This window comes from Trachurus trachurus (assembly GCF_905171665.1).
Source record: "Trachurus trachurus genome assembly, chromosome: 4".
Classification (NCBI taxonomy): Eukaryota; Metazoa; Chordata; class Actinopteri; order Carangiformes; family Carangidae; genus Trachurus; species Trachurus trachurus.
The window spans coordinates 7,234,453-7,306,541 of NC_139898.1; the positions used below are offsets into that span (position 1 = coordinate 7,234,453).

The following is a 72,089-nucleotide window of genomic DNA, read 5'->3' on the forward strand; positions in this document are numbered from 1 at the left end:
AGTATTTACAGATAAAATCTTTGACCAGGGATGCATTTTTTAAAGAAATCTAGGTACTTACATGTTAATGCATTGAAAAAAATCATTAAATAATTCAAGATATATTAATAGAACTGACAGAGGTCTTTCTGCCACACAGTTTTGGTGCATTATTCATATTTTGCTCTGCAGAATATTTTTTAATGTAGCAGTTTTTTTGTAATACAGGACATTTACATTGTGATATAGTTACTTGTAAATCTAAATACATCTTGCACTGATGTTGTGAATATTGAATACTATTTACATTTTTTGAACTGGTTATTTTCTACAGTGCATGGGTTGTTTGTTGCTTGTTTTTTCGGTTTAGTTTAAACTCGGTCTGTCATCTGCAATAACTGCATCTTGTGTGCTATAGTGCAGCATCGAGCAAAGCTCCCCTGCTGATTCTTAAGTCTATAACCACAGGGTGCTTCATATACTTTGGAATTACCTGCTTTGAAATTAAAATATTTGTCATCTTTTAACAGATAAATCTTTTTTCTTTTTTTTTCTAGGTAGACATTGTGACATGACACAGTAGGAAGAGCACGAGTGAAACATATTCATAAATGTCTGGAAAAAGGTCATCACCAGTGCTCAGCAGATGCATGGGAATCACATTGGACCAAAGCTTAATTTATAATAGGAAAAAAAGAGAATTTAAAATAGTGAAGAGTGGTCAGGTGCTGACCTTGGATTGGGAGTGAGGTGTGAAGCAACCTTTATTAGTGAGGCAGTTCACCTGTGCAGCTGGGGAGAGACAGGCTGTGATCTGTGTTCGTGAACTCAGTAATTCACATACTGTCTTGTGCCCTGTGATTTAAACTGGTTCTCTGCCTCTCTTTGTTAACTAGCTTCAGTATAATGATGTAGTTTTCTGTGATGTTCCAACACCATGGCTGGAGGCAGGAGTTTAGTCAGCAGCGAGCAGGATCAAGAAAAAAAAAGTGAGCCACTGAAAATGGAGAAAAATGGCTTGCAGTACCCCAAGGTAGGAAATAAATTGCAGACGATAACTAGTGAAGCGAGGCACAAACAGCATAATAAATTGTTCGGGATTTTTGCTCTCATTTTGCAGAGCAAAATCAAACTTTGGAGTGCACAGTTGGCAGGCCATTAAAAGAATTACTTCATGCTCTGAAAACAGAGGGCTTGTGTCAATCCCTATATCTCGCACAAAAAGACAACGCACTCCTCGGAATTGCTTTGTGTTTTCTGCCATCTAGGTGGGTACGATGATATGCTCAGATCACAGTGATGCAAGCACAAATACAGTAAGTGACTTGGAAATAGCTTTAAAAGCAACACATCTCTGTTGAATAACGAGCTAAACCAAGAGTTAATACACACTGGCATGGAGTGGATAAATATTTATGCACAAATATTTATGTCTTACAGTTTCTCAATATATCAATATTAATGATTAATGATCTGCATTCCACACATTAAATAATTTAGCAAAAATAAATAAGTCATATTTTGCCCACTCTATAAATATTAAAGATATTTTAGCTGTCTGCAGACTATTTTTGTTGATAACAACAATGAATTTCAAAGATTTGTTAGTTATTTGCTTGATCCAATCAATATTTCATATGTTTATGAATATGAGAATCACCATCGCAATCACCCACTGAGGACGCCACACACAGGCTATGTTTTCCTAAATGCACTGGTCAGAAACATACAAACGTTTCAAACAACAGAAGTAGCCTATAGCCTATTACGGTTTGGAATATTTGCTTTTACTTCATTGTGTTTTAGGTTAACATGGTCCATAGGTGGACAACATAACATACAGTGGGCTCCAAATTTGGAGGCATCAGGACTCTTCCTAGAGTTGTGAAATTTTCAAAAACATGTTTTCACTTTCACTTTTAAAATTCACAATAAAATGTCAAAGTGTAAAAGTGGTCTGAATACTTCCTGAAGTCAGTGTAACTCAAAAGGCTCACAGTTTGCAGTCACTTTGATAAAAACGACTCTAAAGATGATGCAGACATTTCAGATGTCTCTTAACAGACAAATATGCAAATGACAGAGGGCAATTTAAATGAATCCATCATTATGTATTTAACCATGCTTACGGCTTGTGATACTATTGTAGGGGAAAGAAAACAGCACCACTATTAAAATAAATGATCACTGAGGTAAACAACACCTGTTCTGGGAGACACTGATGATGACACCATTTTTTTCCCACTGAGTTGTGAGGTTTTCGAGTGGAAACATGAAAATTACACTGGGGCAAGAAAACCCATGCAACAGTATTAATAATGCATTTTCAACATGCATTCTGCATCATTATTCTACAATTTAAATGAGGGTTAAAGCTCACTGCTTATACTTGTACAAGAGCAATTGAACATTAAATATACAACAGTAGCATATTTTCACGAGTGGATCTTACACTGTGCTGAAATTCAGTCCATGGTCACCCTGAGACAGTTTTAACCCTTTCGCTCCTGCGTCTTAATTACTTTCTACAGTGAGAGTTACACTGATGTGGATGAAGGAAGCAATAGAGCAAAGAAGAGCAAATGTAACTTAAGATGTTTTGATATAGCTACTATATGTTTTTTTTTCTCTTTTCTTTTAAATTTTTTTTTTTTTTAATTTAAACATTGTTTGTCAGGTGTGCTTCATCTTGAGTACCTGAATGTAGCATTCAATATCATGGGACTCAATCACAAACTTCAGATAGGTGTTATCCTCCAGTTTGACACTATGGCTCACTTTAGTGTTGTTGCTTGGTTACTGAGCTGACATGGTCATACAGTGTAGTTCTTCACACCGGGGGGGAACCTGGTCCGTGTGCAGTTTGGGTGACGCTCACTCCTCTACCTCCGCCGTGAACATCCCTCTCCCCCGGACCGGAGTACAACCTACGTGATTTTAAAGCAAAATGGCGACAGTGTAACAGAAAGAGGAACCAGAGACGGTGTCGACGGCGATGACAAAACTTGTGGACATGAGTCCCCGTCGTCGTCCCGAGGTGGGTGTTGCACTCTGCGGTGCAGTTTGATGTGCGCAGGGATACATTGTTGCGGGCACGGTCATTAGTCAGTGACGTGGAGCTGTCGGAGGTCGCAGTGAAAACACCGCAGTGACTGAGCGGAGCTGCCGCCGCGGTGTCGGGACTAGGAACCAGAAAAGAGTTGTTAATTAAGGTGCCATGTCATGTGTTGTCATGTAGGACAATGTTTGTAGGAAACACAACCATTTCACGCAGAGCTACATGGTAGGACCGTAAACTTGGGCTCTATGCCTTCCCTCTCTGACTTTAAACGGCCTTTTAGAAACACTGGGTGGTTGTGATAGTGAATGTGATGTGTGTCAGGGGGAATATTTGTACACCCACATTGTATGGAAGTTATTGAAAGCCAACTGTAATGTCCGTGGCTAAAGCTAAGCTAAACTCCAGTCAACCTGAAAGTCAAAGCACTGAAGGACCAGGGTGAAGATAGCAAAACACACACAAAAACGCCTTAATATGTTTTCTTTTTAAATCTGGGGCATCTAGCAGTCTCAATGATGATAATAGCCTCTATGATCTTTTTTATAGGGCCATGCACCAAGGCTCCACCCATGCAGGTGTTTTAGCTGATACCTGTCCTCTGGACTGCTTGGGTGAGTACAATCTTTGGCTGATGAATGTCTCTTTCTCTCCACCTAGTTCTTTTATACCTATTATCATCATTTGTATTAGTATGTACAAGTTGGTGTTATCACATATTTCCCAGCATAACTTATCTGAAGTCACTCCCTTACTACACAGTAGGCTACACTATATTTGACCGCCGAGTGTGAAATATATTCACTACTTAGCACCCAAATAATTTTCTCACATTGGAATGAAAAGGCTGTGACAGTACTTTCTACTTCTCGTTCTACTTTCTAACAATCACATAATGCAGTAGGCCTATACACAATATTATGGGTAATGCCGAGTAACATTGATTAAGTTTCCAAAATCTCAATTAGCCGATGAAGTAAACTGTTATGTGTCATTTCAATCTGATAAATGCAACAGTGCAGCACTGCTGGCAATTGCATTGAAAGAATATTATTAGCAATAATGCAATGAATTGAAGGAATTGTTTGGGAAATGAACACTGTTTTTGTTTGTATCTGGTAATGAACTGCAACAACCACATAGAGAGCCTAAGCGGAAGCAGGAAGTAGCCTAACGCTCGCCATGGGACCTCAATTCGGAAAAAATCTCCATGTAAGTGAACGGGACTGAAAATTTTATTTCATGATCCGATTGAATTGTGCCATGAGAAAAATATATGACATCTACCTATTTAAAACATTGCGTTTTATGCCAAGAAATCAGCAGTTTGTTGTAAAACTGTTACAAAATAAAAATCTGAAAATCCGTAACCAGAAAGACTACAGGTCGTGTAGGTGATGTCATACACCACATGCCGCCCTTTTCCGTGTCAGCTACTCTACTGCCTGTTACTGTAGTCCGTAGACAAAATAAATTCTTCCGTTGTCGTTTTACGACAAACTGCTGATTTTTTTTGGCATGAAACACAATGTTTTAAATAGGTTACGGTCATATAGCCTATTTTTCTCATGACACAATTCAGTTGGATCCCATTCACTTACATGGAGATTCTGAATTGAGGTCCCATGGCCAGCTTCTCTTCTGCTTCCGCTTAGGCTCTCAGCACAGCAAAAAAAGCTAATTCCGGATGTTTATTTGGTGTGATAGGTTTGTATTAGGGCTAAACACCTTGAAGTGATACATGAACACTCACTAAATCACAATCAGGGGTGTTTTTTCCTGTTCTTCCCATTCTGCCAACAGTGTGTGAACGTGTCAATAATCTTGAAGTCTTGAGGTCTAATGAGTCAGAATAATCAAAAACACTTGTTTGGATGTGCAGCGCCTTTAATTTATATCTAGTTGTTTTTAACAGTTATTCATGCTGTCTAAAATAACACAATTACAGGATTTACTGAAAAAATATAGAAAAACTATAAAATATGTTATATACACAATAACATGGCACTGTTTAAACTCAGTGATGATTACAGCATTACAACATAATTTTCTTCAAAACTACTAGCATACGATGCTAAGACTGATTGAACGTGCATTAATTGTTGTGATTGCTAGGTCGCATGGGTCCTGTGTGGTTTGTAGTTTTTCATAGTTGCAATAAGTTTTGTCATTGACAAACTTCCATAATAATATGTCTATGGTACTGTAGGACAGCCCATTTACACTACGACTGTATTTGATTTTTGTGTTTGGCAATATATTTTTTCATGCATGGACATGAAAATCTGCACTTTAATACAGTGCTCATCAAAAACTGGTCAAAAGGGAGCATTTTGCATCATAACTTGCAGCAAATAGCCTGATAACTGATGGTTAAACATTTTCACTGAGACAAATGGTGCTTCACTTATCCATCTATCCGTCCCTGGTGACCACTCAGAATAACTGTATGAACCATCAGTGAAAACTGAGGCACCTCCCTTCTATAATTTGAAAGATTGAATACTGAAATATTTTAAGAGACAACAAGCCTATGAGGCAAAATTAGGATGTTGTACAGTTTCTGCTACAGACCTTGGGCGTGCGTGACGTTCCTGTTATCAGCTCAGGAATTGAGGCATTGTAAAAATCAAAGTACAGACCTACATAAGTCAGTCCATCACTCCATGCAAGTGTGAGGATGAGCTTATGTGGCTATAGGAAGAAGTCAGTGACAGCTTAACAGCCTAGTGTAGGTTTTAAGTGCATTAGTGTACCGCAGAGAGTAAAGGAGTCAACCGTTGGACTAAATAAATCAGATGGTTGAGGCATGTTATCCACAAATTGATTATATGTCACTTGACAAGGTCAAATATTTTAACCAAGATGCCTGAAGTCCCTGAATGCTCAGCATAGCAAACAGTTATGTGTTCTCCGTTGGCCTGGCTGGCTGCTTACACAGCTATAAATGAAGACACCTGGGACTACTTAAATGGGAGTACACTGGCCTGAATTAGCAACTCAGCTGAGGAACAGCTGCAGAGATGAGATATTTTAGTAATCAGGTGGATCTACCAAGAACATAGAGTCCTGCAGGGCTTAACAGAGGTGAGGAAATAAGGGCGGCATCTTTTCACAGGATCACATTGCTGTTGCAGTTAAATCATCTGCAACATAATGCCTACCACTTATTTATCTTGATGGTCTTAACATAGGACCCTGTCCAGTTTTGTTTTATGTGGCATAGCACAAACACATGAATAGCAGCTCACATTAGGGCTGCAGCCAAAGATTTTCTTTGTTCATCATTGGTCGTGGAGGCAGTTGAAGTTCATGAATCAACACCAAAGAAAACTGTGAACATTTTTCTGCTAGAAAATAAATGATGAATACATGATAAAATGATTATCCAAATTATTCCCTGTTATCCTGTTATGTTGTTTGGTGCACAGGAAACACCATCCATATTTAAAAGCTCAAAAACATAAATACTGTTGTTTGATTGATGCCAAATTCCAAAATGGCATATGTGCACCAGTTTGCTTCAAGTGGCCTAACAGGGTGTTACAATTGACTTCACCATGTAGAATATCAAACCGTGTGTTTCTTGGTTTGTGAACCTTTTAGCTAATACTAAAATGTATAAGATATAAACTATGTGGTGGAATAACAGTTTTAGTCACTTTGAATAAATGTGCACGCTTTTCTTTGGTGCAAATGGAGGGGTTGCTGTTTTAATACTTTACTGGGTTCAAACATTTAAATACAAAACTTGTTTTTGTTTTTATTCCCATTGTTATTTGAGACCTTTGTGATTCCAAATGTGTAAATGTAAATGGTACTTGGACGTGCAGCAGTGCTCTCTGTGGGACGATAAGGAAGTAAAGCCAGTGCCAACAAAACACAAGGGTTTGTTTCTTGTCAATCATTCCGGTCCTTAATCTGACCCTGCTAAAACCGTATTTCCTCGTGTCCTTATGTGGCTGTATCGCTGAGGAAACAACGTCAACAGCTTTCAGTTATGAATGCAAAAAAACAAAGGTTGAATTTGGAGGGACAGATTTCCTGAGGCAGGGTGTGTGTCAGATGGATTCATGAAGTTTCCCTGAAATCTTAGTTGGGTTGTTTGCCATGCGATCTGTGTGGTGTCGTGTGCCGCCTGTCAGCTTTATTAACTAAGTTTCAGAACATTTACTCTCTGTTTGACTCTGTCACAGGCACGCTTTAAAGAGCCATGCGGTGGAACCAGAGCTCCAACACAGACTGGTGAGTACACACCGACTGTTTCCTTTCTCTAGTTCCATCTTGTTAAACATACAATACTGCACGATTATTCAGATACACCTCAAATTTGACAAATGGAGGTGGTATTAGTGGAAGATTGTCTCTTATTAGAAGTCACATTATCAGCTCGTGGTTCATGATTCAGACAAGAATCCCAACAAGGTGACACCCAGTCAGGTGATGCGTGTTTATAATTTGTTTCAAATAGCCACTGAACTGAAATGAAACTACTACTGCGGATGGGAGAAAATGAGTGTCAGTAGTTTTAATTGAAAAGTAATAAAAATGAGGATTACGTGTGGGCTAATATTCCCGTTAATAATACCATGCTTCCAATCATAATGGCAGAGCATAAACCTAATATGTGACCGTCTCAGAAGAGGTGTTATCGTTCAGAGGCACAGTTGTATATCTCCTTACCGGCTTAACACCTGAAACTGTAGCGCAGATGTGTGAAATGCTCTGAAACTATAGCTGGGTGTGATTACCAGTCAAATTAAATCTGAGATGTCAGTTACATGTGTCAGTGCCTCCACTCCTACACTTGGCAGGTTGTAGGGAGTGACAAGCTGGCTGTTGATTATTTTCCAGTGTGAAAGAGAATCACTGACAAGCAAATAGTGATCACAGTTCAGCTGTCTTTGTTTAATTTTCTTAAAAACCCAGAGCCACTGGTGTGAATTTTTGGATGTTGAAATTGTCACCACATTTGAATGGTTGGATTATCACATGAGTAGTTCAAGTGTGGATCGGCAGTTTGCTATGTATTTTTCATAGCAAAATAGGCACTAAACAATGATTCTGCTTTATTGTCTCCAACTTCAGTGACAGCCCCATGCTGGTCGCTACAACACAAACACAAGAAGCTGCAGGAAGTTCATTTCTACCTCTTTTTCTTTTAATTGGTTTTGATGTTGGTTGGACAAAACAAGATATTTGAAGATGTCACCTCGCCGATTGTCACTCTTCACTAGTTTGCGACACACCGTTAATTGATGATTAGAGTAGTTGTTAATTACAGGCCCTACTTCATTCTGATTTCTGCCTTTTTGCACAGTACCAGCCTCATTACAGCGTCACAGGGCTTCACATCTTCATATATTTTGGCTTAAGGAGTCTTATCTTATTTGCTCTCTCTCATTAAGTTTCCATATTACCATATTAGTCTGAGCACTGAGCAGGTTTTTTAATATAGTGGTATTCTTAATGGTGGCCACTCGTGTAATTTTGTGCAAAACGCATTCTACAGACGTCAGCGTTTTGACGTTTTCGATTTCATGTTTCATGTGTGCCTACAATCTTCATTTCAACCCTCACACAGTGGTTTCAGCTCTCATTTTTGTTTGTCTTTTTCCTGCTCGAATTACACAGCGTATGTATGAGCATCCACTGCGGCTCCAGAAGCAAACTGCATGAAGACATGAGAGAGCTTTCGCTTTCTTAATTTGTGACGGCAGCTCTACTGAGGAGGGTTTGGAGAAAGATACTTTGGCTGAATTTCTGGGGATAAGGCTTCTTTCTCACATTCTTATTCTCTGACACATGACGCAGCCTGATTATAGGAAAAGCTTCAAACAAGCAGCTTTTATGAAGCATTACACATCTTGACAACATGAAAACTTGGATTTCAATTCTTTTTAGTGTCTAGTTTTGGATAGCATTCGTGTTCATAGACACGACTTTCCTGTTCTTCACATGTGAATTAAATGGTAGCCCAATTAAGTCCTGGCAAAGTAATTGTTTCGGAGCAGAAACGCTCTCAGACAACTTCAATCTTTGGTCCATTAAAAGCTGAATGAAGCACTGGATGAAGCTGCCAATGCCCACAACCCAGTCTGCTGCTCCCCCTCTGCAGATCAAGCCTCCTGTTATCTTGTCTCACTCAGGCTATGGACCGTTTCCTCCACTAAGGGGCAGAATATGATCACTGATATGCAAAGTCCTCTCTCAAAGGGATGGAGCATTGGAAAGCAACATCAGGTAATGTGTGATCATATTACATTGGAAACATGATAAAAGAAGAGATGGATGATAGGAGAGATCATCATTTAAATAAACAAAAAAATTGAGTTTTTTATTACATGTTATTCTAAAACTGGTATTAGATAACGTAAATGTGAAATAACAAAAATCCATTTACATGCAGTTATGTGCAAAAATATTATAGCACAAATCATTGATAGCTTACTTTTGAGGAATAATCTGGTGCGCTTCTATTATTTATATTTGAGTTAATTTTGGCTTTATTTGTTATCCATCACAAACGAATCCAATCAGACAATTAAAAAAAAAAGTGCTGTGTTTTAACTTCAGGTCTGACCCAGATGCACCCAGGTCTGCCAGAGTGTCAAATTAGTATAGCCTTGTATTTATCCCTCTGAACATTTCACGAGTCCAAACAACCTCTATCTTTGAGGGTTTGGATTAGTGAGCGTCTATTGTACATGAGCTGTGAGACAGCTAACCCTTTCTGTGATACCTATCTAAGGTTGAGCTCAGCACTTTCCTCATTAATTTCCCATTTATTCTCAGAGTTGGATGTGATATTTTAGAGATTTGAGCACGCGGGGCACAGGTTAGGCGCAATTATGCTGACGGAGGGCTTTTACAGACATGCTCAATGAAATCTTGAGTATAGGATTATACATGTAGAAAGTTATATAGCGATTAACCTTCATTTCAGTCCCCTCGGTGATCTCTAGGAGGCAAATCCTCCTCCAGTCAGCAGCTGTCAGGTATATTTCTCCACCCTAATAAATGACCTTCAAAATGATACATCGAGGCATTCCTGCTTCTTCTTCTTCTTCTTCTTCTACTCCTTCTTCCTCCTCCTCTTCTGCTTTTGAAGCGTATGAGGAAGAAGGAACAGCATTTGAACTGGCCCTTCAGGTAGTTCAAATGCTTCTTTAAACTACATCCTGCTCCGTTTTTCTTCAGCGCTAAGGCCATACGGATTCAGAGGCAACAGAAAGACGGCCTGTGGAGGTTTGACCACTGGTGGCGCTGTGGAGCAGTATTTTTAGCGCTTATAATTATAATTTTTCGTAACAAGAAAGACAGGGCACCTAAGGTATGATATTGATATATTTTATTATCTATAATGGAACATATCTTTCATGAATTAACGTGGCAAAAAGACCAAAATGAAGTTGGTTGGTTAAGCTAGTTTTATGTGTTTTACTTTTAGATTTCTTTTTATATACGACCATATGTATTTGTTGTTATATATCAGGTGGATTGATCGATACGAGGTTAAATATTTGTTTAGACAACGAAAAAAAAGTCAGAGGTGTTTATTATTAATAACTTCCACAAACTAATTGTTCGTGTGAAACAATCTGTGGGGGTCCCGTGATTTGAACTAGTTTCATAAACAAACTTGCTTGTTTCGCAAATTAGCTGGAAACGACCAACCGTAATTTGACACAAGACAGAATAAAACAGATCTTTACACGAAAACCAAAAATGAACCAGAGGAATAAAAAGAAGAAGAGGAAGCTTGAAACAGGTGAAATAATCACACCCTCCATTAGCTGATTTTTCACAGTTTGAAGAAAATAACATTTTTGGAAACAGGGATTTTCACAGTGTGTGTTTGAATATGTCGGCGTGTGTCTGCATGTGTGGGTTTGTTTAATTTGTTCTTTTTTTTGTAGCTGTGGAGTCAGGCACACAACTGAAGCTATGTTAGCAGCAGCGCTGTCTTTTTCATGTTTTGTGAAGTATTCCTTTGTCACAAGCAACTGGAAAAATCCTGTGAATTGGTTAATGATGCTGGGGGGAAAAAAAACAACCTTCGTGTTGATGTTACACTTGTTAAGCACCTTAATTCAAGGTATATAGCCTACCATTGTTTTATAATTACAGCTATTTAACATTGTTATGGTTTTAATTTATATTGTTTCATGTAACATCATCATAAGCCTTTCTCACAATTGCAGCGTGACTTCATGACCAAGCCACTTCTTAAACTATTGCCAACTGCTGCTACCTATTATTGTTGGTGCGTCAGTACATTGGTGCTGCAGTAAGCAGGCTTTCACAACAATGGCAGTTCCCTCCCCTCGCCCCCACAAAGAAAGGACATTTTTTGAGCCCCTTTGATTTGGCCCAATTTGTTTTGATGTGAGGAGTGAGTGGTTTTTAAAATCTCCTTAACTCCCCAGGCCTGGCCCAGCCTCCCACAGGCCTAATGACCGTAGCCTGGCCCGCGTTGAATAATACAAATGCTTGCGAGGTGGAGCTGGGGAGGGAGGGCAAGGGGTTAGACGCAGGCTCTACTTTTACAGTACACCTCCATTGATAAGATTGTATTAATTGGTATGAATAGAGAGGGTTTTCTCCCTCTCCTTGTATACATTTACCATTATACTCATTAGCTTCCCGTTGCCTCCCAGCGAGTTTCTCCTTCACATCCCCCGGGCTCTCCTGGGAGGCAATTTGCATCTCTCCATGGTGTCTCTCTGGGGTTATTGAGGAAATATTAGCCCCTTTTCTTCTGTGGCCGACCCTTTGATTTATTTGGAGCTGGAGCTGATAGAGTGGCACTCACATGTTAATGACTGGCGCTGATACAGGCCCCTGGTGCAAGACAACTCATTGATCCAGGTTGAAAAGGTACAATTGACAAGCAGTACTGAATAATCGTCTTACATGTGTCTGCGCGCGTGTGTATGTGTGTGTGTGGATCTTGGGAAATGACAAGGGATTCCCACTGCTGTCAAGGCTACTGCGCTCAAGCTGTCCACTTTTTCTGATAGAGTTAGATAAATAGGCTTTTGTTGGCCTCTGGATTCCTTGTGACTTTTTGACAGCCACAGTTTTTGGCGTTTTTTTTTTTCTTCAGAGACTTGTTTCTTCTTTGTTCACCATAGGCTCTGCTGCTCGTGTCATCTCTTTGACCCCCATGTGATCACAGCGGTGCTTATTTTAGCCACTTCGAGGCCTCTAAACCCAATCAGAGGCTGCCAACGACACACTTGATCCACTTTCTGTTTGGAGTTGTTTGTCCCAGGCTAATAATAGAGCTCAAGGTGACTACTGAGGACTCACTTTTGGTTGCCATTAGTGACTATGAGGCCCCCTGTTCCCCTGCGTTTCCCCCCCTTGCTCCTGCCGCCGTGCACTCATATTATGTTTTAAAGAAAGATAATGAGAGATTTCATCCTAATACCTGCGATGCTTGACATGCCTCCGTATCTAAGCTCACTGATGTCTGCTCGGCAATGTGGAGCCTGTCCTCAATTTGGAGAGCAGTTTGACACCAACTCCCTTTCATCTGAATGGTCACATGTCTACGGCAAAGCGGCAGCAACAAAGTTTGTTATATATTTATATATATACGTTTCTTTTTTCTCTTTTTTTTCCATCTCAACTGAAGTGGAAAGCATCTGAGTGTGCCTAATCATAGCAACAACCTCTGTCTTGCTTCGTATTTATATACTTTCAGTTATATGGTAATAATAACATTTAATAAAAGTCAACATCCTAACTGCCACTAAACAAAAATACCCAGCCACCGCAATCACTGCATCTCCTCTGCATACTTATAACAGATTAGAGGTTATGTATATCAATTGCGCAGCTCATGCATATTGTTATGAAGGAGAAAATGCAGGAAATGGAAATGTGCCATTTCAACGAGCCGGCACAGCTTGCCAAAAGCGGGCAAGTGGGTAGTGCTTGTGGTGATGGTGGGGTTTGTTTTCCTCTCAGTGTTGGGGGGATGAGAAGTCATGTATCTAAACAGAGCAGATATGATGTTTATGAGAGCCATCTGCTTGGCAGCCCTCCTGTGCCTACTGCCCTCCTCAATGTGAGAGCAGCCTCATTAAAACGGTCACATGCCTGAGAAATTTCTAACTGCTGTTTTTTTTTCTCTTCTTCTCCTTCTTCTTCTTCATCTTCTTCTCCTTCTTCCCCCCTTTAAAAGGAGTAGAGTTTAAAACTAACAAAGCCTTGGGAAATCCCCATCAGACATCCCTCCCTTAATCCATTTAATTTTGAAAGGTATTGTTTAAAGCTTTAAAGTTTATATCGTTTAATCCCCCTCCAACACTACGGGCAGCAAATGAGGCCGTGTCAGCAGCTTGAACAGATATAATCTACTCCACACAACAGAAAATCCTCCTTCAAGACAAGGTTGCATGGGTTTCCTGTGAACTCACTGTTTGATGTTTCTACCTGCTATTGAACATGACTTCTGTCTTAACCCAACTGTCACTCGCTCCCTGTCCCCTTTTATCACTCCGAATGTTCTCGCTTCACCTTTTTTCATCAGTAAATCTACCATCACAGCCATTTCACTCATTCCCCTTTTTCAGGAGAGGGCGGCAAGGAGAAATTTGTTGTGGGCAGTTCTTTTTTTTCTTTTTTTTTCTTTGCTACTGTGGTACCTTGGCCAAGGAGCAAGAGAGTTTTGGTAAGACACTTCTCACAGGCGTGAACATCGTCCTGTCATTGTCTATTCTTTCTCTCCCTCATATTTTTCCCCCCCCGACTTGATAAGTTATAGCAGAAGTTTGGTATTTTTAGAATATAGGCTTGTTGAAACCAGTCTTAGGTTGTCAGTCCTCTAAAAGTGAACTTACAGTCAGCAGCTGGTTAGCTTAGCATAGAGACTTAGCCTCAAATAAACACAACTTGCATACACAGTTTTTAATATATTTTTGTTGAGTTGAGTCTTTGTTGTTGATCAGTGATGGCGCTACAGGCAGGAGGATTGTTGGTCCCTTTGGGCAGAGCTGTGTTAGCTGTTTGCTAAGCTACTGTGAGCTAGACAGACAAAAGTTAAAGAGCCAAAGTGCTGACATGACAACAGGTTAGAATCTGCTCCTCTTGCTACTGCAGCTCTCTCATTAAGCATTTTTCTCTGACTGATGTGCTAAGACAAAAGGAGAAAATGAAACACGCCAAACACGCTAGAAATTAAAACATTTTGTTGTTTTACTAAACAACAATTAATTCGTGAACATACTAGAAACAAAAAAACAAAACAAAAATCACAGTTCCCATCAAAAGTTCCCACGGCAGCTGCCAGTAATGTCACAGAAGCTTGGTGTTTATCTATATGCACCAGAAAATATTTCAACTTCCTTATTGTAGCCTAATATTTGCAGTCTGCTGGTCAGAGGCTTATGGGAAATACTTATTGGAAGATAAAGGCCATGACATTTTTTTAAAATACCATCCTTTTCTTGTCACATTGAGTGAACTACACTGTTGGGTTAGTTTATGTTCCAAGGCTGGAGTTATTAGTAATTATTGTAGTTACAAATCTCAGTGGGATTTTTAATGAGGTTCTCCTGGAACAGAACCAGAGGTTTAGTTGCTCTGTGTGTCCACCACTTACCACCACATATTTTCCTCACACATCCTTTTAGTACTAACATCTGGTTACTAAAAGCAAAGTTTGATAGGGTGGTTTTTTGGTTTTTCCTCAGGCTATCTGTGGTTTTTTTTTTTTTTTTTTTTTTTTTACTGTTCAGCAAAACTGAACCAAACCAGCTTCTGGCTGTGGCTTCCTATTTGCCGGACAGAGTGGTATCGATCCACATATCAGAGTTTTTCTCAAATACACCAATGGGTTTTCTTTACTGAAATGACTTGAATGCACATAGACATTCTTATTGCTAAAGCAGCATTAACATTTAATTTATTGTTTAATTTATATTTAAAAAAGCACAATCATTTTTGCAACATACCACCTATGGCCCTCATATATTTTCTTGTACTTTGAGTCATATAACTCCAGTATATATTTTCACTCAAGCATGAAATTACATTGTTTAGTTATCAAAGGCTTTGTGTAATTACATTTGTGCAATTCAGGATGACAGGGTTGATAGTGTCTGCACAAGATGCTGGCATACATAATCACAGCCAAAATCCCATTAGGGAGAATGGAGACCATTATTATGGAAATGACCTTTGGGTGACAAGAATTCAGTGGGATAAAAGAGTATGTAATCCAGACAAAGACATCGTGTGAAGCCATTCTCTTTATTTTCTCTCGTGCAAATTTAAGAAATATTAGGATGTTTTCTGAATCTGCCAGTTTTGTGTGTTTTTTTTTTTTTTTTTAGTTATTTAACAAGCCAGTACGTCACATTGAGGAAAGTGAAATTTGTCATGTGATGCATTAGTAATTTCTTCCTGCTTCTCTCTTGTTTGATACTGTGGGTAACTGCAGGGCTATATGGTAGAAGAACTTAACAGTGTGTTTCCTTTTTTTTTTTTTTGCTGTGGCACCTTCACTGAGAGAACATACTCACCCTGGGATTACTGGAGTGTCAAGCTGTATCTCTGTCTGTTTGTTTTGAGCCACGCTTTGATTCCCTCACACTAAAGAGGCAGCTTCATAAATTCACATTGTGTCAAATAAATCAATAGATCCCATTAGCTGAGGAAGTTGTGTAGTGCAGCACTTGAGGGACCGTGGCCCCCTTGTTTAGACATTTCTCCAGCAAAGGCGATGGCAGAGGAATATAAGGTTGGCTGTTGATCCATACAGACAGCTCCAGCAGTTGAAATGGTTTGGCTGACTGGTCCCAGTTGGTCTTTAGCGCTGTCTCCACTGTGCTGCCAGCCCGGGTTTTCACTTGAACAGGAAGAAGGAATTTACTTAGACATTCACAGCCTTATAAGCCTACAGCACCAAACTCTTCCTGTTCAATCACTTCATTGTCCTGCTCCACTTCAATGTCTGATTTTCTGTTTTCTGACATTAAACAACTTAAAGATAAAAAATCACACACAATTAATTTATCTTTTTTTTGTTGTTGTTAATTATTTTAGTGCTCATTGCAATATCCCCTGATGACTTTGTCTGCTCTGAAGTTTCAACTAATAATTATTTGCACTGTCACTGTGTTGATTATAATAAATTACTAACATTCTCTACAACATCAGAATTTTTCAGATCTCTAGGTTGGATTGTAAGACCGTTTTGTCGGACAGTTTAAGTTTAGTTTAGTTTAGTTTAGTTTATTATTACAGGACAGTGAACAATACCATTAGTCAGTTGTAAAACAATGAAAAGATGGTTGTACCAGATTTAGCCTCTAGGGCTCATTTCCATCTGTAGTCCCAACATAAAACTCCCAATACAAAATACAGATCGCAAAAAATACACATCACAGTAAAATACAGGAGGAGCCCAAGACATAGAACGACACAGGTGAACACTTGAACAGCACAGAGGCAGCACACACACGGCCGCACAAGTAGCCACATGGACAACCGGGGGACAACATTGAAAACACAGACATACGTACATCTCCTCATTCAGAATGTAGGAACACAAAACACCAAAGGGTGAGCCAGCAACAGCTCCTATATGGCCGATAAAGTGCAGGGAGTGTGCAATGTACATGATTAGTTAAAGTGCTAGTTTTCTTGAATAAGGTGCTGTTTTTCCCATGTGAGATAGTTAAAGTGCAAAATGCTCATAGCAGCAAGGAGAGTAAAATAATAATAGTAATAGAAATGTTAGCAATTATAAAAACGTAAGAAGTAAACAAGAGCATGACATAGTTTTTATAGCTGAGTAGGCAACAGTAGAAGACTAAATACCAGCAATGGTGTGACAGGTGTATCTGTAATGCTCAGATAAAACTCAAAGGCATTCAGTGCAGAATGGTTGTTGAAATCTAGATCAGAAAACCACATTGACAGGGTTTTACAATGACACTTGACCTCTGCACTCTGCGTCACTGTGATGGACGCAGGTTGTGGACTTTGTCTCTCATCACTCTCACCTGCTGTTATGGTCTTATTGCCCTGAAACAAACAAAAAAAAAGTTGAATCTAATGACTGCCTGCACAGTTATCTGGATTAATGAAATAAATAATCCAGGCAAAAAAAAAAAAAAAAAAAAAATTGCAGTCAAATGTTATGGCATTTTCACGAAATTAGATTGTGCACAGTGGAGAATAACAGGAAGATGAAAGAGAATAGGGCATGACATGCGCTGAGGTTGTGAGCCAGACTCAAAGCCATACTGATGTGAGTACATGGCATGCTTCCCAACCCACCAACTATCACAACATGCTGCAGGAGATCATTTTTAACTCCATAACTTGAGCTGATGTCACTTTTGCTGTTAGTAAAGTACAAATCAAAGCTTTTATTATTATGACACTGGAGTTTCCAGTTTATTAGCTGCATTTCTACAGTACAATCTAATTTCATCCAATACAACAGCTTTGCAGTAATTTCTGTGTGCTTTTTTTGTTGGTGCCACAGTTCTGCATTACTTTGTATAGAGGTGTTCTTCATACTTGATGTATACAAATAGTTCACTATATAATAGAAATAAACTTATGGAAAACCTCGACACTATCTATGCCCTAAATAAACAAATAGATTAATTAATGCTTACTTGGCTGCTTCTAACATTTGGCTCACCTATGGCAGATTATTAGAAAAGCATGTTACTATAATCTTAAATGTAGGTTATACTGCTTGGCTGACGGGTGTTCCTGCTAATATGGCACCTCCAGAGGTTTATCAATAGCACGCACATATGTTAACAATTTCAAAACCTAATTTTCTATCTCAGTTGTCCTCAAAATGAGATGCAAACTTCATGTCCTGAAAGACCGAGACTGAGAACTGCTCATTACATTTCTGAAAGGTATTTTAGTTTGTTTTCCTTTGTCTGACAGAACACAATAATGATGACGCTCCTCCTAAATCTTATTTAATAAATTGAAAAACAAGGTGAGGGTCTTGGGTCTTGGGTAAAATACCAAACAGGGTTCGCAAAAGTACACAGCAGATTGATCTGTGCATACAGCTTAACAGTGTTAAAGCTGATAATCCCTGTAAATATCTGCAGGTAAGGCAAAGTCAGCCTTTTAACATTGACTAAATGAGGTAAACAGAACCAAAAAAAAAAAGAAATTTTAAATTGCATTTCTGGTGAACCTCTGTTCGTTATAAATATAGCAGCGAGTTGTGTGAGTTGGCTGCTAATGAGGCTTGCACATTTTAAACCAAGATATTTTGATGGTTTTTGCCACCCTGCCGTTTTGGGGTAACAGTGAAGTTTGCTTTAAATATACAGCGTCTGTTCCCCCTTCAAACCTCTAACACCACAACAGATGGGGAGAATATGGAGCTTGGAAGGTTTTACCTCAGAGGTGGTAACAGTGAAGCCACTCATTAACACTGAATTTACCACTTCGTTAGCGACGCAACTTCCTGTAGAGAGCAACCGGCCCTGGATGTCAAATCCACTGAGCATACATTTTACACTAAATCAACTTTGGACAGCACAGTGCAGTCTGTGGTGAGATGTAGCATACACATGTTGAACTGTGTGCTGATTATGATTCCTATTCAATTATTCAGAGCTATCAATTTTAATGTGTTTGTCCAAATTCATATGAATAAAAAAGAAAAAGAAAAAAAAAAGAATCACTGTGGCTTCAATTCAGCCATTCTTAAAAGAATTAGTATGCCCGTCCATGTGGATGTGCAAAGGTGTATGTTTTCTTTGTGTGCGTTTTAGACAGATTGTGTGGCTGCCAATTTGGCAGGATTCAAGTAACAACAGACTCATGCTGGGATCTGTGTTGGCACCATCACAGAGTGATAAGACACAATATGATCTCATTGGAGGTGTACTTTGTTCCCATGGAAATTGGTCAATTTTAGCAGACGACTGAGAACTTTAGGTGGAGAAGCAGGAAGGTTATATCCCAGAAGTACGCTCACATAATTAAGCATCCTCGCCAGGGTATTCAGGGCTAACAGCAGGGTTTGTTGTGAATAGAGGTGGCGAAAGAGGGTGTTGGAAAATCATAATGCGGCACAGAATAATACCACTCTCATTTTATGAAGCGGTGGGAATAGCCCAAAAAACTATTTTTTTTAACAGTACCATATCGTTAGTGTGAATGAGAAAAAAAAAAAAGATTTCATTGTACCTGTTGTACAGCGCTGTGTCATTTTGTAATTCACATCTGCACCATTTCATTTGGTAAATTGTCTTAGTATGAAAAACAAAGGACGTGCCTTACTCAGGGGAGGATTAGGAAAATAGTGATGTTTTAATAATTGTGTGATGTTCTTTTGTATTTCAGAAAGCACTGCTACTATGTCTGATCTGAAGCCAAATGTGCAAGAGGACAAAGACGTGGAATCAGTGCCTGACAGCCCGGGTCTTACTCAGGAGCCATTACAGAGTCACACGTTTTGTCTAAAAAACAATGCTGCAGGTCTGTCCTCAGATGAACACGAAAACCCTTTAAATGGAACCCAGCCGAATCCATTTGTATACAGCAGTGTCCCCGCTGTTCCCCATGCAGGCAATTCATTGCCTTCAGGAGCACTTGTTAATGGGCCTGGTTCACACCCCACCTCAGAGGTACACTGTGTCCTGAACAAAGGCTCTGTTTTATCCAACAATGTCCTGGATGCCGCATGGCAAGTGGAGAAGGACACGAGCCCCGAGGTGTTACCACCACCTAGTGAGCTTCAATCAGACGCTTGGAAGAACACAGCGGGGCTCGCTGTAAAAACACTGGCCACACAGCCAGGTGTCAACACGCCACTGTCTCACTCGGAGGAGAATGAGTCTAAACTGGCCTGTTCCGCGCTGTCAGGTGACGATGGAGAGCAAATGCACATTAGCCGACCTCGGACAAAACAGACAATGGAAACGGGATCGGTGCGCGGCGTCGAACGGTCAGGAAGCTCCTCTGATGATTGCGACGACGTCGAAGTAATCAGATGGGATTCAGCCAGACGACGCTTCCTGCACGACGGCAGAAGGCTGGAGACCAGAGTGATACACCAAAGAGACAGGCGGCACAATACCAACGTAAGAAACATGGTGGGCTCTCTGGCAAAGGTTAACAACAGCTTAAATCACACACACAGACATTTCTGCAGTGGTAATGATGTTGAAAATGTTGACACGGACAACAAAGAGGATTCTTTGGGCACACAACGCGGTGTTGAATATTCTGCGCTGCCATTCAAAGATGTCTCACCTTCAGACTCTGAGCGCCACATTTACAGCGCAGCACAGGAAGGCTGTAATGAGGGAAATGACCCTGAAGATGAAGACAATCTCAGCACAAAAGCGGAGCGGTTGACGACAAAGCAACCCGAGCGAGATCCGTCTTTCTTTTCATGCACAATATGCAATGTTAATTTCAAGGAAAAAAGGCATTTCCATAGACATATGATGTATCATTTAGGCAAGCATAATCAGGTGAACAGTGAGAATGTTTCACAGACCTTTATATGCAGGGAGTGTGGGCGTTTGTTCTGTGATAGCAACTCCCTCATGAGGCACATCATTATTCACCGAGATAGGCTGGAAAAACTTATGGAGGAAATCAAGGCTCTCAAAAACACAGATGTTGAAGACAGAGGGGCTGCAGTGCAGTGCCCTCAGTGTGTGTTTGGCTGTAATTGCCCCAAAATCCTCGTCCAGCATGCCAAAACGCACGATAATCTGAAGCACTACTACTTTTGTGAGGAGTGTAACTACATTACACTCACACAGCAGGCACTTGAACTACACTTACACGTCGCACACCTCGACACGCACACACAGCCCCAGTGCAGGAAAATGACTCGTACTAATGATGCACAGGAAGCAGCCCATGTTCATTTTCAGTGTAAAATGGGTTTTTTCACCAGTAGAGACAAAGTAGTATTAGAAAGACATCCTGAGCCGGGGAGTCAGCGATCACACTCCGGTCATTATAAAAAAAGTTCCAACCAGCCTGCAAGCGCTGGATGTAAATCAAATGTGTATAAATCGACTTCAGGAGAAACAGCACATTTCTCCCACTGCACCAGCCGAAACGGGAACGTACACATGGAAAAGCCAGATGAGAAAACTTTCAATCCTCCTCGGTTCAAGTGCCACGCCGGCTGCACCGAAAACACGCTGTCGCCATCTTTGTGGAGGATCAGCAAGCATGGAAAATTACTCCTGCAGCCGGCGGGAAAATTAGATGTGGCAACTGATCTCACCTGTGTGCAAGAGGATGGTGAAAAGAATGACTACGAGGCTTTTGGCAGCTCAAAGCAGGCAAACTGTCCTGCATCCGCCAATGTTTTACTATCAGCTACAAGTCTTAAATTAGACCAGATGTTCTGTCAGGGTGGCAGCAGGAGCGACCTGGAAAGCAGGAGTCTACACACCAAAGCAAACCAAAATTCTCCATCAATGAGAACAATGTCAACACCTTTGCAAAACACTATTGACAACATGAATGGTAATATATTGCCAAGGCTTAGCCAGAGGCGCAAGAAACATTTTGGAGTTTTGGAGCTGGAGAAAGGCTGCGAGGGCGGCCATAACTTCAGTGATGACATCGGCAGAGCTACAGGCGGCTTCTTGGAAAGCAGCAGCGAGAGCGAAAGGAACCCGTACGCTCGCAAGTATTTCAGAAAGAGGCAGAGGTTTTCCACCAGAGACCACCAAAGCCCCTGTAAATTCACAGATGAAGACGATGGAGACGAAGACTGCAGTGACATAGAGCAACTAATAATCAAGGAGGAGTATATCGAAACCACAGTGTGCGACAATTCCCCAGAGTCGCCTCGTACGCCCGCCAATGAAAGCTTTGTCGTTTCTCCGTCTCAAGTGGTAGAGCACAAGGCCTGTCCGTACTGCCCCGCCATGTTCGAGTCCGGAGTGGGTCTGTCCAATCACGTGCGAGGGCACCTGCATCGCGTGGGCTTGAGCTACAACGCTCGGCACATGGTTTCGGCGGAGCAGGTGGCGCTGCGGGATCATCAGCCGCGAACCCGCAGGAGGATCCCCGCCGGCTCCAGGAAAATGAAAAGAGGTACGAGTGGTATTTCAGCTCTTGTTACAGCCTATTAAACATTCACAACTCAAGCAAAAGATGTGATATGAATGGAGTGTTTGATAGAGCCCAAGATTTAATAGTCCAGACTTAGTTTAGTCACCATCGGGCACATAAGGCCATTAGCCTTTTGAAAACTGAAGAAATTAGAGGATGGATTAAACACCATAGGACCACCCAGGTCAAGAGTGTAGATCACAACCCAGAGTTACCTCCCAGGCCTAGCATTACATACTAGTTTATAATATTCTCCTGTAAACTACTGGTTGCATTAAAGAGCCCTGTAATGCCGCATTATGTACAGTAATAATGTAATACATTTTCATAAACCACCAACACCCGCCAATGTGTGGCACAGTAGCCTATATGAATATCTTGGATTGGACCATGGACTCCCAATTAGGGAGTGCAACACCTGCATTTTGTAATAATCTGCCACATTTTGTAATAAAATCTTGAACGCAATATGTAATAAACTTTGCCACATTTTGTAATAAGTTGTTACATTTTGCATCAGTTATTACAAATTGCAGGTGTTGCACTCCCTAATTGGGAGTCCATGGTCCAGTCCAAGATATTCATATAGGCTACTGTGCCACACATTGGCGGGTGTTGGTGGTTTATTACATAATACACCAAATTATTATATTAAGTGCAACACCCGCAATTTGTAATAACTGATCCAAAATGTAACAACTGATTACAAAATGCGGCAAAGTTTTTGACATATTGCGTTCAAGATTTTTATTACAAAATGCGGCATTATTACATAATGACATGAAGTTTTATAACATTATTACATAATGACATGAAGTTTTATAACTATAATAATTACAGAATGCGGCGTTACAAGCCCAATTCACAGGAAATACATTCACTATGAAAGAGCAGGTTAAGGTATTGTATCAGAGTTGTTGAGTAATTTTTGCGGCTTTCGCTGCTGACCAAAGTGGAACCAATGTTCACCAGATATGGTTAGTCCTCAAATGAAAACAAAAAATAAAGCATCATGACATCTGTCTTCCCGGGCTAAGTGTACATTCCATGTTGAAGAATTAACTAGCTCTACCATGCAACATAAGAAAAATGCTGTGCCATAGTTTTTTTGGATCATTCACAGCCTTGGTCTTGTAGCACAGTAGCATGTATGCCTGCAAGTTTAACAAGGCAGCATTTTCTCCCAACTCATGGAGCGATCTTTATTTCAGTAAGCTTTCTACAGCTGATGAAATCATTTCAACCTGCTTAATTCACAAGCTCAAGATTTGTGCTGTTGTGTTAAGGAAACAGTCAATATGCCATGTGAGAATGGAAGATTTCTTAGGTGTCAGAAAACTAGGTGGGTGGGGCTTGGTGAATGATATTTGTCAGCTTGCATTGATTTTGAGTGACCTAAAATACAGGACTGTTGTAAACCAGATTTTGCCTGTTTGCATGCCCGCTGTAGGTTCTTTGCATATGCATGTTGCATATTTAACTCCACAGCTTTTACTCTTCCATTTCAACTTTTGTGACAAACTTTATCTTATAATACAGCTGTTAAGCCAGACACACAAGGAGAGCACACGTGTCCCCTGTGCTGGGGTTGGTTTGATACTAAGACTGGCCTCTCCAACCATGTGAGGGGACACCTGAAACGAATAGGCAGAAGTGTTACCAGCACCAGCAAGTCCCCGCTGTGCATCCTAAATGAACTGCTACAAGACAAAAAAGAACACGGGGACATACACCAGCTCCTCAACAAGGACCAGCTACCCACTGGACCTTCAGTCTCTCAGAGGTTCATCAGCAGCAGTGGCCTGGTCTTGACACGCACGGCACTACCAGCTACGCTCCAGTATGAAATGAAGAGTCCACAAGCCATGGGGGGAAAGCAGGAGGCACAGGCCTGGTCAGAGTGGAATAAGCCACAGGCAGAAGCACAAACAAGTGTTAAGGCCTCCTCAAGCACTTTAGTTGAACTGTTAAAGACAAGAAGGGAAAGTATTGAGCTCACAGCAAGAAACAAGCAGGACGCCCATGCTGCCAGGAAGCTCTGTGGCATGACCAAAGATTACAAGGAGGAGATTCCGAGCGCGGAGCCAGACTGGACTCACGGTATGGAGTCCTATGCTTTAGGCTTGGGAGCAGTTTCGTGGGTGGACAGGTTTTGCATGTGTTAGCAAACAAGTAGAATTGAACCCTATAGTAGATACAGTGACCTGCATTACTGCAGAACATCACAGGTATGTTTTGAATCACTGCAATAGGAAATGATTCCTGACAATTTGTGAGCATAAGAAGCACTTTAAGTCAATTACTACTCATTTGAGTAGTAATTCGTGTTTTAATTCCGTGCAAATGTGCGTAAGATATATTTTATGTGAGCTGCTTTGCTGTTAACAATGGAAAGTTTATTCTCAGTAAGTTCATCCAAAGCCGATATCACTATCCCTTTGTTCATTTTATTACCAGTAGAATCATAGTGCCCAGTGACACTTGGCATAGGAATAACACTGTACATGTGTATAACCTCTCCTTTTACATCTTATTTATCCCCTTTCTCTCATTATTGCCTGATTTTAAAAGCTTCATATTTGGGGGGATTTGGCAAAAAAAAAAAAAAATCAGGTTCTTCTAATTTTAAAGGGAGAGTTCATAAGAACCCTCTGAGGATATGATGACAACAGTCTTTACTGATGTCTGAATTGCTTGATGGGACACTACTTCTTTTCCTTTTTGCATTATATTTAAGAACTGCATACTATTAATCCCCTGTGCTTGTTTCTTATAGTACGTATTATGCATTTAGTTTGACAAAGATATTTTAAGACAGGATGTTTTGTTATCGTCAGTCAAAGAGAAGCAAAATATTTCACCCCTGAACCTGAAGATCTGGCAGTGACAGTACTTGACAATGCCATAATGAGAGTGGAGTCAGAATCAAACTCCATGTATTGTTTTCCCCTATTATCAGTAGAGGAGCATTTGAGCTTTGTTCGACTGAAGAGGAATCCATCATGTATTGTAAAGGGAATAGCATTTGTTTAATCAATATTTTATCACCAATTTACAGTATCTCAGTACAGATACCTGCATACTGCAGGGAGATGCCGCTTAAACAATGTGAGAATAGTTCACAATCATTTGATTTGCGGTGGGGGGAAAAAAACAACACATATTGTCGATTCAATGTCACCAAAGTGTTTTTGAAGTTCATATTAAAAAATCATGAGATTCTCTTGATGTTGAGTTGGAAGCCCATCATCTGTGTTTGCACGATTTTGACTAATGTCTGTCCAAATCAAACTTTCAGTCACGGACTAGGAAAGATGTTGGTAAGGATTTAAAATCAAACTGCTCTTTGTTGAGTTTTATTCTAAACTGAATATTATGGCACTTGTCATTATTGTAGTGTTATAGTGGCAGCTTAAACCTACTCCCAAAGATGGCTGTCTGCTCTGTATCCTGCCCTGAGAGCTTATTAGGATTCTGGTCTTTATTATCTCATTATATACATTATATTATTATTTTTTTATCAACATTTATATTCCGAAAATCAATGGGGCACTGTTCTTAGCTCTTCTGTAAACTTAAATTACTTTGAAAAATCAAATCAGGTTATTCTTTAATGTTTAATCTTTTGGGATAAGCACTTAACCATCCCACTTCTGAGTATTTATTAACACGCAGTGGGGCGCAGAGGTATCACTGCCAGCCTTCTGTTATAGACTAACCGATCTGTGATTTTTTTGTGTGTAGTTTATGAATCTTGTGTGACTCTCATGAGGTGGTGTATGTGAAAATGGCCCCCCTGAAGACACAGGATTGTGTTAAACTTTACCAGTAACACTTTTCAAACAGGAGAGTGAAAATCAGATATTTGCTATGAAAGCAGGTGGAAGAAGACTTAAGATCACAGTGGGACTAACAGTTTTTGCCTGATAATGAAATTACTGCATGAACTGCAACACTATCTTCTGTTATTCTCGCCTTAAATGCTATCTAACTTTATGCCATGGATGTGAACATCATCCAATGCTAATTTCCATCAGAGCATAAAGACTAAGCAAGTTGGAAAGTATAACCACATAATTTTCTTTTTCTCTTTGAATTTCATTTAGCCCTTCCATCTTCTATCTTTCAGGGGAATTTGATTCAAGCAAGATTTGTATAGAGTGTAACAGCGACTTCCCTGCTGCTGTCAGTCTGTCTGGTCATCTTCAGGCCTATGCATGCAGGAAGAGGATCGCTACATTTGAAAAACCAGGTAAGCAAACCATGTCAAAATGAATTTCCTGTGCCATGCAACACAGAAAGAATTTCAAAATGTGAGGGTAACATGTGGAAATGTTTTGGGGTGAATACAACATTAAGAGATGTTAAAATAATTTGTCTCACACCAAAATACGTCTTACTTTCAAAAAATGAGATGTTGACTAGAATAGATATTTTGGCTCTGACATTATTTATTTATATTGCCTGTCACTGATAACCTAATACATTGCCTCAGATAAAGCAGTTTGTTGTTTTGTATTTTAGGCTATGATTATAAGCAGAAGAAGCCGAGACCAAGGCCTGGGCTGAAAAAGAAGATTTTACCCTCCTTGAATGCTCAGATTTACACACTCACCTGCAGGTATAAAGATTGGAAGGTTACACATGTGGGCAGTAAAAAAAAAATCTCTCTGCGCAGTTACAGATTTCATACATAGGAACAAGACCAATAGCTCATCGGCCAAACAAAACACAAGTAGAAGATGTGTAAAAGCCAATTAATGGTTTGTGTATCTGTGTGGCTGCAGGGTCTGGATGGGCCTAAGTGCAGACATCCAATTGCAACAAAAGATTTGTGACTATGTGGAATATACTGTATGTGCTGCAAGTGCATCACCTGTACACAGTAGCTAACTGCGGCCAACTCGGGCTAGTTTTGGTCAGCTAGATTGTTCGCTTCAGATATGGTTGTTGGAATTCCTGAAGAAGTTGTCTGGTAGAGAAATGACCACTGTGTCAATGAAGTCTCTGATGGTCCTTCTCCTCTTTAGGCTCCTCTTGTTCATGGTGCAGTTGCAATCATCCTATATAGTAGAAGCACAATCCCACCACACTCATGAATTATGAAGAGAGAGGCACAAATCAGTTGGTTGGCGATTGGAAAAGGTTGGTTCTCAGCATGATGAGGTCATGATTGGTGACCAACCTTTTAGTCTCAGATATCTGATTCAGTATTGGTCAAATCTCCTCTTGTGCACTACACAGCAGCACAGTCACAGCAAGACACCTCTATAAACTCACAGTTTGTAAGAGGCTAACCCTGACCCAAAGAAAGCCGTAGAGGAACAACCATTAAAATATTTGGAACTCAGACACATTAATACCATCACCCCACTGAACATTTACAATTTTAAGAAGTGAGGAAAGGCAAAGTAGCTAAAACTACCTCCTCACTGCTTACAGTACCTCACCAATGCCAAAACAGAGGAATCAACTGGTCAGAAACTAGCATAGGGGATTTCTAATGAAAAAGAAAGGTAGAGCTATACAACTACAGCTATTTACACCCTCTCCCAGGTTTTGCACCCATATGGACATCTGAAATGTCACAAAAGCATCAACTCCTTTCAAACATGGAAGATGTGGCTGCTTCTTCCTTTGTCGGTGTTTTTGTCAGTTTAGCTTCCAGCTGCTTGGAAGACCACTCAGCTGGCTTCACAGTGGAAAAGGCAAGACACAGTGTGGTCAGTAGACAACAGCTTCCCTTCCTCAGGTTGAATCGAGGAAGCCTATGAGCTCTGTTTTTCAGGATAGTACACTTGGTATGACTTTGTTATGCCAGCCGTAGAATAAGAGGCTGTGCACATCACCTGGCCTGGGTCACTTCCTGTGCATATTGAATATTTAATAGAGCGGTGGAGATATCTCGGTAGTAGAGAACATCTCATATTTTCTTTCTGGGGGGGAAAGTTTGTACAAGCAGTGACTGTTTTCCACTTTCTTTACTTCTACAGGTTCTGTGACCTGGTCTTCCAGGGTCCCCTGTCCATCCAGGAGGACTGGATCAAGCATTTACAGAGACACCTTCTGCACACCAACGTGCCCCACTCAGGAACAGGGATGGTGGAGGTTCTAGGTCTTCGTCACAAAATACAAATAAGCATGAGTGATGGGCACCCAGACACTGTGTAGAGTTGTACCAGTCTGGAATGTGGAATCTGAATTTGCACATTAGTTATATAAATCATTGTTATAGATTACACTGCTAATGTTTATAGCGCTAATGCTTAATAATATATTGAAATTTTACTGTATATATGAGCAATGACTTTATTATAGGATATTGTAATGCTATGCTTTGCCTTATCCAGTTAGTTAATATAACTTTTAAGATATTTTATTATGTATCTATCTATAAGTTGATAACAACAGTGGCAATATATAAACATATTTCTTCAGCACAAGATGGTCTGCATTGTTAGACAAACACTGATTGTCATGATAAAAAAGTGCCTTGTTATTGTGACAAAAAAGTTTGTAAAAATGAGAAAAGGTTATCATTATAAAATGAAACAAATATCCAAATATTTAACTTTATAATATGCCAAAAACAGAAAAAAATATATAAATATCATACTTTTTACACAAAACTTTTGGGCCACTGCTTTACTGAATGACATTCATGTCACACTTTCTTTTAGAACCAACATAAAATAAACTGCGCTCTCATTAAGCAGTGTACAAGGGGCTGTTGTTAGTTTGTGAATGCTTTGTAGGATCTCACCTCTGTGCGCCTGTAGCACAGAGTCGCTCTTCATCAAAGTCACATTCAACATGCTGCATTGTGTTGGGACAACTTGTTCTGTCATTGTTTGTTCTCCTGCTCAACCTTCACCCATAAGTGTAATTTCTGAAACCTGGCTCTCATCACAGCTGTGGGATCAGCTTCTTCTCATTATCTGGTTATAACAAGGAACAAACTTTACAGTTGGAACAACATATTGTTATCTTTTACACATTGCGGTAGCTGTGTGTTTCTGAGGGTTTTGGTTCTCATGTGAACGAGGATGCCATGTAATTAGTGAAATATTTACATTAGTACTGATGACATAAATGTTCAGTTAGCACAGACAGCTTTATACTCTCACAGGAGACTGGGATATGCAAAGCACAAGTATTGTGGTTGTAGTTGTTCTAATTGTTCTTTTTTACATTTCCACTTTAAACTAATCAGACAAGGAAGAAAGAACTTTTTTAGTTCAGTGTGTACCTCATACATATTAGCTATCCTCCTTAGCTCCTGCTGTATGTGGATGAGTCTGCCAAAGTCATTATCAAAAAAATTAACCTTCCACTTAAGAAGTTTGGTTAATCCATACAGGAAAGAAAATCAATGCTATACATTCAGTTGTCAGTTGCGCAGTCTCCTCCAACGGTCCTGCAGTAAAGCCTCCTTCTTGAAGGTTACAATGTTGAGTTTGAGTTCACACTTTGTTAAAGAGTCATTAATTCAACTGCAGTTTGTGGTGCTGTTCAACTGCATTATGTTGACAGCAGTTTGTTCCTTTATTTTATTATTTTATTTTGCCCACCATCCAAATCAAATCAATGGGGGCAGGCTGAACAACAACACACACACTCCTTTATACATTGCAAGACACCTGAACAACCTCCAAAACTGACAACTGAATTTATCCTGTAGCATCATTATCCAATATATTTTCACTTCTCATCACTGTAAAAGCCAATTAATATAATATATATTTATTTATTAGAAAAAACAGCAGAACAAACATTTAAAAAAGAATTCTCTGTATGACCACATACATGTTTAGATATGTTACATATTTATCAATCTATTTTTCCTTGAAATATTCAACTTGTTACACTAACTGTAGACAAACGTAGCACACTATAAAACAGTGCAATCCCCATTTTTATCATTGATCTACAAATTATTAAATTATAAAATTAACTCTATTATACCTTCTATTGAGCTTTGGTTGTTTCTATTCTAATTTAACTTATAAACCAGTGACATTGATCAAAGACATGTGTGATACAAAAATAAAATTTGTGAAATGTGCTTAATCATTATGCTGAGTTAAATGAACATTGTAACTAATATTAGTAGTAACTCATGGGAACTTCACATCTTTACCATTTAAAGACAGTGTTGAGTGCTGAGCAGCATCTAGTGTGATTTAAGTAGAACAGACAACAGACTTTTAACATAAAGTCGAAAGCCTGATGGTCATGATGATTGGTCATTATGTATGTGGAGGAGATCGAGCAAAAACACGCTGAAGGTTTCTCCAACTTTACAAAGAACTATAGAAGTGCAACTATGAATTACACTGATAATTAAAGTGCAACATCTGCAACAACTCCACTGTATTTCCAAGATGTATCTGTTCGGTTTCACTATATCTGTATTAGTAGAGTTTCATCATCATTATCATCAAGAGAAAGAGAGCCTGTGAATAACTAGTGGTGTGTGGGAGGTTCACTGCAGTGAGGTTATAATTACAAAATAAAAACAAACTATGATTTGTGGTAGGAAGAAGACTTGATCATGTTATCTGTTACTCCCTGTTCTTACTTAACAGCCCACGGTTGTGATGATGGCAGTGTTGTTGTATCTGTAGCATAAACACAGTCAAACAATACAGTAATTAGTTTTAGTTAAGGGCACATAGACGTCGGAGTTTGGCAGCATCTCGGAGTTCACTGCCCACAACACATGATCCAGTTTTGTTCTTTTGTTGTTAACAATAAATTAGTTGTGAACCTTATGGGTAGGAAATACAGATTTCAGTGTCACTTAGCACCATTATTTCCATCAGAAAGTAATGTTAAGGCTATGTGCTATTTTAAACTCTGGTTTGTAGCATTACAGGCTGAGTGTTTGATGTATCCAGTGCATGATAGCCACTTCTGGGTTTTCTACTTACCAGTGGCAAAGGGGGCTAACCCTGCAGTTTATCTTGGGCAGTATTTAAAGCAGCGATCAAAGCTGTACAAACCAATTGTCATCATACTTCTCCGGAGGGAATTTTGAAGTACATTAATGCTCCTTCTTTGGGAAATAATTGTGCCACTCTGTGACTTCATTAGGTCTCCTGGCTGTTTCAAAGGATGTTCTCTCTGGAGGTTGAAAGCCACATCGCTGGCAGACAGCATCCCAAGGGGCCGAATGAATAAAAAAAAAGGAGAGATTATAATGAGATTGAGTTAGCCATGACCAGAATTGGGCTTTTCATTATTCCACTGGCTGGAGAAAGAGAGGGAGAGGGAGAGAGAGAGAGAGGGACAAGGCTGACATAAAGAAATGTGTTGTTGCAGGACGCACACTCGCCATCTGCCATGGGGGTCCAATGGTAGTCAGCCAATGCATGCTTATCATTGCCATGGGTATCAAAGGGGCCTCCTCTCTGGAGATTGCTCCATTAAAACTGCAAACACTAAACCCTGTACCCGCAAAACAGAGACAACCTGCGCTTTATTCAAAAGTAACACTTGCTATTGATTCAGCAAATTAGAATCAGAGGAGCCACTGGACAAAACCCTGAATGAGTTAAGATTTTGTTGTTTATTAGCCAACCACTATGAATTATATTCCCAACTGAGTTATTTCGTCAAATATTATATACAATGTTATAATATATGTTGCAGCGTTCAGAGACTGTGCACTGACTAATGGGACTTTTCTGTCAGTCGGTCTTGTGTTTTTCCCCCATTCATTGTCTGGGGCATCAGAGATCCAAAGATCAGGACCATTGATCATGACCTGTCCTTTGGCCAGTTATCCATAAGTCCCACAGACGGCCTGTGTAAAAAAAAAAAAAAAAAAAAAAGAGGAAGAAAAATCAATAGGTTTCCATTATCTGGTTGGGCAGTGTCACTGGCCTGTCAATGATCCTGTTACAGCAGTGGTACAAGGGTGACATAGGCCCACACTCAGTCGCTGCTGACAAGAGGAAAACATGCTGACAGGCACCGGGAACAAGTTGGAACACAGATTTGCACTTCAAGCAGCCGTCCGAGGAGGTATCGTGCAAGGCCACCGCGCGGCAAGGGGGCGAGCGCGGTTGGGGTGGGGTGGAGGGGTTGAGTGAGTGGGAAGGAGGGGTGAATAGAAGGCGTGTGTAGGAGGAGGGGGGGACGTGGAGGGGGGGATTCCCAGCCAGGCTCCTTCTACTGTCTGACTGTCTAGCTCTCTACCACAAATGCTTTTATCCTCCTATAAATTATTCACCTCTGGATACAGCAAAGGAAACTCAGTTGCACTGATTGTGGCTGAGGGGAAATTCATGAAACCTATGGCCCAGTCTACATCCAGCGCTTGGCCACTCCTGTAAACTCATGCAGAGCCTCTACCTCTGCCTATATATATGTGTAGCATACAGTACACATCAATATAAAAACTATAATAAAATGACCTTTCCATTGCAAATTACCATATAGAAATTTTAGGGCATATGTCACTTTCAGACTTCTGAACTGACTCATTAGCTCTCTGACATATTAGCTCTTCACTTACAAAGAAAACAGGAGTCTGCCCTCATCAGTCAGTCCAGATGGCCAGTCAGAAATTAAGGAAGACATCAACTGTCTCTCCAAACAACATGAATCAATATATTTTGACAAGGATCAAATGTGCCTCAGATGAACCTCTTGGCCCTCCCAAAACAATCTTTCTCCTCTTGTCAAATCTCTTTATTTTTGTTTGTCCACATGAAAGGATCACATATCCCATGACTCATGGTTTTTGAGCTGGCTTTCAGCAGAGCGATTTAATATTTAACACCTGAACCCAGTAGCCTATACAGTATTTACCTTCAAAGATAACAGTTATGTAGCAGTATAGGATATAGTGGAGTATATATACACTTCAACATGTGAGTGCAGCTTTCACAAGGGCTAATTGTTTTCATTCAAGCTTTTTACAGGCCTTGGGACATTATGACGTCATGCTCCTTGTTAAAATCACCCTACTTTTTTTTTTCTTCTTAATTGCACGTACATATGTCTACTTTTTTTTTTCTCTCTTCTTACTGCTATTGTAGCAAATTTCCGCCCATAATGACTGGGGAATTCAGGTTAATATGTTGACAAGGTTTAACAACAGCGGGTCATGTTGCACAACACGCATGGCTGGCTGCGTTCACTCCGGCTGACAGGTCCTAATCATGCGCTGCCCTAAAGGCACTGGGGCAAAGAGGGTTTTAATCACTGAATTACAGACCAGCGCGAGGCTTCAAATTGAGACGTAATTGAGTGCGTTATGGTGCCATTAGATTATCTGCTGTAATTACCTGAGTTAGAGGAGAGATGCTGTGTGTTTTTGAAATGACTGTGATGATGATGCGTCAGGATCTTTGTATAGTAGCCTATGTGTCAGTGTGTGTGCCAAGTAAGACTAGCTATATAAATAAATATGTTTAAGTCATTTCTTAATGGTTTAAAGAGGGAGATCACATCTAAAAAAAAATATTAAATTGCACAAATTTTGTGTTTCAATATATTGATTCATTCATTAATTTATTTAATCTGTGGCAACTTCATTACATATCCCTATACTGTACAAATAAACAGTCGGAGCATCATCAACTCATCACCATCATCAGTGTGTCATTTGTGAGGTCATTAATAATGCAGCCAACAATATGCCCGCTCCTGACGTCCTCGGTAGCGATGCCGCACCTTCCAAAAACATCATTATTTCCTATTAATTAGGCGACTCGCCAACCAATTGCTGCAGTAGGTGTGACGGGGGGGAAGTGGTCAGGGAGCAGCTGCCCTGTATCCCGCCGGGCTCACACTGACCTCCTTTTTTTTTTTTTTTCTAACATCACTAAACTGGAGGCTTGACAAGCCGTATGTATGCATATATAGCCTATACGAGCACAGTGTGTTTTGATTTGGATGAGGGGAGAACTGTAGAATATGAACAAGGAAAGATGAGTCTGGGAGAAAAAAGAAGAAGAAAATCTTAAGGTGTTTTTGGGCGGAAGTGTCTGCAGTGATCCATCATATTACACCCGCACTACTACCATCCACAGTCATTCAGTCATTTTGTCCATCTTTGTCTCATTCAACATCAACAAATAAAAAAAAAAGAAATAAAGAAAGATGAGCATGTGCTGTGAAATCCCGCAGTCATTCACACAAAAAGCGAATGTGAGCGCCGGTGATTGTGTCCCAGTATAATCACTCAGAGGGGTGTGAAACGGCTCTATGGGATTAAAAGCTGTTTACTAACCACTGGGCCCACGAGGAGCTGCTGCTGTTGCAAGTGTATAGCGGCTCCACGCTGCAGTCCGGCCGGCGGACGGCAGGGGGCGCTCCTCATTTCGGTCTGAGCCCTACAGGAGGAGAAAGACATGAGCTGGATTCCACACAAACTGATAACAAACAATGATAAGCAACACAGCAGACGTGAAACAAATGCAGGGAAATTAAGGTTGTGAATTAACAAATTAAAAGGCGTGGATTTTGCATAAATGCTGCAATTTGAGCTGTTTGAGCGGTTCCTGTTCAGTTTATTGTGGTGCTGGGTTGTTGTTAGGCCTATACTATCTCTGATATAATATTGCCTGGATGCTGTTGGCCTTTTGAAGCCAGGATGGGCTTCCGGGACAGTGAGCTCCAGGCACTGATGCAGCATAAAGCTGACTTTAAGACCTCCATTAAGGCCCCTTTTTCCATGTTATTACGCTTCATTTTTATTAATCTGCTGTGGCCACTGGATGCTCACATACCTGCTCTCAGAGGTCTGCAGGAGCTGCACACATCCTCTCCACATCCCATATGTAATCACATCTCACAACAGCAACAAACAATGTCTTACTTTGTCGCATTTGAGGAAGAAATTTAATTACAACCGCGGGTGTGTGCAGACATTGAAAGAAGAAGGAAGAAAAAAAAATACCAGGCGACATTTGAATATACAGAGCAAATGACAAAACATGAGGGGGAATAACTGACAGATGAAAAGACAGAGGATGTGCAGCTAACAGGCAAAACGCGCCGGTACAAAGCCGTGCACACCTTTGAGAGCAAGAGTTTGTTTTATTGCACTTCTCCCGGGTTGCATCTCCTGTCGATTTGCAGAAAAGGAAAGGGGGATAAGCGAACATGCCCTGTTTAAGAAACAAACATGCAGATTAGATGGGAATCTGACAACACACAGCTCAGACTTCATGTCCCACAGCTCAAATCTCAACAATAGAAAAAAAAAGAGGGTTGAAAAATCCACTCAGCGCGGTTGACAACACTTACCGTCATTCTGCAAGAAAAAAATAAATGCAAATAATGCGGCGTCTGGAAATAAACAGTGGAAGTTAAGACAGACTGATAGCAACTCTGGTCCGCTTAAGACCCAATGGGTGGCACTCCAAATCTTTATTTAGACATTTCAAGAGAAAAGACACAAATAGGAAATAGCTACAATAAATCTATAATGTGGAAAACGCGGATTTGATATTTGATATAGCTTATATTTGTGTGTCTGGGTTTATTTATGTGTTTTATTTCTAGATAGAAATTAAATCTTGAAACATCTCTCCTGACGCTCTGTGTATTTGGGCGTAGCCAGCAGGAAGCTTCTATAAAGAAGAAGAAGATAAAAAAAACCAGACCTCACAAGGCATGTGTAACATTTACTTCAAGTGCGTGGAGTTGTCACCTGTTATGTGGTACCAGGCTACATGTCAGCAGCAGCAGCAGCAGCATTCACAGCCTCCACTCACCCACTCACCCTTCCACCTTCCAGGACGCTGCTCCACCGTGGACTCACTCTCTCCCACCGTCCACAGGCCTTCATCAGCCACACTGACTGAGCTCACCCCGGATCACCTTCTCACTGCAGCGGGACCCACGGCCACGGCTGGAGACGTGACGGGAAACTTCAGTGTCAACTCCGAACACACACACACACACACACACACACACACACACACACACACACACACACACACACACACACACACACACACACACACACACACACACAACAACATTTAAATCAGCTTGTCTCAGCACCCACAGAATGTAATCACATTGGATGATCACAGTCATTCATAGGCTACTAAACGCCCACATAAATCTATAAGAAATCTAAATGTTCATACTAGGTTTCAAATCAGAAACATTTCTGTCATATATTGGCCTAGTCAAAGATTTAAGTCAGATTTGTCATAGAGGCCACAGAAGTGTCTCCAAATAAATACACGCATAGGCTATGAAAAGTAGGAAAATGAATAAATAAAACTGTCTTTGAAAGGAAAATGTCAAGCTTTTTTGTTTTTAATTTCAACTCTGACTGATAAAATTACGAAAACCACGTGACGCACAGACTGCGTCAGGTCATGAGGTCATGACCTCGTGTCACCAGGAAGTTCGGGTCCCAAAAAACAAATAGGCTAAATGATTAATGAATGAGTGAATGAAAAAATGAATACATGAATGAAATCATTTTTTAAAAGTATTTTTTTCTTTTTCTTTTTTAATTTAAAATTTTAACTGATCGATAAAGTTGACGCAAATCACGTGACGCATACGTCAGCTCATGACCTCGTGTCAACAGGAAGTTCGGATCCCGCGGAAAATACAGGTTGTAGCCCACCTGAAACCGTTAATATAATACATCCATGCCTGAAACACGTTCGGCTGCTTTGCGGATTCTAACTGGATTAATTCGAGACTTTATCGCGATAGCTTAAAAAGTTAGTGCGACAAAGTTATTATAAAGCTTCTTTTTTTGTACAAGTAGGAGTGCGAAGCCCCTCAGTTTGTCCGGATCTCTCTGGTGGATTTGTCTCAAGTCGACGCTGATGGAGCTGCAGACTGGATGAAGACATGTGATCAGCGGGAGGTAAAGCTCATTTCTGACATTACACCTCTGTCTGCTCTCTGACAGTCCGATGAAAAACTGTGAACAGTCACTGCCTTACGGGACGGCTCAGTGTGGCCGTGTTCAGGCTGAACTATCACCTGATCCACCACCATGGCCCTGGTCTGGTCTGGTCTGGTCTGGTGTCAGTCAGTGGTCCTGTCACAAGTCCTTAGATAGGCTAACGTTACGTAGGCTGCATAGAGATGGATACATCCAAGTTGGGAAAACAGTGACAAAACAAAAGTACAGTGTTTGTTATGTGTTTAACACTAGACATAGAAGCCTGTCTTTATCTTCATCTGGTGACATCCCATTGCTCATCTTGTGACCCCTCGTTTGATCCAGTTTGAAATCCTATTTTAATGACTCTTTGATACATCCCAGTATTAAAAAGTCATTAAAAGTTTTGCTCAGCTTTAATGAGCAGTAATAATCATACGCCTTGCCTGTAGACCAAGTCAAAACACAGTCAGTGTGCTCCTGGTAAACTGTGCTGTAGGACTGGCCTCTGCATGGACTGCTCTCTCCTCCATTGAAAATCAGATAATGAGACAGCTAAAGTAAGAGGCCTGCGTCAAGTTAAAGTGAGCCTGTGCAAGAGCTGTGGATAGTCTTGACAAAAGCTAATGTTCAGTTTTTGATTTGTTGTTACTGTAAGTTACATAGTGGAGGTTTTTAGGACTATATAAGTCATGCTTCTGTCTTATGTTGGCATCCATCAGTGCAAGAGAGTGAGACGGTCACCAAACTTTGCAGGGCTGTAGCTGGAGCCATATGAAAGCTGAGTTGGGTGGCTGGATGCGATGGATACGGACACCTGCTCATGGCTCACAACAGCAACATGTGAATGGATGTCGAGGTTGATGTGATCCAAGTCAGGAGATGGTCTACTCTCTATTGATCAGATTGTGGTTCCACATCGTTACATAGAGCTGCAATTGATGGGCGAAGAAACAAAGCTTCTAGTAGATCTGCTGGAGGTAGAAGATCAGGAGGCTGCAGCTCACGCTTTAATGAAGGATGATTTGATGTGGTTTGGCTTCATTTGAATCACCTATGATGTCAAACATTTGTAAATCAAGGTAGCCTATTGTTTTTAGGTCAATATGAATATAAATATTATTCAGACATACAGACTCTAGCTTTACATTCTTTAGTAAGATTTGTAAAAAACTGTCAAATTAAAGTGGAATTCTTGAACAAACTGGAGTTATGTAGAAGCGCTCTATGTGAAGATTATCCAAAGGCAGACCACCAGTATTGGTTTTTATTAGTTACTGTTTGGCTTCTATGGTGAACAGCTTTGGTGTTAAATAATCAGCCTCAAAAGACATGAAATTAAGGCAACTCTTCTGTTAGTTTCACAGTTTGCCGTCCTTCCTGCTGAAAACTTTCAACCCTTTTCTCAACTTCATTGCTTCTGTATTTAATGTAGAATTATTATTTAGGGATTTTATTTTTTAAAGCGACCTATCTGTGTTAGTTGGTACAAGCTGAAAAGTTTTAGAACCACTGAACTGTTGTGTGAGAGTGAACTGTAGCACAGAATTAGAAATAAAAAATAACCCAGACGTAATTGTTGGTGTTGTAACAGAAAGACTGTGATCGGCTTCTCCGAGTTGAAGAATTTGTCCTGCACCCCAACAAAGCTCTAATGAAGCTCTTTGGATTCTTAGAATAATTTCCTCATTACCTTTGGGCCAGTGTGAAATAATCTTTATACTACACTTTACAAGTGTTTCATTTTTTTTGCCCAATTTCCTGCTCTGTGAACTGTAACGGTACACAGTGACAGCGTCCCCACAGGCCTGAGCACTACAGGCTGCTGTGCATCAAATCTCCCCCGGCAGCCTCATTATTCCATTCTCCTCCACCATTCAAGGTTGATCTAATCACCAGATCAACAACTGCGACGTGCGCGAGAACAAATAATGGAGCCAAAATGAACAAATGATTAGTATGCTGTGAAAAGTACAATACGTTTCTTATTTAGCATTTAGATAACTATCTATCCTGAGGAGCAAGCTTCAAAGTTGAACTCAGTTTAGGCGAGGGGGATTAATTCTCTCTACTGCATGCTTCATTGAATCTCTCATTACCAAACTTTGTCCGTATTGATGTTAGATTTGATTGAAGATTAGAGCATTTAGCAAATCTTGCTTTTCCGCATGTATCAGGCTTTTTCAAGCGCGGCACACCGCTCGCTGGTCAATACCCTCACTTTTATCCAGTGTCTGCTTCATTTAAACTTAATCAACTCCATCAATGAACTGGAACAGCGAAACGTCCCCTGGAACAATAGCTTTTGTTGGATAATGCTTTGGTCTTATTCCCAACCGGGTGGCGATAAACCTAAAATTACACTATGATGAACTATTTCAATCAATATGATAATGGAAATTGGCTTGGTGACTCTTTGCAGGGCTTAAGGAGGCAGGCTAAAGCCTATGTGACATTAATACATCTCCCTGCTCTCTCCCTGCTGTTGCAACCCCCTACCTCACTTTATTGTCCCATCTTTTCAGTGACATTGACTACACCATATTGCAAAGCGCCTGGTAGTTTAATGATCTATCTGCACCGGGGAATGCTTGCGCCGAAATGGATGCGCGAGCCTGACGGTCCCATGCATTGTTCTCCGGCTAAATTATAGGCTCTATAGTTTGTTTCCTGTAGTGGCTCAGCGGGGTGTAGATCAATCATCGATGGCACCGCTGTAAAGCAGCCGCAGCACGACTTTTGCTGCTCATTTGGACGTTTTGTCCTTGTGTGGGATCCAGTGCCTGTTATAGGCTCCAGTTCATCATATTTATACTGCCACCAAAAGACCAATTTCACGAGCCTTAGCAAAGAAAGCGCATGCTCCCCATCTGTTGCATACTAATAAATATGCCACCTTCTGGGACAATCCAGGAGTGATCATGATGATCAACTGCCAAGTGATATGACTTAACCATAAACCTGTTTATTTGAAAAGTTTCCTCTCAGCCAGTAATTGTCATTTTATCTCAGCATCCACTGTTATTTCCTGAAATGATTTATAAAACACACACAGAGTTGTTTTGCCTCCACCACACCTCCACACAGTCATTTCATTATCATTTCTGAAGCCGGTGTTGGCACATGGTACGAGATGGATGCCTTTGTGTTGTTTCACACAGACCTGAGCATTTATTACTGGAGCTTAAAGTCACAGCTGTCATTTAGAAAGGACTCCATGATCAACGCTATCTCCGATGGGTTACACGCGCTGATGGAGTCACATTGGTGTGGTTTTTTTCCACAAATTTGTCTTTGAAAGCACCAGAATTTAAAGAGAAGGAGCATCCTCCCCAGCAGTCGAACCGAAAAAAAAAAAAAAACATACAGGTTGGCCAGCGCTTCAGAAATTCAGTTTGAGCAAACCCATGCACACGTTCAATAAGGGCATCTTGTGTCGGAGCATACAGTGAGGTCAATTCTGAAATAATTGGCGAGGAGTCCTGTTTACCTGAGCTGTGTGGAGAGCCTGAACATGTTTGTTATTGTTCCAATCAGGATATTTGTTTTACGGTTTTAAACAGTAACCTAATGGATTATATCTCCCCCCCCCCCCCCCCCCCCCCCAAAAAAAAAAAATGTCCCAAGTTACAGAGATCGCAATGCAGAGCTATATTCAGGTATAAACCATTAAAGGTGGAGCAGGTGGAGATGTGCACAATCGAAACCACGTGTACATGAATAATCCACCTACCATTCACCCAAAATTCATAAACCTGCACTCGGATCACGTATTAGCCTACAGTTATTTCTCGGTGGTTCACGGACGTTTGCTGATTTCAAATGAACAATTTCAAATGAAGGTTATTCTTTGGTGGAATGAAAGTGGCAACAGGTATTTCCACAATGGCCTGAACACAGTCTCAACATTTTCAATCCATTCAGTACAAGACTTCTGAATGTTTAAAAGCTGTGACTGTTGTCTAGAATTTGTCTACTTTGTGCCTGATGATATATTCACATTTTAGAAAAGAAATGAGTAGCTACGTTCTTTTATGTGTATCTATTATTTAATTCACCCATAATTCAATCTCTGTTCATTTTTATGATCCAACCCAAACTCAGATATGCCAATATACAGTAACTGTGATTCACATATCACTAACCTCTACAGTTCACCTCCACTGCACTTCCCAGAGTCTGTGGTGGTATTTTGGTTAACTTATTGCTTTTTAATATGTTTGGTAAGGCTTTAAAGGGATACGCCAACATTTTTTTTCCGTATCTTGCCTCACTCCCGAGTCCATGACAAGCAGATAGACACCATCCTTTTGACTGTGCGTGCAGTAACAAGGGAGATAGAGCCGTATCGCCCGTAATTAGCTTAGCTTAAACGCTGGAAGTGTATAGGTACTGTTAGCCTGCCTCCTGCCCAAGCCGAAATCAGCAGTCAGAAGCTGATTTCATTTTAGCGCTAAACTCTATAGGCCTATCACTTTATCAACATTTCAAACATTTTTTGGCGAGAAAGTAGCCGTTGTGACCAACGCACTTCCGGTTACTTTCACATAATAAAACACCCGTTGCCCTTTACATACAGAAAACCATGACGATAGAATTTGTGCTTTTACTTTGAAATAGGAAGCTAACCTACCCTCGAAGTAGCTAGCTTGAACCAAAATAAACCGTCTTTGCTTGAACCCTCCGTTTTGACCGATCTCATCCCGTTACCGGCATTTGACCGCTCAGGATGCCTTACTGGAGAGTTTTGTCAGCTCTGAGACGAAGATCGGCCCGCCGGTTTCCGTTTAGAGTTGCTGAAGAGTTTTTCTGATGACTTTAGGTGGAGGCAAGCTAACAATACCTATACACTTCCAGCGTTTGAGCTAAGCTAATTAGCGGTGCGCCAGCTCTGCCCATATCTCCCTTGTTACTGCACACGCAGTCGAAAGGATGGTGTCTATCTGCTTGTCATGGACTCGGGAGTGAGGCAAGACACGAAAAAAAATGTTGGCGTATCCCTTTAAATAGGGACTTAAACTCAGGAGGTGAGTCATGTCTGTTTGTGTTGCGTTGTGGTTACATTATTGTTATGTGTAGTGCAGTACAGACTTAATTGCTGTATGAATTACAGTTGATTGACTACAACATGTGAAACAGAAGCATTGCCCTTGAAGGCATTTTTTTTCATAGAAGAGATGAAGGTGCAGATGAGGCAGACATTACCAGCAGATTAAGTGCTAATTAGTGATGCCATCTTTATGTCATCACCACATAGGGAGTGTATGTGGAGCTGTATAGAATCTGTACGATGCATTGGCACAAGTAAAAAAAAAAGTCCTCACATCTCTCATCAACCTCTGTTAACACTGTTTGCATTACTGATTTAAACCACCAGTAGCTACAGCCACTGGGTTTAGCATTAAAGAATTTAACATCAAATTAGTTTTTACACATATTTGGCATCGTTGTGCTGCAGTTTCTTATTAAGATACACACAAGCCAAACAGTATGTGATGTGATAAGGTAGGATAATAATTTATTTTGGATTCTGCTGGACGTATAAATAAGCAGCTGTCAAATTGCTTAAACAACTTTACAATGTCATAATGTTTACAGCTTGTTCTGGTGTGTGTAAGTGGCCAAAAAACAAAACAAAACAGAAGACAAAAAGCAATTGAATGCAGCGTAAGTACTAGTAGTAATACTCGAGCTGTGCAGTCCGGTTACAGTCTTTATTCTCCCTTTAAATAGTTTATTTGAAGCCTTTAACTATTTATCCACAGTCTAATTAGAGTTAGTTTTGCTGGAGGACGGTTCATGACAGAGATGGATACACCCTGCCTCTGTAACCTCTCACCTCCTGCAGCAGCCAGACTCAATTAGCCTGTCCTGCATCGTAACTGACTGAAGCCGCTTCCATGTCACCGTCATCCAGAGAACATGAAACACCAGATGTGTCGTTTGACACTTTTGAATATGTTGTTTGCCTTTGTTTCCATGTTTTTTTCCCGCTCAGTGCTGGGAATGATTTGAGAGGACAGACATGCACAACAGATACAGCACCTTGAACATCAAAGACCTGCACTACAGTATTAGTAGCAGCGAGTGTGTGTGTGTGTGTCTGTGTCTGTGTTTCTGCTGGAGCTCTTCACATGCTCATGCACGCCCGCGTAGCTGCTGTGAGTTGGCGCGCACGTGCACTGCGCCTGCCGTAGGAAAGCATCCGAGACAGCCCAGAATATAAAAATTTACAGGCCTTTTTCCTGCTTTGTCTGTCTTCTTTCCCATTCTCTTAGGTGAACGGGGCCTGAGTGATAGATCCAGAAGCTTTCATCTCACCCAGTGAGTGTAAATAGCTGTCATGTTTGATTGACGCTCTGACGTGCACATGTGATGCTGTGGAACAGGGAAAGAGAGAAGTGAGAACATGGTACATGATGGTTCTGCTGTCTTCAGACCAAAGTTGTAATGAATGAGTAATTACACAAAAACTACATCTACATTTCCTCCGATGAAATTTCTCACAGTGCATGCAGGGAAATTACCATAAATTCCATATCGGCTTAAGCAGAACCAGATTGGATCCACATTATTGGCTTTAATCGTATCACATATCATAGCATTTCATAGTAAATTATTTCACAAACTGCATCAGTATTAAACATTTAGACCCATATACCTCAGTGAATTATATATGATCATCCAATCACTTTTCAATTGAGATCCACAAAGCTTGTTGCAGCCTGTGGAGCCACTGTAGCCCTGTGGCCCGTAATGTTTCTTATCATTATCATGTGCTGTAATATCAAGCATATTTATGAGTGACCTATCACATTTGAACCTAAAGTGGAGACCATTCAGTCTGTGATTTTTTTCCTAGTGATTCTATCAATAAACAGGTGTGGCAGACACAACACCAACCTATACCTGTAAAAGAGATCATAAGCAACTGACTTCTTTTTTTAAAGTATATTATTTGGGGCTTTTTGCCTTTAATGGACAGGACGGTTGAGAGACAGAGACAGGAAATGGGAGGCAGAGAGGGAGGGAATGACACGCAGGATAGGGCCGCTCGACGCGGGATTCGAACCGGGGCTGCCTGCAGTGAGGACTTATAGCCTCAACACATGGGACGGGTGCTCTACCAACTGAGCTCAACTGAGCTAAACACCCCAACGCCCCATAAGCAACTGACTTCTAAGATGTTCCCCACTTGCTTGAACAACTTTTTTTGTTGTGAACATAAACATCTAGTGAGGCTAAAGGAGCCGTTCGTAAGTTTGTCTATTTGCTCCATAACCAGAGTTAGCATGAGCAGCTGTTTACTCACCAGTCTAGACACGCTCCGAGCTCAGCATCAAACATCTTTCCTTTACTCATCAACAGCTGTTTCCAGCTGTGGGAAACAACACCAATGATGACTCTTGTCCCTGTCGAGGCTTTTCTTCTACTGAAGTTAGCATGCTTACCTGCTAGCCTCGCCTTGTCTGGTGACCTTCTGAAAGATTCGGCGTAGCCTTCAGCCTGCTCAGGAGATGTAGCATAATGCTTAAAGGGATAGTTCAACATTTTGGCAAATTGGCCCATTGCCATAATCCCTATCCGTGAGCTGCTCAGAGCTACGCTACAGAGGCTAATGGGATTTCTTGGTTTCCCTCATCAAACTCATCTAATATACAATCCAACAACTCCAAAACTCTCTCATAACTCTCACAACTTGTCCATGAGAGCCTTTTGGAGTTGTTGGATTGTGTATTTGATGAGTTTGATGAGGGAAACCAAGAAATCCCATTAGCCTCTGTAGCGTAGCTCTGAGCAGCTCACGGCTCTGCTCCACCATTCTAAAATTAGCTTGCACTGACAATTAAAGGTAATGAACCTACTCCTAAGACTGTAGGATTTATGGCAATGGGCCAATTTGCTAAAATGTTGAACTACCCCTTTAAGCTCATATCATGATGATTTGGCTGCCTTTCATGTTCTTGAACTTGAATAACATCCTCAGTTATTGTTTGTGTTGCAGCCGTCTTGTGTTTTACTTTTCAAGTTAAATCCTTTATAACTGAGGTTGAGGTGACCGACATGCCACTGTCCTGTCCTGTGTCTTTGTCTTCTTAGGATCTAGGATCTTTGTCCTGATTCATTGGTCTAAAATAGGAGATAGTACTACTGACCCAGTAAAGATGCAAGCACCTTGAAGCCCACTTCAACCTGAAAGTCAACACCTGAACTAGTCACAGTTTTCTAGAAGAGCCTAATGTGCTGGTTATGAAACCAACAGAACAGGCTGGCACTGTCCTCCTTATAGCAGTTTGATGAATACCCGGTGTTTGATTTTAAAGAGTTAATGTATTGTTTTAGCATACATTATGCACTGGGCTTTGTGATGGCTTTGTGGCTTGACACACATTTCTTTGTTTGGCCTCAAACTGTTTGCTGATGTTTTTTTTACAATGGGCTTTTGCTTTGATTTACTACACCAAAAAGCATATCACTCTCATCTGCACTCCAATGGGCTGGAACTGGCGAGAAGGAAATAATTTAACTAAAGAGAATATATGCATCAAATGAAAAGCAGATGAAAAAATATGCAATTATGTTCCTGATTGGGTTAAGTATTTCTCTGCCAGCACATGCCAGCTTACCACTAGAACCTGTCCCAAATGGGCGGCTTCCAGGCCTGGGCGAGGCCCCAGGAAACGTCACATCAGAACGGTGCCATCTCCCGCTACATCTCCTTTTCCTCAGATCCACGGCCAGTGCGTCCCCCTCGTTCCCCTCTCCTGTTTGCTCCACTCAGCCCCTCTCTGCGTCCCAGATAATGGAGCTCAGCTTCTGTCTGCCAAAGGGTCCATAGCTGCCCTGGAGTAATGACCTGAGGGGGTACTTTGTGACAACCAGGGTGTAATAATGCCTCCAGCCACAGACAAAGCAGACCCTTGGGGTCAATTTTTAAATACTTTTATGTTTTTCACCAAGGGTAAGAGTCATTTGTTTTTTATTGTAGGCCATATTCTACACATGCACCAAAGAAACAGCAAATATATTCCTAACAAGGGATATAAAGTGTGGTTAATGTTGTTTACTCCAACAAAATGTGGTTAAGTTCTGATAGAAGACTGCTGGTGCTGACCTATCGCTTCTGATGAAACATCTTCCACTTTTCAACAGAATTCATCCGGCAAAATGTCTGTAGGCCGTAGTCCCTCAGATCAAAATAGAGTTATTGAGGCACGCTGGGGAGTATGGAATCACCTGCGAATAAAAGACTTCTCCTAATAGGTTAATTGTAACAAAAGCACAGGGTCTTGCCCCATTGAACAGAAGAGGATTGTCGAACACAGGCCTGTGGAAATGATGTCAAGCAATGTGCTGCCTGCTCTCCCCTGCAGGGCCAGAGTTTGTCTGTCAGCAGTTAAATGCTTACCTCCTACTCCTCCCCTAACACTCAACAATCAATTTACCTCCTCGGGTCTATGAACCCAAAGATTTGACCTTGCAGACTTGAGCTTTGTTTCCCCCTCATCTCTCACACCTCAAAGAGCACTTATTAGAAACACAGAGGAGAGGCATTGTGAAGTCGGTTTTCATACACACAGAGCAGATGTAGTCAAATGCTTCTGAGGCCAAAACCACTGAGATTCATTTGGTAAATGAATCCAAAACTTCTATGCAAATTAGCTTTGACAAGAAACAGTGGTGGCTTTGTTATTCTTTTCTTTTCCTGTTTCAGACCCGGTGAGCTGTTTTGCTCCAGTAAATATAATCAGGTGCTTGAAGCAATAGTTTGACATTGTGAAAATATCTATTGGATTTCATGCAGAGTGTTAGCGGAGAAGACTGATGGTAATCTGTATGCTGAATGTGAAGCTACACAGCCAGCAACCGGGTAGCTTAGCTTAGCTTAAAGACTTGAAGCAGGGGAAGAGCCCAATATGTTTGAACCACATTAACAATTAACATTTTGTTTGTTTGATTTGTAAAACCAAAATTTTTAATTTTTACACCTGCTATGATGTGTTAATTTAGTGAGTTTAAGAGGTGTTGTTAGCCACATTGTTTTTTTCCTTTGGACAAGTTGTCCTTTGGAAAGCTGAAGCAACAGGCTGCTAGCTAGTCTTGCTAGCTATCACCAGACAGGGCCGTTGTATAGGGGAGAAAGGTGAAGATAATTCTAGGGGCCCAGAGCCCAGTAGGGCCCACAAAAAAACCCAGTAGTCTAATCTTTGGGTGACTGAATTATTCTGCATATGACCCTGACTAATACTCATAGTAATGCTGCATTAACATCAAAACAAAGTAGGCTAAATAAAAAATGATAATACATACGTAGTCTAAGAAAGAAGGGGAAAAGTCAGGGGGCAGGGGCCCACTTTAGGGGCCCAGAATTCCTAGCAACGGCCCTGTCACCAGAAACAGTTGGTATGACTGTGTAAAGACTAAGGGCCTTACTTGTCTGTTTTTGCTATAGCCTATTGTATACAGTTGATCTGGTTGATTAAAGTTTCACACTGCATTAATGCCAGCGCACCAAAGAACATTCAATGACACATTGACGTCCTATATCCTATACTTCATCTCCCTACACTGGTTTGTAATCAGGCGTGTGTATGGTCTAGTCGCGTCACCAAAAGTCTCCTCGTATTCACGAGTTACCAAAGTAGCAATCCAGGAAAATGAATGAACAAGTGAGTCCTGGCTCTGCGTCGGGAGAGATCAGTGAGGTTTAGTGTGTACGCTAACATGTGTAGGCAAACCACCAGAACTTCCTGTTAAATGTACAAAAGTCCGAACCATTTAAAAAATACAGCTTTCACACTGCAAAAGTCTGAACCATGGTTTTATTTGGTCCGGGACTGAGACCACCTAGGCTATTTTGGTCGAAACGAATTTCGGACTTTCACACCTGTAAATTTAATTTGAATCAAACAAGGTAAAGTAGGGGTAGGGTAGTCCTACACTTATCACCTGCTGATTCTAGCTCCAGATTGAGAGACTTAATCTCATTAATTGATTAATCTCATCTACCTTTTGTGTAGAGTGAGAAAATAAATACATTTCTCTAAAATTGTGAAAGGGAATGTAAAAGCACCAAATCACATAGGCCTACCTTTGTTTTGTCAGCTTGTGGTGGCCAATGGAAACCACTCATGAAATATGTTCCTACTGGGGATTACTGAATCTCATTCAGTCATCTGTGATGCTGGTGCTGTATGTATACAATAAATATGCAGTATATTTTACAGATGATAGAAAAACAAAGCCATGTTTGTGATGAATGACTATATTATTCTCTGGAATGAATTAATGTATGTCACTGACAAAAATGTATCAAAATTGAACAGCAGTTTTTAGTGTTTTGTATATTTCACGGCTGATTTACTTTTATGTTGATGGGTATGCAGCCTGGAGAGGTCTCTGTGTCAATCAAAGACTTCAAATCCCAAGATTTATTCACTCCTTGTTTATATAGGTGTAGCAACCAATGGAGAGTGCTCCCCCAGCAGGGTGGTAATTGGGCAAACTCAGAATGAAAAAAAAAGAGAGGAAAAGCAGCACCTCTTCCTCTTATGTGACATTTATTGAAACTGCTGATGGTTCACAACAATGATGTCCTCAGGCTGTGTGAGGAGAGCTTTTCACCGAAGAATCATCTGTTTTAAAGGATTATTTTGTGGTGCTTTTCCTTTCAATTCATGGTATTTCAGTTTATAAGGGGAACCACCACAGGACATGGTGATGTTGATGTTGGGTTTACTTGCGTCCAAATGAAGCATGCACATATGCTGAAACCCAGTTTGGATTGATTTCATCTATAAAATCTAATGAGGGATGCACAATTACAAATACAGAAATGTTATTGGCAGCTGCAACATCTAGAAAAAGTAGTTTTTTTAAAGGAGTAGTTTCACATTTTTTTGGAATAGGTCTCAGGTCTTTACACAGTGAGTTTAGACTGCCTAGCAGGGTTGAATGGGTCACCTGTACATCAGATTTCTTAAAGATGGACGAAACCTGACGTTTAATTAACCATCAATTAAAAATGACCTAGACACAGTTTTGTTGTACCTGGTTTTGCTTGGTGGTGAACTGCTATAAATACCAAACATAAAGACATGGTTAATTTAGGCTGTGACATAATAGCAGATGATATAAATCTGTTGTAATAGTGTAACACAAGGTTCTTTGTTGCTGCTGCTGTTGTATGAATGCTGAATTTGACGTATTAAGAGGCAGATTCTTTTCCGGACAGTCTGTTATATTGACCTCCGTTGACTGTATCTAAACAGACTTTCAATAGCTAATAGTCAAAATTAATTATAGTGAAATCCCCATGATTTTTTTTCTCAGTTGCACTTTAATCTGACTTGTAACACACAGCAGTCTCTCCACCATACATGTTGGCGTGGAACGGCTCGGTGTTTCAGCATAAAAGAGAAGCTTCTGAGATCCTTCTTTGGCAGGTCGTGTCGAAGCCAGGCTTGTTTTCACCGCCGCGTTAACCATTAAGACAACACCGTATAGTTTTTGCTGGTGGAGTTTTTTCGTTTGCTAAGGGGGAAGACAGACTGGTTGAGGATGTATACACGCGGGGGAAGAGCTGCAGTAATAGAACTCAGCTGGAGTAGGTTACTTGAGGGAATGCTTCAGGAGCGGGAACGGAGCCAAAAGAGCGAGGAAACATACTTCACTTTATTGATTTTGTCGATCGTCTTAAATGAGGGGCACTCCAGGCCAAGGGCTCACCTCTGCATTTTCTCCCTGTGTGCCTGTGCTGTTTGGTGGACAACAAGCAGTAGTTACAGGCACTGGGAGACAGGAATTATCTAGTGCTTGTGTTTATATAGGGAGGGAAAGGTGTGTGTGTGTGTGTGTGTGTGTGTGTGTGTGCGAGTACACTGAAGTAAAGTTCCGACTCAAGTTTATCATTTTGGAAGGTGTTGGACATCAACTGTTTATTGTCGTCTTAAAATGTTAACGTCGGCCAGCTGGGATGTGTCTGTGGTGTAAATAAGCCCAGTGTTTGGATCCCATGAATCATCTTGAAGTGTAGACACGAGTGTGTCCGTGAAACACACCTGGCCTATGCCCCCCCTACGCCCCCTACCCCCACCACATCTTGGATCATGACCTTTGGCTTTACACTAGAGATACACGCTACTATTGTGACTTATTCATCAACTGTGACTCGGTTATGAATGGCTTCTTAAGGCAAATATTGATTAAGTCAAGTGTAACATCACTTGGCTTAAAGCAAATGTCCATAAGCAATTACGGCGCGTGGTCTCGTAGTATTTTCCATTTTTGCTTCGGCTGACATACTCGTTTGTTTTAAATTCCCATATGTCCTGTCAGCCAGGACGGGGTTTCTTTCTCTGTACAGTCAATGTCAATAGTTATTCAATAACCAGTACCCTGAAGTTTTTACCTCTGACCTGAGACACGTCTGCACCACATTTCAGTCATTTAGGCATTTTAGACTTTTTCAGTAAAACTCCAAACCACACAAGGTTTTTGTAGAGTGATTAAAATGTTTTCAAAATGGATAAAATCATTCACAAAATATAGTGGTGTTCAAAAGTCTGAGAAGACTTAAATCTTGTATATTTTGATAATCATGAGTAAATCTGCAGTTCAGCTGAGAAGCTGTTGCTTTTGGCCAGTCCAGAGAGAGTCTGCTCAAGGGAGATGTAGAATCTTGGAACATACAGTGTCCTGAAAATGGATCATTTAGTGTGAAAAATTATATCAGACACAAATTATTATTCAAAGCATGACTATTTTTTATTTATCTATTTATTTTTTTTAAAGTATTTTTGGGGGCTTTTAATCCCATTAATGGAGTTGGAGAGAGGCAGGAAATGGGGAGATAGAGAGAGGGTGAATGAGGTGCAGCAAAGGGCTGCTGGGTGGAATCGAACTGGGGCCACTGCTTAACCCATACGACGCCCCAAAGCTTTTTACTGGTTTTATAATACACATCTGTACATACATATCACTTCATCAAATTATGGAAAATGATGGAAACTCCCTAACTGCTGACAACAGTGGCCTTCATAATATCCATTATGTTGGCTTATAAGTCCAACTTGATGCCATCGTATTGCCTGCCTTTGTCTTTTTTGTTAAGAACTGAAACTCTTTGCGTTTTGAAGAAGTGTACTTGGATTTGGAGACTATTACAAAGGGCATTGTTCACAATTTTTCCTGACATTTAATGGAGCGAAGATTTTACAGATGAACTGAAAAAGAAAAAGATGAGCTCCCGTAGAGCTCATTATGTTCTCTTCCCATAAGTTACTGTAAATGACTGTGTTTAATGAAAACACACCGCTGAAAGCTTCTCTCTGCTCTTGTGCGTGCGTTCCCCCCCTCTGCTGCTCTCCGTGTCGACCTGCGCCGGTGAATTTGACAGCGACGTTGCTGCACTTTGGAGACACTTTTTTTTGCGGCCTTGTTTGTTGCCATTGCTGTAGATCATGACACATTTTATAGGCTGGGTGTTTGGTATTTGCCTCCTAACAGCAGGCTCAACCTGCTTGAAGTACCTTTCTCTGATCTGAATGTTGTTTCTTGAATCTCCGTGTTATCCCACATGATTAGCTTTTCTGTGGCAATAACAGTTCAGCTGCACTGAGGGAATTGATATGAATTTTATTCCTTCCCTGCATCCCCATATTCTTGTCCTGCAAATCATCTTCATCTGTGTCTCTGCTGTAAACTACCTAAGCTTCCTTATCTTTTGTCCCTCTCATTTCATTACACCAAATCCCCCAGAAAGCACTGGGCAGGATCACTTAGTAGCAGCCAGCTCAGTGGTTTTCCTGTTCTTTATTAAAGTGTAATCAAACATCGGTTTAAGTGGAAAATAAATATCCAGATCTAATAAGCTGCTCAGCCGGATCATGTAAATGCAAATTTTCAAGCTGGTTCCCATCCGTCCCACTGAGGGGGAGAACAAGCCACAGCAATCGCCCTCCTCCACCCGCGACTGTAAATCAAGGAAAATAATGGCTGGATAATGACCAGTTTGCGGTCTCAAGCAGATTGAATGATAACAAACCGCGCATGTTGCACACAGCTTTTCATTTAACATCCTATCATGGGGAAAGCCGGCGAACAGCTTGGTGTGCCTCATTAAAGGGGTTGTCGATGCCTTGTAAATTTTGTGGAGCAAGGGGTAGAAAATTCACAAGACAAACTTCCTGATAGGGGAAGACAGGGTTTATTCCCCGCCCACAGGGGCCTCCTGCGCCGAGGCGGGGAGCCCGCACATCTGAGAGGACCAGTGAGCCGCCAACTGCATTGCAGTCGTCTGTTTTCTAATGTGAAGGAGTAAGAGTGTGAATGAAAAGAGAAGAAAACCCACTCAGACAAGCGCTAAATAATAGACATATAAATTGCTTCGTTTTCTTGTTTGGGGAGACGCTGATTTAGCTGCTAATTGGTGACAGAAACTGTCAAACGGGTGGCAGATAGTGATGGTGGTGTGTTCTGTCAGGATTAGGTGAGAGGGAAGGGGAAAAAAAAGAAAAGCAAGCTTTCTTCTGGTGAAGGCAAAGACAATATGACGGCAGTCCCCTCCCTTCCCTTGTCTGATATTTACCCAAAACACATTAAACAGATAAAGAAGAGAAAAGAAACAATAAGCTCGGGATTATGGACCCTGTCTCTTGCCTTCGTCTCGTGCTCTCATGTCTTTTTTCTCCACTGCTCTAAGCTGTCTCTGTGATTGATTAACGTGTTTGTTTGAAGAAATTCTGAATGTTTGCTTGCACAATAAAACACACACACACACACAGACACAGACAGACTCACAAATGCATGCAGGATGTACACAGACAACGAGCGCTGGCACGCACAAAGACAATGAGGCGGGTTGTAAGCAAAGAGGCGGCGAAAGAGACGGATAAAGACTGACTGACTGATCTCTGGAGGGCATCTTCCTCTAACCCTGCCTTGACTCTCCTCCCTTCTCTCTGGAGCATTAAAATGAACAGTAATTAGGCTTTGATACTCTGGCAAATGAACAGTAATTAGAGTGTGCTACTGTGGATCCTCTTGCCTGGGCTGCTCATTGAATATTCACACCATTATTGAACGTTAAGATTAGCTCGCCGCTGTCGTGCACAAACAGTGTGGCATGGCAACGGCCCTTTGCAGATGGTGTTAGGGGGATGGTTGAGGCACTGTGTGTGTGTCTCTCTGTGTGTGTATGTGTGTGTGTAGACAGGTCGCCCAAGCCCGGCGGACCCTCAGAGGGGATTTTCTGGTTATTAGATCCTTGCCAGATCATGGGCCAATTATAAAGAAAACTGTCAGTCAAGGCAAAGTGGCTATGTGATTAGCGGAAAAGGACAAAATCAGGTGAGGAGTGTGAATCTTTCTGGAGGCAGCTTTGATTTGCTAATAAGAGGGAGAGGGGAAAGGACCGGGGCAGGGTCCCCAGCTGTAGTCCTGCTTTGCTCTCTTCATTTTCACTGTGACCTTCTTAGCACTGCTGGTCTAATCTGCACTGCAGAGGAGACATAAAGAATGGCTCTCGAGGGGGTTTTCTGGGTCCGGGCTCTGAATGAGGCACAAGGGGGTTGGCCACCAAAAAGGAGAGCCGTACCCCCTACTCCCCAACCAGAGGGACATGAGTAATCAAACAGTTCCTTCAGCGCGACAGGGGCCAAATGCTGCTTAATTACCCTAATGGTTTTTAAAGACTTTTTTTTTTTTTACTCCTGATAAAAAAGAGGAAGAAAAACACTTAAACCTATGTCACAGAGAGAAGGAGGAGTGAAAGGATAAGAGGAGGGAGGGAGCGCCGCTTGTCTCCGAGAGCATCCTCGACAGACAGAAGCTCCGTCCGTTTCCTCTTCCTAATTTCTAAAAGCACGACAGTGTATCCTAATTTGGTGGCTGGTGACCAGGGCTGACATTGAGGGGCGTGGTATGGGGGCCTTTTTCTTTCCCCCCGGCCGTGGTTCCTGGCTGGAGAGGAGCGAGCGCGAGAGGGGAGACAGGCAGCACGGTGCCAGCGCTATAATGAAGCGCGGTAGACAGCAGGCCTGACAGCTCTGGCAGGTGATGCATGGGGCCCATGCTAATTCTTCAGCAAGCCAGTGATGGATCCTGAAATCTTGACCACACATCCCATTAGCCCCTGTCTGTGACAGGAGAATAAAGATATTAAAAAAATCCAGGAGAAGTTGGGAGAAGCGGGTGCAGGGGGGGGGGGGGGGGGGGGGGGGACATGGACAGCCAGTCAAAGGACCTTACGCAAACCTCCGAGTCCTCTGCAATATTTTCAGCAGCAAAGTTATTGATGACTTAACCTCTGGGGTGCAGGTTATGGGTGATGGATACTGTGCATCCCCAGCATGGAACAGCAGAGGATAACAAGGTAGACAGTGAATCACCTGCCCACAGCTGATAAAAATAGAATATGACATGTTGTACAGCGTATACACTGCATTATACCGCTGCACTGTACATCCTAAAGAGATGAGTGAACCGGGCGTTCCTGTAAATAGATTAGTTCATTGAATGGGTTTCTATGGTCTCAGCTGTTCTGCACATTTCCCACTGCCCTGGCTTTTGCATCTCAGCACTATGAATGGAGCGGACTGTTTATTAGGCAGTCCCTGCCAGCTCCTCTGCGACCTCTCCTCCTCTCAGGAGTAAAAAAGACTAAGGAAATAAAAAGCGGAGGAGGGTGTGGAACTTCCTCAGCTATCAAGCACTCAGATGTGTTTACCATATATCTTTTATCTTCCTGTGCAGGATAAGGCTAATATTTTTGACAAGTTTTGTGTGAAATATAAATGACCCAGTCCTGATACAAATAGGAAAACCGGCGGCGAGGCGAGCCGAATCGCAGCCGGGCCCCGAGAATCCTTCCTATTTCTCAGGGTTGACAAATAGCACCGAGGAAGTTCCAGGGGAAACTGAGAGGTTACTGTGACAGACAAGGAGCACAATTATCACACTATGATGAAAGAGCCATGGCGAGCGCGCGTCGCACCGTTAATTACCGTCCTTTTTCCACCAGCCTCTAATGTGAGGAAAAACACGCGATGACAAGTGTGTAAAAGAGCAAGCACTAAATTACTGTCAGGAAAAATAAACGGAGGATCGCGCGGCCCGCACAGTGATTTACGGGGGCAATTAGTCACCGCCCCACGGAGATGCTGAGGACAGCAGTGCGGCGGGAGTGTGTCAGGGAGAGAGAGTGTGAGAGACACCTCTACGCTCCACCCACACTTCTAAAGAAATGGGAAAGGGAAGTAGGAGAATGTTCTCTGTGCTCTTGGCTGCGTGACCTTTGTCTGGCGAAGCGCCTTTATCCAACTTTCCACTGGTTTAAATGAAGTTCAGAAATAATGATCAAGCGAGCGACAGCGCGGCGAACATCCTACATCAAATCAGTGCCATGTTGTCATATGTACGTGTATCATAATAGAATGAAAGGAAGTAACATCAGTGGGAGATATGGAGCACATTTAGGTCATCGTCACTCGTTTTATGCCGAAGTAAGTTGATTACGACACGGGTGTAAGACAAGTTAAGCAATGTCTGTCATTACACCATCAGTGGGACGCAGCCTTTTGTCGTAAGTCGAACGTTGTCAGCGTACTTGAAATGCTAAACGTCTGAAATGAACAGCTCCCCACTCCACCATCAAACATCAATGGGCTCTAATTGTTTTCTAAACGTGACACAAGTTAAGATACTTCAGTTTAAAGCCCGTCGTCACATCTCAAAAGTGACGCTTGATTCCTCATCTCGTCTCCGCGAGCAGCTTCTGAGACAGGAGGTTGCATCCCAGTCGTCACATGTCCCTCATATTTCATGCTCGGCTATGAAACGGGGCCTTTCATCACACATTAAAATACCTGTACTTTTAAGGAAGTCGAACCACTGGGAATATGCCCGAGCGGGTGGAGAGCCCATTGATTTGTAATGGCTGATGACAGATGGTGTCACATCATCTTTGTTAATTTCACTCATTCCGAGCCATTGAACAAACATGGCGTGCCTGTTTTTTTTTTTCTTCTCTGAGTGAAATTTCTGAAGTGATGAGGCCATTGTTGAATAAATTTGAAGTGGGCCTTGTTAAGAAATTGTCACACCGTGTGATATCTCGCAGATGTGATGAAATAAAGTAAAGATTGAGGGGGGGGGGGTGCAGTCAGAAATTTATCTTAATATATCCATCACAGCCAACTAAAGACAATTACAGGCGAGCACTAAAGAAAACCCTTAAACATAGACTCTTGACTTGCTAAGCCTTTGAAGCGTTCACTTCACTTAACGGTAATACTCGATGCTAACATGACAAAACGTGTCGGAGGATATTGACATTTTAATCTGCCTTGTCATGCTCGTATACTCATTTAGACTGAGCAGTTGTAGGACAATAATAACACTGCCAGTAAGCTGAGTGTTATGGGCAGTGTGATATGAAGTGCGGAGAAGGGGAGGTGGGTGGGTGGGTGGGTGGAAAGGGGAGGGGGGGGGGGTGGTCTTCACATTCTCCCGGCCATACAATTCCAGTAGGGGCTAGTGAGTGGGCTTGCAAGGTTGAGCCACATTTCCAGGTCAGTGGCCTTGAGCATGCTTGGTTACAGCTGCCGTGCCCATTCTTATTGGCAAAGGTGCCATAAGACGGGGTTGCGAGGGGCCATAAGTGGTGAGGAGGAAGCGGTGGAGAAGCTAACCAAGAGAGGACCATATGCATGTCCAGTAGACTGCTCCCCTCAGGCTCTCTTTCTCTCTCTCTCTCTCCACATCCTTCACTTCACTGCATTATCCACTCCTTTGCCAGGGCTATAAGTGCCAGGACATCAGACTTCCTCAAGCTGTCAGCCTCGCTTTTGCCCGGAACAACACGATGTGAGATTGGAGGAGAGTAGGTAAAAACAGCTGGTGGTGCTGGAGAGCAATGAGCAGAGAAATCCTCACAATTGGGTTTGAAAAGGAAGGAAAATAGTCTGTTTTAGCTTCATCTGCTGCCGCCGCCAATTAAAGTCACTTTCCTTGTGGTTGTCACGGACCTAGGCCTATATACCATCATTTCCCTTAAAATGTTACAATAAGTCTGAGCCATATTTGATGTTTCTCCAAACGATGTGTAAACTGACAGTTCACCATGACGGGTGACATCATTCTCCAGTTTGTTTTTTAGCTACATGATTTATTTGTTATATCTTTATAATAAACAGGCCCAGTCGAACCCTCAATGTAGCTTTAGGTTTCAAATCATATATGGTCCTGGAGTTTAATATGTGCTGCTGTTACTGTATACACAATTCATGACTATGAATAAGATTCACTCCATGTTATGGCAGATGAGCCAGCTAACGGAATAATTTGACCTTTTGGGAAACACAGCAGCTGGTTAGCTTAGCTCACAGACTGGAAACAAGCTAGCTTATTCTGTCCAATGGGAAAAGTGCTACAGTAGCCTATGTCTCTTAGCGAGATGTATACTGCACAGACTTTCCTGCAGTTGGACAGTAGTTAGCTCTTCTCCCCTGTTTCTTGGCTTTGTGCTAAGGTTAGCTAACAGGCTGCTGGCTAGTCCTATCACCACAGTTGTAGGCCTATTCACTGTTTGGTCGAACTCTCTGCCAAAAGCGTATGCAGTAAACAACATTTATGCTAGCAAAAGCTAAATGTTTCGCAAACCTTTTGTAGCATTTACAATATAAATTTGTTACTAGCTTGCTAACTCACATTTGTGAGCTATTAAATCTTAGAAGGACATTTTCCCAAAAGCACTGGGTTGGCAGGGTTTTTTAGTTGCAGATTGTGACACTTTTAGCGGCAGTAAACGGCATGTTTATGTTTAAAATATTCTGTATGTAAAACAGATTGATTTTTGGAGTCTCATAATGAAGGAAATGCAAAGAGCTTGTTTTCCTAACTCTTCACAAATCTGTGTATTCTCAAAATATCCTCCACAAAATCCACACTGGGGATTTAAATGTGTAATTTTATCAATGTTAAGTTAGTAATCATCAAATTAATTTTGCCACCCCTTCTGCAGTCTTTGTGTTGTGTTTTTCTGGTTTATCAAGGAAAGCAATTTGAAAATGTATTGGGGCTTTTCTTCATAAAAGAGATGCAAGTGTGAAAACACTCCTCGACTTCTTCCATCTTTATGGCTTCTGGTGTTCTGTGAAAACAAGCTTTGAAATTAGCCTCACTAACTGGCTATGAAATAACAGACAACCATGGAGAAGAGGAGGTAAAAAATAGGGTCTATGAATCAATATGGGCAATGGGGGAAGGCCAAATGTAATAAATAATACAATAACAAGCCTAACTAATGAGCTGTTGCGACGGTGCAGTTCACAGAATAGTCCCTTTGTATGAATCCCTGCTAATAATCTTGGGGAGCTGGTGGATGATGAAGTGTTGCCATAAGGCAACACCTGTGCAATTAAAGCAGCAGATTCTTTTGCACGTAACATTAATTTCAGCCCTTTATAAAGGCCCGATGAGCACACTAATAATCTAGTCTACTTGACTCCATGTCTAGCTGAAACAGTGCATCTAATTAGGTAAAGGTAATTAATTAGAGATAAACGGAGCTAATCAGAGCCCGTTAGCACTCCCACTTTCTTGGCATTAAGACACGGAGGCTCTTGCTCTCTCATTGGCCACCATGTCATGTGTTCAGCGAACATTAAAAAGATATGTTTTTAATAGAGGCTCTGTGATCTGATGGTGAACTAGCATGCTCCCTTAAGATCAAGATGCTATCCTGTTCCTTCTCTAATGATCTTATTAACTGCTGAATTTCTCAGTAAATTATTGTTTGAGATTAATTTCAGGCTGTTTCTCTGAAGTAGTCTTCATGATTGTCTAATTGGGGTTATCTTAGGTGCATAATAAAAATATAAAGTGGATATAATAGAACTGAAACGAGAAATCAATCAACAGAAAACTGGGCTACAACTGTTTTGATAACTGATTAATAATTGCAACCACTTTTCCTGCCTAAGTACCAAACGTTCTCATTTGTTTTCTTTTGTCTTATGTGATAGTAAATTAAATGTATTTGGGTTTTGGACAAAACCAGAAAGATTTGGGAAAGAGGTTACCTTTAGCCATTTTTTAGACTAAATAGATAATGTTTAATCATGAAAAGAAATGTCAGATGAATCAATGATGGAAAGTGCTAGTCTGTAAAATAATCCTTTAGTAAATCCAAAGTATTCTGCAAAAATGTAATGGTATCAAAATTAGATTTCAAACCTAAAATGTTTATCTACCTGTGCTACACACTACAACCTTTACCTAGGAACTGTATTACAAATACATACATGAATGTTATTTTGTGTGCCCCCCCCCCCCACCCCAAATATTTCATGAGGGAACATTAAGCCCCAGACAGCAAACATCCAACTTCCTATCATTTTTGTTCTAATTATAATATGAAAGCTGAAGGGTGGGGGTATGGGGGGGGCTGAAATGTATGCACAGCAATGGAACAGTTGCTCCTGTGTTACATTGATGCAGCAGCAACATGAAGACCCCTGTGCTTCCGCTCATGTACCTATCATGTCCAATTTTTTTCCAATACATATTCCAGTCTGCGCATATGTGCAAAAATCCTGTTTGAAAATGGAAATTTAATGGTTATTGTAATGAATGTTGACTTAGCGGATCAGAAAACAGCAAAAAAAGGGAAACGCGAGAGATCCTGCGAGAAGGAGAAGGGGTTTGTTTAGATGCTCGGGTGTCGTTGGGTTTTTCATGAGGAGGAATGATTTGGGGGAAACATGATTATTTTTTCCCTTTGCTTTTCCCTCGTACACAGGGGAGTCGTCTGCTACAAGAAGGCAGGGCGCTCCCTCGACACGCATCATTAGAAGGTTTTTTACAAGCGACAAGCAGGCTATTTGGCTGTCATTGGGATTGTTTGAAGAGAATATGTTCCTGCACCGTACTCCAGGGAGCCCCACATCAGGAAAAAAGTAGATCACCCTTGAGCACTTGACACTGCTGTTATGCATTTGTCAATATTAAGGCTAAGAGGTTGGGCTAGTGTGTGTAAATTGGGAGTTTGCCGCCGTCGCTCGCCTCAAATGTGAGTTGACCTTTAGCCCGGCATGTCACTCATTCACTAACCCTGTTTCTGCTAATTGCTGCATTCAGCCTCACCGGCGCTCCTCAGTCATTCAATTACGCCAAAAATAAAGAGCAAATTTCCCCAAAAAAGTGTGCTAAAAAGCTGCACCACTAGTTCAGCTTTTGTTGATGTTCGGGCATTTAGCAATTGGGAACCAAAAACAAATTAATTAGAAATCAAATTAATACTTTATATTTTCAACTTTTTTTTTGAAGCACCAATGTGCGGTGAAAGAGTGTGAAATAAACTGCACAAGACAGCAGTGAAAAGTGAAGTGGCACATTGCACGGACATGATGGACTGTCACATTCCGAGCGCGGCCCATAATGCCGCCATCACTGGTCCAAAGTGCAGGGTGTGTGCAGCGTTTACAATTGAAATGAGGCAGAGAGCAGGCATAGGGATCCTCATTATATCTTTTCCCCAAGGGCTGAGGGCAGCGCTTCAGTTGGGAAGGAGGGGAGACAAGTGCATCCTCGCTGCTCCACAAAGACAAGAGAGAGACGAGTAACAGTTTGGTTTCAACAGCAATCTTCTCAAATGGCTCTTTTTATAAAAAAAAAAAAGCGAACGGGAGAGACCAACACAGTAGGGGAAAGAGAGAGATTTGTGTCGGGTGTCTGCGATTCTGGTTCATTTGTCGGCTGTTCACCATGGGCGAAACAGGCAGACATGGCACGCGGGTCACATCTGATTCCCCATTGGAGACGAGATGGCGAGAGGATGGCAGCAGTGCGAGGCAGCATTGCAGCACTCTGCCGTGTCCAAAAGTATCTGCATCAGTGGTGCTGATTGTGAGGCACCCGCTGGCGCTGTTTAGATAGTTTGACTACATCAAGCTCCCTTCCAGACGGCTCTTACTGGTGCGATTAGAGGAGGGTGAAGATGAAAGGTGTTCGGTGTATTTTTAAAATTGTTGATTTTCCGTGTAATGATAGCTCGTGCAATTAAGCACTGGCTCCAGGCTCTGCATGTCCTTGTGAAAAAAATCTCAATTATTTGTGCGTATGTGTATGTGTGTGTGTGTAAGTGGGAATGGATGTGTGTGGCTTGTCTGCCCATGCTTCAGATAGATTTTCTACATTAATATTAAAATTTAAATTCTACGCAGCAGACTGAAATTTCTGTCAGTGTTTCACAAATATGAATATGATGTACTATATTAACTTATAGTGTGTCACTGGGTTTTATTAAAGGAGTCCAGATTTGTTATGTGTCAGTGTGATGTGAAACCAACCAACAAGCAATGATCAGTCAATTAGGCAGGAGTCAGCATTTCAAAATGCAACTTGATAGGGAATAATGTGTTGAAACTAACATTTTAAAAAGGAAGTTGCTATTGTGTTTTTTTCCCCCGCTGCTGAAAGTGCCGTAAACGCGCAGTAACAGAGTCAGCATCAGCATCTTTGTCTTGTTTATTGAGACGAACTCGCCTGACAGCAAATGTTTCCTCTTGGATTGAAACATAAGCCAGCATTTTCTTTGTTTTCTGATGTATAGTTTTCACAGCACGCATGACAGGACACTTTATGTGTGTGTGTGTGTGTGTGTTAAAAGGTGGGGAGGCATACACAGTATATGCATGCAGTGATGATGGGTCTTGCTTGGGTGGGGGAACTAACCTGTAGGGGAGATTGTCAAAAGGGCTAAATTTGCCATGAGAGTAATTGCGCTGTTCCATGACATTCACTTCTGCTAAATGTAATCACTTTAAATAATGTCAGTGACATCTTGTGAAGTATTTGGTGGAAGAAAAGGCACTATGTAGGGCAGGCATCTTGGTGTGTGATCCCGACTGTCTGTGCGTTATCTTCTCTTTCATTAGAGATGAACAGCCTCGGGTCGGATTGGTGGGTGGGTATGGGGGGTAAGGGGGGGGGGGGGGGGGAGCAGGGAGTGTTTGTGGATGCAGGGGGTGGGCAGTGGTTATGGGAGGGGGTGGCGTCACTGGAAATGGTAAATAGGATTATAAAAAGGGCTCCAGTGTTGCCTAGAAGACAAAAGTGACTGATGATTAGCTTAATATTTGTTGCACAATGCAACACTGGCGGAACATTGTGAACATTTATTGCTAGTGCCAGGCACTTTCAGCAAGCATTTCATCACACCCAACTCTGGCCCTGTGAAATCCCTTGTAATTTTACAAACAGTCAGCGTGTTAGAGAAGTAGGAAGGGGGGGGGAGAAAGAAAAAAAAGAGAGAGAGAGCATGTTATCGGCGGCTGCCTGATGTGCCTTCTATACCTTGAGGCACGGTGCTGGAAAATTCAGCGTGAACTTTCGACACTTAAATGCTAAAATGCGACTGATTTGAGATGATAATAGGCGCCCTAATAGAAGCTGATCCTTTGCAATGGCTCCGAGTCTTATAGCACACCGCTGTAATGCAATGTGAGTCGACAGTTAGGGAGAGAGAGAGAGAAAAAAAAACCGGAGAAAGGCACAGATAGTGAAAGATAACACAACACATAACCCTCTTCACTGGCTGAGAGGGAAACATGTCTCGTAGTGCTCTGCTATGTATCAGGGTCGGGTGGAGGTAGCAGCAGATTGGAGAGAGAGCGAGGAGACGGGGGCCAGGAGACAGTAAGTGGAGTTGGCAGAGTGAGGATCCAGGCTAAGGGGGCTTGACGGTGTAAGAATGGAGCTGACCCCTCAGCCCTCCAAGATCCACAAATGGACAGAGGCGTCGGACGGGACAGGCCCGGAGTCAGAGACCTGCTCAAGGTTGACAAGAGCCGAGGTCAACCTTTGGCGAGCCCGACTGTAAACAAGCTGCTGTAAGAAAGCTAAAGGGCTGGAATCAGGAGTGCTTCCATGGTAATTCTTCGCTTATTGCCATGCTGAGTTGGCCTCCGATATTTGAGGGCTGCCTCAAAGGAAAAAAGGTCTTGGAACCAGTTTTTTTGCTGCAGCTACAGCAGCAACAGTCACAGAAATTATATACTTGTATTCCATTTAGATAGTTCCCATTCACTGCCAGGGAGCTTAAAGGTTCAGTTCACCCTAAATAGGAAAAAAACATATTCCCTGACACGCCTCTGGTGGTACATATAGCTGCTCATACTGTAGTATTTTATTATTTTTATTTTATTATTTTTTTTACCCAGTCTTGGAGAGATGTCTGCCTTCATCCAGAGTCAGTTTAAGACATTTCCACATTGAATACAACAAATGAAAAATCCCTTCACTTTGCTTCCATTTGGGTGGAGTTATAAACTTCATTTATCTGCACATTTTTTTAAGTTTGTGGACAACAGTAGATGTATAATGTATCTGCTGTTTGTAGGATCATACAGGAGTAAAATCCATAAAACTTCCATCTTTCCTCTGGACCCTGAACCACAGCTACCAGTCGCCCCCCTGTACAGTAGCTGGCTGCTTGTTAATGCAGGTTTTCACACCTCTTGGGAAAAACTACATGGTCTCATTATAATCCTTGGACAGGCAATAATCTGCAGACAGATCTAAAATTAGATTTATAGATTATATCCATTGAACATATTAAGGGTGGTCTTATATTTTAAGATGTGTTTAAATATGTGGTGAGTTTGTATGGCTTCTATTTTGGCCAGTTCTCACTTTCAAAATATATTTAAATAGCCATTCATCCACCGATGATGCTTTCCAATAAGATAAACATAAAATTTACCAAACTCCCTAAACTCAATGGCCACTTACTAGCTTTTAAAGGAGCTTTCAACCCAATTTTGCATTCTTTTTTGTGAAAACCATAACTATTTTCATAGTTAAATGACTCTAATCTGTGTTTTTGGTCATTTGGTGAATTGAACCTTTACCTTTTTTATGGAATGATCTAAAATAGAGAAAATGTAGATGGAGATAAAGCTGTGTGGTGTGTCAACTGAGCAGCACGGCTGCCTTAGCACATTTACATAAGACTTGGCTGTCCTTGGATTGTGATAAATTGAAATAATGGCACAAGTGCAGCTTCAGTAATTGTGCAGATGAATGTAGCTGTCTTCTGACTATAGAGGGATGTGTTAAAAAAGAAAAAAAAAAAAAAACTTTGGCTCATCTGCGCTGTTCATCATCTCATCAACACGCGGGGGTCCTACGGTGACCATGTCCCAGACAGACAGACGGTTTGTCAAGAGTTTTAATTAGTAATGGGAGATCTCAGGGGATGGATATCATGGAAGAGGGGGTAAGTGTGTGTCTGTGTGTGTGTGTGTGTGTTATCTGTGAATATGCATGAATGAAAAATATTCTTTTCACAAAAACTGTTGATCGCTGAAATGTGAACAATGCAGTATTTCTTGAGTTTAAAGCGTTCTTCCCGCGCAGTTGATATTAACAGACACACACAAACATCTTGCCTACTCAGAGAGAGAGGGAAGCCGCCAGCAGTGACACACACGCTCGCATTATTATTATTTCTGATGCATTTAATATCCTCGGTTTAAGCTTTGAAGACAATCTTTGGGGAATATTGAATCTAACCATTCTCTTTTGCCCCGGATTCCTCTCTCAGACAAAACTTTGTTAATTAGCCCCATACCTATAGGCAGAGTTTTCATTTTCTGACTTTTCCCTGATATTATTAAAGATGCTGCTGACTCTTCCCACCCTGCCTCTTCCTCCTCCTCCTCCTCTGTTGTCTTGTTATCCGAATGTGCCATTGGCGTTTCTTACATGCAAATTTGGGCCAAGCATTTTTCCAGCATCCTCCCATACCATTAATGGCTGTTGGCCCTGGGTTGGCCCTCCGTGCTGGTTGAGGCAGTGTCTTCAACGCTTTCTGATTGTCTCCTTAAGGCCCTCTTAGCCCAGTCCACACCAGCGCTGTCTTGTTAGGAGTTATCTCTGCACCCTTGTTCTGGAGTAGTTCAAAGTCTTCACAAATCCAGCTGTCAAACTAAAGTTAGGCATGGGACCTTTTAGAATGTATTTTAGAAATCAATAGGGCTTCCTGAGCCCACCTCCTCCTTTTTCTTAACTCCTCATTCTATAATCTCGCCACAAATTCCTTCACTGTCTCGCTGCATTTTGCGTTTTCTTTTTTTTTTCCCCAGAATATCTCATCCAGTCAGGTTTTCAGTCAAATTAGCAACAATTCTGTTGCAGAATAAAGTACATTAATAGAGATAGTACTGTAATATGCTTCCAAGATAACTGATTCATGTAATAATATTAATCTAATGTGTATATAGGCTTTAGGTTGCTTGAAATGTTTGTGTTACATTTTTTATAATATAGTTAAAGCAGAAGTAAGTGATATATTTGTGTTAATATAAGTCTTAAATAGTTATATCTTCCGACAGCAATCACTTACATAGAGTGTTTGGTCTGAAACACGGGTCTGTCAGTCCCTCTGCTCTGCTCTGAGCCGAAGAGAAAACATTTATCGTATCCTACAGTTTTTATCCAATGAGGAGAGAGAACGGCATGCAGGGCTGTGTGTGCAGCCAAGGAACGCCGTGAATGTGGCGACGTAGGGACGAGGACTGTTATGGTGCATTCAAGGAAACTCGTATTTTTCCGACCGTGAAGTGGTACCAGTTCGATCTGGTACGAGTTCACCGGTCGGAAGTTACGAGTGGCCGTTATAGTGACTTTCACCGGTAAAACAGGTCGGAAAAACACGAGTGGGTTGCCTGGAACGCTACAAAGTCGTAAGTTGTGACTTGAAGCTGTAATTTACGATTTCAAAAGCCTGCCTGGAACGCAGCATTAGCGAAAACGACCGGACCACTTACTTCTGCTTTAATAATATTCTGATTTATGTAACATTTATGAAAACATTTGCCATATTTAAGTGAAAGACGAAAGTTTCATGGGAATAGTCATGACAGTAAAGAAACCAGAAACCCTGGTTTTGGCATCAAATCCAGTTAAATGTTACAGAGCAGCTACAGCTATATGCTAAAGGGGAATGCAAGGACATAGTGTAAAAAGTAAAAGTGGAGGAGAGTTATACATTAGAAGGTAATGGTATACCTGACCTTAAGCTGGTTGGAGAAAAAGATTGGGTTTGTGTCATCAGATGAATAATAGGAATAGGAAATGTTGGTCCAGTAACTCAGCTGACATTTACTCCTTGGCTCGACTGGGCTTTGGTTGGGATCAGACAGAACAGACAGAGTCCTTGTCAGTTTCAGGTCCGGCTCGGTTGCCACTCTCCCTGACTCAGATCTGGTTTGGACACATGAGCTACTGGTCAGACCAGACCAAGTTGGGCTGTAGCAGCAAAACTCATCCTGCTTATTATCTGATGTAGGGATCTGTATGTGTGGGGCTATGTGTGAAAATTGACACTAAAAAAAAAAAAATCAAGAGGAATTCAAACAAAGATATTACTCATTCTAATTAACACAAATACAACCCACGTACAGTAGCCTGAACTGTGGACCTGACATGCTTTTTGCTTCTTTTGCTGCCTCCTCCTTAATGGATCTGACGGCTGCAATTTATTTAACGTCAGCTAACAGCGTTTTCTTTATCCACTTTTTATCGTTTCGGTTCGGTTGTTTTTGGATTGCCCATTTTCTCCTCATTGTCTTGGTTGGCACACAAAACAAACCAAAGGAGCAAACTGATAGTGAATCACAGTAGTAGACGTACAGTACGAAGCCCAAATTAAATAGTGCCAGTCCTAATGAGCAGTCGCAGCCACGAGAGCCCATGAAGAGTGAAATAGAGTTTGAATTTGTTCGTGCTAATATGGGGACTAAACATTTATTTTTCTTTGAACACTGAACAGTCATTATATGCAGACTCATGAGGAACACTTTAATGAAGGAAATCCGTCCTGTTTACAGAGCACACTCTCGCAGCACTATAAGCTGCTCACAGCTAATGACGTACTAATGGCAAACTATTAAAAGCACTGCTGCAGATGAATTTATTTGAAATGTTTAGCTGGAATAACACCCACTTTTACAAGGTGGTTGACTGGCTTTTGAATAATTACATCTTCCTTTGATTTGACTCTGACTTTAAGAATATGAAGCGATAACCTCCGGCTATGTGATTCACACTAAAGGACTGCTTTACATTGCCAAAGGGGCAATGCTAGGTTCTCCCCCCATCACACAAACGGATGTTATTCACAACAATATGCAAAGTACCATCACCTGGGACTCTCAAAAGGAACTAGACTTGAGCATTAAATCACTGGAAAGTCATTATTCAAAGAAGTTCTGTATTTTTTTTTGTTTTCGTACCATAATAAAAATACATGATTTATCAGGATTGAATAGGTAATATGGTATTACATATCATAACCCAAGGCTTGTTTTATTTCACATTGAAGCAATTTATTATACACATAAGCAGCTGAGTGACTGGAGTGTGGCTCCATGAGGAGATGTTTTATGTGTATGTGTCTATTTTGTCTAACGAAGAATAAAAAGTCAAAACTCTGACGCTCACAGCGAAAAGAGAAATATAGACCTTTTAAATCCAACCTCGCCTCAGCGGCTCCGTCTATCACTTTATCGCAAAGTGCCGGTCAGATTTGTCTGTAGGCGCTTGTGTGTTAGCGGAGGTGTGTTTTGTTGTAACCCTTGATCGAGACGTATACACGGGGAGAAGCAGCGAGGGGAGAGGGAGCCATGTTTGAATGAGCCATTCCTTCTGATGCTGCACCCGGGCAGGCTTTAACAATGCTGTAAAGCATAATGACAGCCCCTCAGAACAGCACCATGATCACAGGCAGTAAAACTATGCAGATGGTGGCAGATGATCAGCGCTATGTGAACTGAATACAAATGACTGCAGTCCGATGGAATGAACCGCTGGATCCCGTTAGGACAAAGGCGCAGTAATGGCCACCTCTGGGATAATACATAGACTCGTTCTCGCCGCTGCCGCTTTTTATGGCAGCAAACTTTTCATTTGTGCAAAGTTATTGAAGTTGTTTGCAAAAAGCTGCAAAACTGACAGTGCGCTCATGTCGCCCATTAAATCCCATATGAAGGGGTAAGTGTGTTCCCTTTGTATGTCCTATATCTCTTAATACAGCTGGATATTTACTGAGGCAATTCAGGTTAAGTACCTTAGACACACAGCAGCGTCCCAGCTGGGATTCCAACCTTCTGGTCACAAGTCTGGTCTTTTAAACATCCCTGCTAATTGGGCTGTGGGTAGATTTCAGAAATTGTGTAGGAGACCAGATCTCCCCTGGTTACCAGTGCCAGACGCTAAGTTTGAGAACACTCCGCTGTAACAAGCATATTATCTTTTATATCATGCTTATCAGTGGATGAAATCTGCCTTCGTTGACTTTTTAAAAATATAAATACTCTATTGTTATAATTCATAAGATATTCAACCACATTTTAAAAAATAACCCCTTTTTACAGCTGATATATATTCAGCTTTCTCCAAATGTTTCCACACCCACCCATCACTTTCCTCTATGTTGTGCTTTGCATTGACAGTGCTGGAGTCCGCCGTCGCCTCACCGGATTGAATTTGCATGGACTTGCACCGAAGATTCATGGCAAACGAGGCATGCACACAGGGTAAGTAATCTGAAAAACCAAGAGCTGGGGGATGAGTACATTGCAGATAATTTATGCACATGCGCATGTGCATATGTCAACTAACTCTGTAGTCCAAAAGAGTGGAGGAGCCGGGTCCAGGGAATGTTTTTTTTAAGGGGGAAGCATGTTCACGTCAGATCAAGTGTGTAGCAGCAGTGTTTTATAAGTAACACATGAAATTTTCATTATGGCTGAACAACTTGAAGAACAACAACCCACTGAAAGTCAACACTACTGCACTTCTTCTGTTATATGTATGACACAGAAGCTTTTCAAAGCAACTCTTCCTGCTCCCATCGATGAATAAATCTGTTGTTTTGAACGGAATTGTGGGATCACTATACAAGATTCACTAAATCGACCACAACTGAAATCCTTAAAGGTATAGTATGTAGGAATTACCCCCTTCTAGCGGTGCGGTTGCATATCAGAACGTATTCTTGATGTTGCATTCACGTGAAATCGGGCAGACGTCAGACAGACAACAGATGCTGCATGTAACAGGATAAACAAGCGTCTATGTAAACAAGTGGTCCGCCAGCACGAGGCAAAACAATACAGGCGTGACAATATGTTGTCATGGTGATGTCGTATTGTTTACCTGACCCACGTTTTACCGTCTTTCTCTGGTGGAGTAAAATGACATCCGGTTGGTTTGCTGACGGCCGTCTGCCTGACTGCACCTGAATGCAACATCAGTGCCTCCGTCCTTCCTCACACTACACAGTGGTGACAGTTTTAACAGCAACACCTGGAAAACTTTCTCCCCGAGCCGACAGCTCCGGTGAGTTTCCGTGGTTACCTACGGTGACACTCCCACTGAACATAAAAAATGGCGATGCAACATGGCCGCCTCGGTTCGGTGCGTCGCCCCCTTATGTGTTTGTAACGACTTGTAACAACTCATTCTACGGTATGAGAAAGCTTTCATTTGTATGCGGGTGTGATTCGACTTCAGTGAAATACATATTTATGAAAGCAATATTTGATTTTTGCTAATAAAATGCCAAGTAAGTTACACACTGGGGCTTTAAGGATTGTAACTAGTAATGTAAACACAAAGTCATACGGCTCCCAATGATGTATGATTCAGCGTGTGTGCGTACGCATGTGTGTGTATTGTGGAATTGGTCACTTCACTGAATTCAGTAAACAGAGACATGTGCTCTGTCACATTTTGTCAATGCAATATCCCTGTTGTGTCTGAGCGTTCACAGTGGTGGTGTGTGACGACCCTTGACAAAAGCATGTGGCAGAAGTAGGTCACTGTATTTTAAATAAAGTAATGACCAATAAATAAAGCTGCTACTTTATTCACGGTTACATCAAAAACCATCAAATCCATCAAAAACCAAGCAATGTGATCTGTCCAGACAATGTCATCATTATATCTCACTAACAGCATATCTTGTCTAGATGAGCACTGGTTGTTTTGTAGTTAATAATTTGTATTGTATGTGAACCGGAGGATACCTACATTAATCTGGCATGTAATAATCAGTGTGCTTTTAATATTTCAAATAGATCTATCTAGTGGTTGCTGCCGGCAACTCGACATATGTTGTGTAATTCATGGAACCAGCATCCATCCAGACTGAACATCGCATAGATGTAACCCTCCTTGCCTCTCATGCTGCTTGTGTTTTTGTCTTCTGCTCTTTTGTTCTCACCGCGTTAAAGGACGTAGGTGAAGATGCACCTCGTTGTTTGTGTGTGTTATTGCAGTGTGTTTGTGTGTATGGCAGCACTTTGAGGAGCAAGTGTGCGACCTCCACAGCTGGCTCATTTGTACTGTACAGTCAGATAATTGTGAAGTGTGTGATGCAGCGTTAGAATACCCTTTAACCTCTGAATCTCGACTGAACTGTGCATAATTGGTTGGTCAGCTCCTTTGCTAATTAGTGTAGCATTAATGTGCGCGGCCCTGGGCGTGTGTGGTGCCAGAGCTGCTTGGGGGGTGGTGGGGTGGTGGGAGTATGGGGAGTGGGGGGGCTGGCATGGCTCTGCAGAGCAGCCACCATTAACACTGGCCCGTGGGAAGCCTGCCGGGAGGTGCGAGCGCTCTCTAGACCCCCAGTCCGGTCCGCCCCGACTTGTTAGTGGAAGGGCTCGGAGCTCTCCGTCTGATCCATATCTTCCACGTCCTTGTGGGAGGAAGCGCTGACGCTGACGCTGACGCAGTAGTGGAGACCAGACCGGTGACGTTTCGGACACTCCTCTGCAATCGTCGCTCGCTGTGGAAAAGCGGTGACAGGCATGCGACCCCTGCCACTCCTCAGCAGGCCGCCCTCACCGCCGGCAGGCCAGCGTCCAACGGTGACTGATGTTGGCATGAGCCGCGCTGCCAAGTGCCCTACCCTGTGTGTCCAATCATGGATGTTGATTTCAATTAGCTCAATCACATGCTCCAATACTGACCTCTCTCATTCCGGGGCTTTCGTCTCCGGTTGCATTTTCTCATCCCTCCCACATTGCACATCGGCTCCACCGGCCGTCAGCGGCACACAGGGTCAAATTGTTTGGTGTTTATGTGGCTGCTGGTAACGGCCGGTCCTTGGTTATGTATGTTAGCCAAGACATTTCAGCCGTGGCCCTGCCAAGCCTAGTTGGTTATCATCAGGAGGAGGGCTGTAGGGCCGGGGGGGGGGGGGGGGGGGGGTTGGGCTAATGATGTAAAAGCTACCCCGATAATCAGTCTGAACAGTGGTTGGTCCTGATGGCTGGTGGCTGCCTGGTGCTGCCTTGATTGATGCTGGCCTGCGCTTCAATACAGAGCCCTGCCATGGGGACCCCACTGTGTAAATACTGTCACTGCGGAGAATCTCTTAGTTCCTTACAGCCCGGATCAGTGGTAAGCTTGGTAATCTGCAGTGGTGACCCAGGGAGGGGTGTGAGGGGATCAGAGGACTGCATTCACATACATATCCCCACAGGATTTTCATGGACTCTAAATGTGGCTTTTAAAGGTACATTGTGTAGGAATTACTCCCATCTAGGGTTGTGGTTGTATATCGCAAGCAACTCAATCGTATTCTTCATGCTGCATTCACGTGAAATTGGGCAGACAGCAGACGGACGACAGCCGCTGCACCTAACGGCATAAACAAGCCTCTATGTAAACAAGTGGTCCGTCAGCACGAGGCAAAACAATACACGTGACAATATGTTGTTGTCATGGCGATGTGGTATTGTTTACCTGACCCACGTTTTACCGGCTTTCTCTGGACTTCTGTGACTAAAATGACATCTGGTTTGTTACCGACGGCCGTCCGCCCGACTGCACGTGAATGCAGCATCAGTGTAACGCTCCATTCCTTCCTGATTACTGATTAATGAAAAACATACTTTTGATTGAAAAAATAGATAACAGGAGAAGTTACACAATGTCCCTTTAAGGTAAAATATTTAGGTATGTTTACGTTTTTACATTCATTTGCAGGCACTCTATTAT

General features: G+C 41.6%; 1 protein-coding gene across 4 annotated transcripts; it reads left to right on the top strand.

Annotated features, from left to right (window-relative positions):
- Positions 1-2,845: 2,845 nt before the first annotated feature.
- On the top strand, positions 2,846-29,892 carry znf644b (zinc finger protein 644b). 4 transcript variants are annotated; one of them, XM_083969392.1, is made up of 8 exons: positions 2,846-3,016; positions 3,587-3,651; positions 7,234-7,282; positions 19,391-22,120; positions 23,678-24,238; positions 26,268-26,390; positions 26,663-26,759; positions 28,132-29,892. In XM_083969392.1, exons 4-8 carry the CDS (start codon positions 19,405-19,407, stop codon positions 28,307-28,309), a joined length of 3,675 nt encoding a protein of 1,224 aa, XP_083825518.1. In that variant the 5' UTR covers positions 2,846-3,016; positions 3,587-3,651; positions 7,234-7,282; positions 19,391-19,404; the 3' UTR covers positions 28,310-29,892. The 4 variants fall into 4 exon arrangements, with proteins under 4 accessions (XP_083825518.1, XP_083825519.1, XP_083825517.1 ...); XM_083969393.1 differs by lacking the exon at positions 2,846-3,016 and adding an exon at positions 3,103-3,191; XM_083969391.1 differs by lacking the exon at positions 2,846-3,016 and adding an exon at positions 3,107-3,262.
- Positions 29,893-72,089: the final 42,197 nt, after the last annotated feature.

What these genes read in the sequence shown, in the direction of transcription:
- znf644b (XM_083969392.1), top strand. Translation starts at nt 19,405, where the DNA reads ATGTCTGATCTGAAGCCAAATGTGCAAGAGGACAAAGACGTGGAATCA. An exon ending in CGCTACATTTGAAAAACCAG is followed by an intron (nt 26,391 to 26,662) that starts GTAAGCAAACCA and finishes TTTGTATTTTAG; the next exon opens with GCTATGATTATAAGCAGAAG. An exon ending in ATTTACACACTCACCTGCAG is followed by an intron (nt 26,760 to 28,131) that starts GTATAAAGATTG and finishes TTACTTCTACAG; the next exon opens with GTTCTGTGACCTGGTCTTCC.